The sequence below is a fragment of the Carettochelys insculpta genome, chromosome 3 (genome assembly GCF_033958435.1).
Source record: "Carettochelys insculpta isolate YL-2023 chromosome 3, ASM3395843v1, whole genome shotgun sequence".
Classification (NCBI taxonomy): Eukaryota; Metazoa; Chordata; order Testudines; family Carettochelyidae; genus Carettochelys; species Carettochelys insculpta.
The window spans coordinates 118,424,235-118,494,289 of NC_134139.1; the positions used below are offsets into that span (position 1 = coordinate 118,424,235).

General features: G+C 47.6%; 2 protein-coding genes and 1 long non-coding RNA gene across 3 annotated transcripts; 1 reads left to right on the top strand and 2 right to left on the bottom strand.

The window, feature by feature from the left end:
- Window positions 1-1,740: 1,740 nt before the first annotated feature.
- Window positions 1,741-21,237, bottom strand: NUS1 (NUS1 dehydrodolichyl diphosphate synthase subunit). The gene is made up of 5 exons (XM_074988798.1): window positions 20,635-21,237; window positions 12,580-12,702; window positions 8,191-8,343; window positions 6,615-6,714; window positions 1,741-4,135 (listed from the first exon to the last, which is right to left on the bottom strand). The coding sequence occupies exons 1-5, from the start codon at window positions 21,020-21,022 to the stop codon at window positions 4,045-4,047; spliced, it is 855 nt and encodes a 284-aa protein (XP_074844899.1). The 5' UTR covers window positions 21,023-21,237; the 3' UTR covers window positions 1,741-4,044.
- A 163-nt stretch (window positions 21,238-21,400) lies between these two features.
- LOC142011356 (uncharacterized) lies at window positions 21,401-28,113 on the top strand. Its single transcript, XR_012645063.1, has 3 exons — window positions 21,401-21,604; window positions 24,955-25,058; window positions 27,983-28,113. It is a non-coding gene; the product is annotated as an uncharacterized LOC142011356 (long non-coding RNA).
- LOC142010446 (nephrocan-like) lies at window positions 27,745-42,179 on the bottom strand. Its single transcript, XM_074988797.1, has 3 exons — window positions 41,991-42,179; window positions 30,661-31,562; window positions 27,745-28,329 (listed from the first exon to the last, which is right to left on the bottom strand). Exons 1-3 carry the CDS (start codon window positions 42,177-42,179, stop codon window positions 27,882-27,884), a joined length of 1,539 nt encoding a protein of 512 aa, XP_074844898.1. The 3' UTR covers window positions 27,745-27,881.
- Window positions 42,180-70,055: the final 27,876 nt, after the last annotated feature.

Consider the following 70,055-nt stretch of genomic DNA (forward strand, 5'->3'; position numbering starts at 1 on the left):
TGACATTCTGTGGCCATCTGTGTACCTACGTTCTATCCAGCCAGCATGTTCTCATGACACTCCTTTGACCGCTAGGGAGGACATAGGCTGTGGACTAAGTAAAATAAGAAATCCTCTCCCAAATCTGAGAACCCAGTTGAAGCCTTAGCTCCTGCCTGCATGAGATATTTTGCTGAATGCCTAATTCACCAACACTTTGCCACTCTCAATCCACAAGCAACCCTCCACCCAACGACAAGGCTATATCAAGATGCACTGAGGCTAGTTTTTTTCCCCAAATTTGTCTCTCACGATTCCCCACAGAGAGCTCACAATGGTCTTGGATGACTTTGCAATTCAGTGGTTTTCACAGCAGCAAGTAGTTTAGGAAGTTAATATTAGTTCAGCTCAAAGAAAAATAGACCAATGTTTAGTGCTATGATGTAGTTAATTTGTGGTGCGCACTCAGACGCTATGTCTATATTACACATAGAAGTTCACTGCTGATGAAAGTTGATTTTAGCTATGCAATTGGCATAGCTAAAATTGTGCATCAGTGGTCAACTTCAATGACTGTCTATATGGAAGAAGGTCAATGGGGGCGTTTCTCCATTTCCACTAAGAGAAACTCAAGATCCCACAGAGGAGCTTGAGACAAATTTCCCAAATTTCAAGCATGCAAGCAGTTACACAAAGGCAGGTGTGTAGAAACAGAATCACCAGGAAGATTTTGTAACTATCACAGTGGTTATTACCAGCACCTGTTATGGTAAGATTAGATACTTGACATGAAAGGAAATGTTGTCTCACTGCAAGTACTTTGTGTGTAAAAACTGATCCAATTCTGCATCTAGTTCCTGATTTTGAAGATTAAGTGTGCATATTGTCTTTAATTTTAAGAAACTTGTTTATAGATCTTTCCCATCAAAAGATGGTTTAGATCTACATCCTGAAGATTAAATTAGGTTGAAAATATGAAAACTTCCAACAGATCACCAAGTTATTCAGAAATCTACCTTCACAGACGACTGTTCAAACCTTGCCTTTGGGGCCAAATAGCCAGTGGATTCCTGCTTTGGAGAGGTGAGGTACCCATGAACGATTTGTGATATGAGGTTATGATTTTGCAGCTTCACTAAATTAATCACCATCTTCATCCCAGCTGGCTACTGAAGTTAATGTGATTACTGGGCTACAGAAAATAAATTTAAAGAGGAAGTTTAGTGGACTAAATACAGGGGAGAGCAAGAGATAGAGCTGCAATTAGATTGCACTAACTATAAGCCACTTATTTTTTTCATTCCCACTCTAAACTGGACATCCTTCATGAAAGGAAGTATTACTATTTAATACCAAGAGTCACTAGAATACATTCAAACCCCCCTGTGGCTGAGAGTCTAGCATCTCCTAGTTTGTTTACAGAACTTAACAAGCAAGCAACAAGTAACTGTGTTCCCAAATGCTGTTATGGTAAGCTGAATGTTTACATGCTATTATGTAAAAAGGACCAGGTTTCAGACTGTTCCTATCCCCCCACCACATATTTTACACCATCCCCCAAAAGTTTCACCATTTCTGTAGTGCAGATGCTCTTCATACTAATGTGAATACAATGGACATTAACTATTCACCAAAAAAGAAAAAAGAGGGAGGGTGCACCACAAAAAACGTTTTGAAGACGTACCCAAGTAGTAAGGCCATTTGGAGCACAACACTCCACAAGAGAGACAAGTAATATAGGACATACCTAATTCAAAAATCTAGAGACAGTGTTTATGTAATATCATAGCCTGTAGAAAGATTACATTCTTTTATTGAGTTCTTGTTTTACAGGTTCAGGGTCAACTTTCAATAATCAAGTTCAATAAATTGTTTCCTTAATCATAAAAAACTTGCTTTACACATTATTTACATGTAGCCAGAGACTACAGCCACACAGAATGTCACAGCTATATGATGTACCTTCACACAGGACAAACTGGGGTGGGGGAGCTAACTGCAAGGACATGCATTCAACGATCAAGTTGTGGACATAGACAGTGTATTTGGCACAGGTCACCAAATCTTAAGGTCTGGCTTTGAAACAGGAAATACTAGCTTCAGTCAAGATATGCAGAAACTTGTTAAGAGCCAAACACAGCTCAGGTAACACAAACCTTTTTTGGCAATCTCTAGACCAGTGAAAAGATCAAAAACACAGAATTAAGCCCCCTCTTTTCTGTTTACTACCAACACAAGACCCACTTGACCTTTATGTTTATGAGGGTGGACTTTGCCTCAAGAAAAAAATTAATGTACAATATGAAAGATCTTTCTTTGAGCATCACTGATTCCCACTCCCAAAACCCAAGTTTACAGCGTTTAGAGGGGAATTCCAGGGACCCCAAAAAGGCATTGCATGTTAAATTGTCCATCTTGTTTTATTATAGTAGAAAGAGGGTGAACTTCAAAAGCCAATCCCACAAATGAGATTAAATACACTGTTCTGGCATTCCAGCCCATTTGGAATTTTATCTTGATGTCCTTGAAAGGATCAGCTCAGAGCTGTGAGCAACTTGATCAATGTCCTTTTCCCCCCTCACACAAAACATGAAATGAGGCAGTTCACATTGTTGTAGGTAGGTTCCTATGGGACCTGTTAAAAGGCTATTCAAGGAAGGCGAGGAAAAGTAAGAAAAAAAATGCACAGATCCTTCCTAACAAGTAGTATCTTTTGCAACCTGTACTGCAACATTATATTCATGATAAAGCATATTGAAATGTTCTCCTTTATAAAAAAACAAACAAACATTCATTTAAAAATCTGACACTTCCCTTTTTAAACTGAAATAGGGATTTTCTATGTAGTGCTTTGCCAAGCTTGTCACTATCTTAAAAAAAGAATGCAAAACAGAACTAAATCTCTGAAGAGGGATACATATCTGAAACACGTGTTCAAGAACTGGCTAATGATTCTGTAAACTTAAAGACAAAAATTAATTAGCTTCAAAAGAGACACTCAGCAATAAACATTGCTGTTCTTAATAGCCACTGCTTATTCCTTCATACTTGAAAGCATTTAGAAAATCAGATGATAAAAGCTCTTAACGTGATCCCTTTCTTCTCTTCACAGCTATTTGCAGACTTCCTAAACTCAGTCTTGAGCATGTCTAGTTCAGAACGTACACTTGCATACTTATGTCTTACAGAGACTTCCCTGAAAAGTACACAAACATTGCCTTTTGGCTCAACAGTAATAAAGAAAATACAATAGCAATTTGCATTGTTCCTTAAATGGAGATTGTTTTTTCAGTCAGCAACCCAAAATCGAAATCTCACTCGGTCTGATACAGGCTTATGTTTACCAGCAAGAGCCTTAATTCTCTTAAATTTTCTTACTCCAAAATAAGATATAGGAAAAAATATCTGTGGCCTCTTCAGATTCCAGACACTGATGCTTTTTATCCTATTAGATGCTTTGTCTTGTTAGCAAGAAGAAATGGAATGAGAACATTCCAATGTATGGTCACCAAAATAGTTACGGTTATATGCAATACATGCACACACCCAACATACCTGACAATAACCAGGCCAATAGCTCTCAAGTGCTCATCTATGAGGAACACAGGGAGGATGAGGAATGGATGGGCATATGATGGTGGACCAGTGTTTCACTTTTCCTGTGCAGGTGACTACATCTTATATTGCCCTGTAGTTTTCACCAGAATACTATGAAGGTTTTCCCTTAGAAAAGAGCAACATTATTCTTATAGAACAATGTTTTGGTCACTGGAGAGAAAAAAAAAAAAAAAAGAGGTGGGAGCATGAAGTGTTTGAGCAGCTCTGCCTAGAACATTTATATAAGGTCATTTGTACAAAATTAACCAACCTGTGCATTCCCCCTTTGCCACAGGATTCTCATACACTCACACGAATAGACTCTCTAGAAAGGTAAGACACTTTATTGAGTTTGTTGATAAATTAAGAAAATTATTATGAACCAGACTTATACAGATCACAGGATGCTTGTAAACAGAGATAGTGGGTCCCTTCCATGGAAAGCCTGACAGAGCGCTCAGCAAGAAGTCATTTTCCCCAACGCTGTTCACAGGCTGCATAACGATGGAGGGCAGAAAGAAAATCTTCATAGCTGATGTTCAGGTGTGAAGGTAAAGAGCTGAGGAAACAGGTTAAGGAGGCATCATTAAGGCAACTATTTTATATGAAGGAGTTTGCATGGGCAAGTAATTTCAGGTTAATTATTATAATCACAATAACAACAGTTAACTGAGCTGCAGAGCTGTCATCTCCCATAAATAACCCTCATAATGAAGGACTTTTATATACACAAACTGCACAGAAAAAACTACACTGGATGCAATTAACATTTTTATTTTGACAAAAGTTTGTATGTGGATACTTCCAGAACACTGAAATAAGTGAGAGACAGACTTGTGCCAAAAGAAAAAACATACTAAACTGCAGACAGATTAGCTATTTTGGGTAAATATGACAAAGCTGTATGCAGAAAAGCCTGAAGACACTACATTGAAGCAACTTACATAGTACCATTGTCACTCTACTGTCATGGCTTTATTTAAGACTTTTACTGGCTACTGAAATATCCCACAAATAGCACAAGGAGCTGCTGCACCCCACAACACCAGGAGGCAGCAGCACAGAAGTAATTTGCAAACCAGAACACAAATGAAATTATCTGCACCCAATACTATGCCTTAGGGACAGCTATATGACAAATATTTTCAAACCACAGAGGAAAGTTCAGATCTTCTGAATGAAAGTATCATTGAGCCCCTTTTCTATTAATGTTCTCAGACAATTACAGGTTAGACTTGTTAAGGAAGCGTCAGGAAAAGTCCTAAGCAGTGTTCCCACTAATTTCCCCCCGCCCCCCCCCCCCGCATCCCTGAGTGGATGGAATTTTGTTATGTGCACCAACATGAAGGCAATATGTCATACGTCACCTTCATATTGGTGCACATAATAAACTTCATGTGATGGGAGTGGGGCAAAGACGTTCTCAATGAGGGAGAGGGCTAAGGCCTGGGGCAGAGGGTTAAGGTGCAGGAATGCAAGGCCTCCAAGGTAGAACCTGGCATAAGGGGGATCAGGGCTGGGGTGTAGGGGCTAAATGTGCAGCCTTCCCCAGAGAGAGGGGACTATTCCCAGCCCTCTCTCACAAAAGCAGCATGGGGGCAGGTAAGAGGCAGCTCTGCATGGTCACTGCAGCTTCAGTAGGCATAGCCGGGGGAGGGATGCTTGTCCCCTAGCAGAGGCAGGTCCATGCTAGGCTGGGTGGGATCATGGAAAGCACATCTGTGCTCCAGCAGTGGCAACTCTGGGGTAGTTACAGGTACAGTGTCATGGCAGGGGGAGAGGTGCCCCCTCCTGTAGTCCCAGCACAGAGCTACCCACCTTGAGCCCCTTTGAGGTCTTGTTAGGTAGTTACATAGCAACCCAGCTCAGAGTGAATTTAGGTCCTACGGTCAGACATATTTCTGCCTTCGTTCAGAATGCTTCCAGACATAGAATAACCCCAACATACTGACAAAGAATGCCTTTGACCCCATAACATCTCTTCAGTCAACAAGACAGACAAGCATGTGTTAAACAAACAAACAATCTCCATGTGTAGACAAGAGGAAAGCAGAGTCTTACATAGCTAAGTGAAAAGTAAGTATCAACACCATGGCACATGCTCTGTTAAGAGAAAAAGATCGAAGACATATAACTCAAAGACAACTTGATATAAGCTGAGACAAAATGCTGTCACGTGAAACCGATAGTTTGTTACCTTCTTAACTATTACACCAGCAAATTTTATTTTAGCAGCTGCTGAATCTTTTCTCAAGATCATATCAAACAGGGCATACAACTAATCCTTGTTACTGAACTGATCACAACAGGGTTTTTTGTACATTTTTGTCAGAAAAGGAATAGAAGTGGAACAATCAAGTAGCTGAAACACTGGAAACATCTGTGCACATAAACTTCAATGTGTGCTTCATGGGACACAGACCTCTAGAACTAATGGAATAAATATTTCCTGAGAGACACAGCAAAGCCCAAAATCAAGGAACTAGTCAATATTTCTCTCTGACAGGAGATAGTAAAAAATGGTACTTTCTGCATAACTGCAGGCGACCATATCTCCCTGGCCCAAATATGAGACAGGGAGATATGGGGAGGAGAGTGTGGCTCCTCCCAGCTCCACCAAGCCCCAGGGAGCTGTGAAGGAGGCAGTAGCCCCCAGCACTCCCCAAACTCTGGGGAAGCAGGAGCTCCAGGGAAGCAGCAGCCACCCATGCTCCCCAAGCTTCCCTGAAGCTCGGGGAAGTGACTTAGTGCACTCTGGCCAGCAGCAAGAGCAGCTGCTGGTGGAAAAGTTAGCGGGAGATGGCCCAAATACAGGATAATTAGTCCCTTTTAAAAAAATTAGTAGGGACGCCTTTTTGGCATCCCAAATCCAGGACGAACGATCACCCTAGTACAGGCACCATCTCCAGGTAGAATTTGCTTTTTGTCTGATGAAAGGATTTAGTCTTGTGCTGCACTGCCTGAAAATTAGAAAAAAAAAAGCCACCTTAAAGCGCCATCAAGCTAAAGAATAAATATATGATTTCTAACCAACTCACATGATCTCTGTCAGTCTGATGTGCCATGGAAGGAATCCTAATGTACTGTCCATAGGACCAAACTTCAAAATTAAATCAGGGTCAGGAAAACCTTTGTTACCTACAAAAATAAATAAATGGGATGGGGGGAAATTAAGTCAAAGATTTAGAGTCATTAGAATGTAAAGAGATTTATTTCCACACGCAGTAACCATTTCTTCATCTTTTATAAAAAAAAACAGACAGTACAAAGGTGTTCAGAGATCAGCCCTGTATGTTTTTTTTCTAAAAATATAATTGGAGTAAGAGGTTGAGGTCATCATTGGCAAGAATGGGCTGCTGTGCCTTGCACCAGCTATAGTTTGGGGGCTTGGTAAAAAACGGTTATAGCGATATGTTAAAACACTAATATGAAAACATCAAAATTAGTTGACACAGAGGCTACAAAGAACTCTGCACAAAAACCTCAATCACTAGGATGCAGCTGAGAAAACAATGATTTACTCCAATGAGAACTTAAAAAGGCAGACTGCTATGAATATACAGGATCTGATGGACTTTTTTTTTTTCTACTACCTAGTAATCACTGAAGCAATGTATCTTAAACTAGTGAGGTCACCCATAAATGGACAGTTAGCATAAAGAAAAAGCAGAAGACGACAGCTTGCTTTGAAACAGAAAAACAAGCATGAACTGCTTAAATTCTTGGAATTACTACATCATTATTCTCAGTGATGTGAGACAAGCAGCAATATAGATCTCAAGTGTCAGTAGGAGTCCGAATGTATAAGTAACTGACTCCACTCCTGGAGCACCCACTGGTTCAGCACCACCTCCTTCCCCTCCGAGGCCTCTCACCCACCAGCATCCCCACTGATGAGCTCCTACTCCTCTCTCCCAGTGCCTCCCACCAGCTGCTCAGTGGCATTCAGGAAGTGGGGGAAAGCAGCAAGGCAGAAAAAGATGAAGGTTGCCATTGCTGAGGCAATACAGGAACAGACAGGAGGAAGACCTGGAGGGGAGGAATTAAATCAAACTTTGAAGGCGTGGACAAAACTGATGCAGAAGGTGAAAGGAAAGCAGTAGGATATAATTGTTTCAGAGCAGTCTGCAAAAAAGTTTAGCAACAATATCTTCAAATGGGACAGAATTGGCTATATTTTTTGGTACACTAAATAGAAATTTTGCCAAAGAACTCACAATTGGGGTTGTGGGGATTTCTGAAACTGTTCTCCAATTTGGCAAATGCTTTAAGCTTGGGCGGGGGGCGGGAGGGAAACGAACCAATTTTCTGAAATGTCCAAGTTTTCCGCAAAGGTCACTGAGTTGACATTTGAGGTTTTCAAAATCTGTTTAATCCATTTTGGGTTAAAATAAACCATTTCTGAAAATTAAAAATAAATTAGCTCAGTTCTGTGACAGGGACATGAAAAATATTATGTCAATCATAACCTGCTACCAAGTTGTGGGCAAAAGTTCTAAAGTCATCACCATGGCTGGTCAAGAGAATCTCCAGAAGTATATCCAGTGTCATTCTGATCCAAATGTGTCTTATTAGTATGCAGTAGTCCCTTCTTATTCCAGGTACAATACTTACTATTTAGTAAGTTGTCTAAGACATTCACATCCAGGTCTGTAGACTTTCTTTGCTGTTGTGCTACCAACTGGCAAAAGTTCTGAGCAGCTCTCACAATGTCTGCTTTTCCATCTTCTGGGGATAGCACCTTCAAGGTAGATTGGCAATTTAAAACTGCAAGTGCAAAATACAAAGTTATTTTAAAAGCAAGTGAACTTCACAAGAAAGGGTATTTGTGTACGGTTCTAGGATGTTGATGAACTATTCAGAGAAGAGGAAGAGGGATGCAAGATCTTCTATCAATAACAAGGTGTGCACTACTTGAAATCTCCAATTTTAAAAAACACGTGCTAAACATTTCCAGACAGTGTATGAACAGGTCTCTCTCAGCTACATCTTCTTTAGAAGTTTATGGTGGTGATAGTCTCCAGGTTTGTTACAATACCTTTTAATTTCGTACTGTTTGCCCTTAGAGAGATCTTACATGGATCTTGTAAAAGCCTACCACTTACATTTTAAGGGTGTCATTAGTCTCAGATCAGTTTCCAATCTCTAGGACAGAAGGGCAAGGCCACTCCAGAAGGCTGCATTTCTTTTTTTTTTTTTGTTTCATGTGACTGCTGGAAACATCCTACCAAAAGGCTACAGCACAGGGGACTGAGGTAGGGAAGAGAATGTTGGGCACCTGAGCTGCAATTAGAGTAGCAAATGAGTGAAAAATGGAAAGCATGTCCATAAAAAGCAGAAGGATGAGACAAATGAATAAAAAGAACAGACAAAAATAAATGTAGCAGCACCAAGAACAAATGAGGAGGCAGGACGTGACACTTCCAGATTCAGCATGTTGAGACATGGGTGAAAGGCACAGACTGGATCTTGAAGAAACTTGTAAAACATTTATAATTTTGAAGTATTTGGCTGCAAGTAACTTGTATATGCTGGAGTCCTTGGAACAGGCTATAAACAGAGAAATTAAGAAAGACTACAAGGGTTAGGAGGCTACCAGGAAAGAGAGCCACTAGATTTTAGTCTTTAAGAAATTGGAGAGATGAAGGTGGGGTATCCATGCTAAAATACCCAAAACTTCTTGCTTTGACATACTTCTGGCAAAACTTCTTGCTAGTTGACATACTTTTGGCCCGTTTTTGAAATAAGACATTCCACTTTCCCTGTCCAAGGATGAATAATCAATCACAAGTTTATCCATGAGGGGCAAACTTTGTACTGAGCCTCAACTAGTTACTTGCATGTAGTACTTTTACCCAAAAAAACAGGAATACAGATCAGAATCACTAAAATACACTTCCTATGTATATAACAGACAGTGTTTGTTATTTAGGTTCTCAGCATCTTAAATCATGGATGACAGAGCACTTGCCGATAGTCCATAAAAAGTTTTGTGATTAGTGCCAGGTCTCATTGTTTTTAGCTATCTCAAGGATTTCTAGGTTCTTCAGCACAAAGAGAGCTGAGAGAAGGTCTGGCCAATAAGTGACTTGCAGGCCAGATGCAGTTTCCTGGTCAGACATGGTTTGCCACAGTTAGGCCCTGTGGGTCTATGGCTTTTTATTTACCTGCATGTTTACAGGTACAGTCACTTGCCGTTATTGGCCACCGACGACATTCCCAGCCAAAAGGAGCTGCAAATGGCCATACCTATGGACATGCAGGTAAATAAAGTGACAGCAGCTCACCAGAGTCTAACCCTGGAAAAACACATCCACGCTGCCTGTCTCAGGCCTAGAGGTTTACAAAGCACCCACAAAGAAAGATGGCACCAGCACAGCATCCTAATACAGGCTGCTGCTGCTTTATGTGCTGCTGTTGCTGGAAAAATGGTCCTTCCAGTCAATGCTGAACTGCTTTTGGAAGTCCATGCTATACTTCTTGTGTCATGCTTGCATCAATTTAATTGCCAGTGCGGGGCATTGTGGGATGGCTTCCGAAAGGCAGTAACAGTTAAGATAAGCAAATCCGTGTATACACTGACAATGTGTCGCCACAACTACATCAACCTAAGCGCTATGCCCCTCTTGAGTTAAATTCAGTCAGCAGAGTGGACAAGTTACATCACTGGGAGCTGCATTTTAGTGTAGAAACAGAGTTAGGCTGATTTAAACCACAATTTAGACCAGGGTTTACATAACATGACTGTATGCGGCTTAGTACAATGGGGTCACCCAGCGTTGCTTAATATAAATATTGCATTTAAAAGAGAAAGGAAACTGGTTTTGTAGTCTGAAACCAAAGTCACCAGCAAGACTGACATGCTACCTATCAAGAGAGGAATAGCAAGGGAGCAGTTGGAGAAGTAGCAGCCTCTTACATGAGGGCAAGAGGAACATAATGCTTATTGTTTTTGCATCTTCTCTAATGCAAGAAGAAAAGGAGATGCGCAACAAGATAGTCTTACAAACTATCAGAGGAACTCCTGTACAATTAAGGTGTACATCTATCCATTGTGCACCATACAACATTAATGAATTTCACTGCAGAATCATTGCAGTTGAGATAATAAAAATATTTTAAAAAATTTAAAATTTGTCTCTTTCTGCACAATTAGCCAATAAAGAAAATTTCATCAATAGATATAGGGTGGTGTATTAAAAAGAATGTATTCCTTATCTCAGGAAATCTTCTAAAAACAGAACACCTGATCTAGTCAGAGAACCCTGCGAGTGTAAAGAAATTAATGACTCAAGTAGCAAGAGACTGGTTTTAAAGTTATTTGGTCTTTGCAATTATTTGCATCCTTGAATAGTACTGTAGTTGGTAGTCTGGAACTATACTGTTAGAATACACAAGCTATATAACCCATCAGCCAGTTGCACTTTGCAGCAGCTTAACCAGTGCCTTAAAAGCACTTGCAGAGAAGTTTATACAGCGAGGCCTTCCATTATAGTCTGCACCCCTTTCACATAGAAGTATCTACGTAATCAGGAAAGCAAATATGCTTTGGATCATCAGCTAGTTAGCAGAATCAAAATATCTGATTCCTAATATTGCTCTCACTAACAGCATCTCCCTGTAAATCATGAAACAGGAAATAACTAGATTTGTTCATATGTGCTAACTTGTGAATAGGCATTCCTTCTCCTCTTTCCTGAGTCCCCACAAACTTGTGAGCAAGTACGCAGAGTTCTTCTAGGAGGTGTAGGAGGGGAGTTATATCAACTCACTTATATATTTGCCTACTTTTACAACAGGCTACATGAAAAGTACTAACGTAGTTAGTACAAAATAAAATTTTATACAGTGATCTGCTTAAACTGCTCTATATGCTATACACTGAAATGTATGTGAAATATTCCAATTGATTTATAATTATCTGGTGAAAATGAGACAAATTGTTCAAGGATAGTGTGCTGTGATACTTGGCTTTGTGTGTCTGATTTTGTAAGCAAGTAATTTTTAAGTGAGTTGAAACATGGGGGTACACAAGACAAACTACTGAAATGGGTATAGTAGTAGTCTGGAAAGAGCCACTGCCTTAGATAACAAGATCCTTTGAGCAATTATCATAAAAAAGGATTGCCCAGGAAAGTTACAAGCATTCTTTGGCATCCAATTTAATGAGAGATGAAGGAAGAAAAGATGGAAGGAAAACAACATGCAGCTGTGGCAGGGGAAGACAGTGGAAGGGAGGAATGTGTATATAAGATGAAATATAACCCTCAGGCTGCGTCTACACGTGCACGCTACTTCGAAGTAGCGGCAGTAACTTCGAAATAGCGCCCGTCACGTCTACACGTGTTGGGCGCTATTTCGAAGTTGAAATCGACGTTAGGCGGCGAGACGTCGAAGTCGCTAACCCCATGAGCGGATGGGAATAGCGCCCTACTTCGACGTTCAACATCGAAGTAGGGACGTGTAGACGATCCGCGTCCCGCAACATCGAAATAGCGGGGTCCTCCATGGCGGCCATCAGCTGGGGGGTTGAGAGATACTCTCTCTCCAGCCCTTGCGGGGCTCTGTGGTCACCGTGGGCAGCAGCCCTTAGCCCAGGGCTTCTGGCTGCTGCTGCTGCAGCTGGGGGTCCGTGCTGCATATACAGGGTCTGCAACTAGTTGTTGGCTCTGTGTATCTTGCACTGTTTAATGAAAGTGTGTCTGGGAGGGGCCCTTTAAGGGAGCGGCTTGCTGTTGAGTCCGCCCCGTGACCCTGTCTGCAGCTGTGCCTGGCTCCCTTATTTCGATGTGTGCTACTTTGCCGTGTAGACGTTCCCTCGTTGTGCCTATTTCGATGTTGGGCTGAGCAACGTCGAAGTTGAACATCGACGTTGCCAGCCCTGGAGGACGTGTAGACGTTATTCATCGAAATAAGCTATTTCGAAGTTGGGTGCACGTGTAGACGTAGCCTCAGTGAACTAACTATGAGATACTCTCAAGGCTCTCACCACCATAATCCTACCTTGGTCTGTTTTGTCTTGATTTGTAAATTCCACTGTGTATTTGGAGCAATCTAGACCCAAGAGTTCCTGCTGCTGTTTTAAAATTTCATCCATCAGCCTTGCATTATTTCTCTTGAAAATACCTGGGGTGGGGGGAGAAGAACAAAACATACAAGTCATTTCAGCTTCACTTTTCCTGAAAGACTGATGTGAAAACAGAAGAAATAGACAACAAATACTAGCTTTAAACTAGACTCCACAAGATCAATAAATAATTGAGGCAAATGATACTACAATAAATCTGGTTTCACGATGACCTTGGAATAGAATAAAGTTAACTACAGCCATCTTTGAAATCTGTTGCAGGGGTCTGCAACCAAAATAGCGAGAAGAGCCATTTTTTCAAATTTGGTTACAAAAATCAGTATGTCAAGAGCCGCAATGCATGTGAATATGAGTCAGCCCTTAAGAGTCAATAAGTAGTTTTTGTCACCCCTATTTTAAGAACAGCACACAAACAATGTTTGTATCAGTTAGAAAGTTGTTACCTCCATCTCCAGGCTTTACGCACTTGAGCCTCCAAATCTGCTCCTCCATCCCCAAGCTTTACCTCACATACCACAAACCACCCCCACAACCCCAGGCTGAACCCCTTCAGCCCCAAACCACCCACCCCCAGGATTTAACTGCCTCAAATGCTCTGTGCACTGCCCACCTCCCCTGGCTGCTGAGGTAGGAGGAGGCAGCCTGGAGCCAGTGGTCCCACCCCCACCAGTGCAGACGGATTGAGTGCTGCAGGTAGGGGCTTGCAAGCTGGTGGTAGCAGCAGCAGGGAAAAGGGGGGCAATCAGTTGGTGGAAGATCATCTGCTTCTCCTCTCCCTTTGGCTGTGGCTCCCTGCTGTGGCACCATCTGATCTCTCCCTGGCTCCTGATGTTGAGCACAACACCTGGAGCAGGCTGTAGCAGCCAGGCGGGAGCCACAGGAGGCCTCCCGGGGCTGGCAGCAGAGGAATGGCACTGGACATGACTGGGGGGTGAGCCAGCTGTTTTCTTCCCCCATCTCCCTGGCACAGAGATGGGGGTGGGAGTTACTGGGTTGCCGACCTGCTCCTCCATTGCTGCCTCACCTCCCGTCCTGCTTCTCATCATAACTCCAGCAGAGAAGCCCTGCTGGCTTTCTCTTCCAAGGCTCCCTGCTCTTTCTGACTCTACTTGCAGCTCTGGAGGCTGCTGCCACAAACAAATAAAACCTCTAAATTCTGTTTTAACTGCATACATTGTTTAAGCAGCAGCAGCCTCCAAACCTGCAAGTAGAGTCAGCTGCGGCAGTGCTCAGAGCCACAAGTGGGTCCTTAAAGAGCCACAAGTTGCCAACGCCTGGTCTGGTGTATGTTCTACTGTTTATGGCATGGCTGAACCAGTGAGCAGAGCATCTGATAGTTCTTTAGAAATCAGAACATTGCCATTTTACTATGAGAATACTCTAATTCTATGACCAATTTACCATTTACATGTCAGTTGCAAGTTAGAGAAGATTTACAAGAAGCAGAAGTCTGGAACTCCCATGTTCTAGTGCTAGCCCTGCACCAGCTCTCTCTGACTGTGCCTGTGGCAGAACTATTGAAATAACTTTCAAAGTAAGGGCATGCTACTTGGGCATCCCTGTACTCCATGAAAGGGAGCTCAGGAGGTCATCAAGTCCAGCCCCCTGCCCTCTTGGCAGGACAAAACACCATCCCCCCCGGCCCCTTTTTTTTTTTTTTTTTTAAGATTTATTTGCCCAGATCCCTGAATGACCCCCTCAAGGACTGAACTCACAGCCCTAGATTTAGCAGGCCAATGCTCAAACCACTGAGCTATCCCTCCCACCTAATGCAACCTCCCCCTAATTTTTAAGTCATATAACTGAGGATACATACTGTAGGTTGGGAACCCCCGCACAAAATTTGGAGTACAAAATCTACCCAAATTCGGGTGGATTAAAAAAGTATTTCTTTAAACTGATTTAAACACATTGCTTCATAAAAATATAGACATTTAAAGTTATTTTTGAAATTATGACAATATTAAGGCCTAAAATTGTAATTCATTGAAATATTTGAAATTGAAAGGAATATTCAAGGTGTACTTTGTGCTGCTTAAGTTACAAAGACAGACAGATGACAGAACTGGCTAAACTAAGTGTCTAGAGCTAGTTTGTTGGTATGCTAAACCAATTTTTGACATCAATAGCATCTTTGGCAGGTGCAGAGAAAACATTCTCTTAATTTCACTTTATTCAACTAGTTCAGTTCAATGACTAACTCATTCAAAATTAAGAGCCAACTGGGAAAGCAAGAAAGCTTGTTTGCTTTCTTCTTATAATATGTAAATTTCTGATTTTTAAATCAATAGATGTGAAAGAATGAACTCTACTACTTCTGAAGTCTTGAACTTTATGCCAGTCACATCAGAAGCTGCAAATAGCACTTGTTTAGTAAGCCAATACGTTTTAAATGCAAAATTTTTGCAAGTTCTTATAAACTTCTGTTCTTTAAGTTCATGCATTTTTAAAATATTTCCCTTTTAAGAGTATGTTAAAATATAGCTAAGCAACAGATATTCCACATACGGAATGTCCTCCAGCTTCCTGTTTGTCTTTTTCCACAGTGATGAATTTTAAATTAATCACTTAAAACACATGACTTCATGTCAGCTCACAAACTTTCAGTGGCAAGAAATCAGATGAGTTTTTACAACAGAGGAATATTATACAGCTGCAGCAGTCAGCGCAGGTTTGGTCATAATATAAGTTTCTAAATATAGAATACTGAGATACACAGAAGATGCTGATATTTTTAGGCTTATTTCTTATGAGGAGAAGATACTTTGTGACATACAACTGAAAGCAAAAATTTAGTTAGTCATTAAGCCTATGTACTAGATGTAAACTACCTCAATCCAGGTTTAAAATCATGTATTTTTCAGAATAGGATTTGTTGTTTATAAACAAGCAATAGTCATGCTGTACACATTTCCTAAACAGAAGTTTATAGCATTTGTGTTATGGAAACAAAAATTATGCTTGGAGACATAACAATGACTACAAACTAGTAAGGCAAGCAAAAAGCAACAGCAAGTTCAGTGATTTCTCCTTCTAAACTTTATTACTCCTGTCTAGGCTTTTCTTAAGAGAAACTTTAGCCTGTTAAATATTTGATTAAAGCTATCTAACCACAACCATGCTAGACAGAGGTCTTAAATCAAGGGTTTTTGGTGTTTCAGTCAAGAATAAGAGGAAACTAACACTTTTTCCCAATTTTCAAGCCTTTCCCCAATACCCATCAAAATTAAAAAGAACTAAATATAGTCATTCTGACAGACTTGTCACAATTAATAGCTCTTGAGAAACGCACTAATTTGTAATCTGGTTCAACTAAGTAAGGCTTGAAAAGTCACTGCAGTAAACCATGGAGTTACGTGGGGGTTGCGTTTCAGCAACTCCGGTGTAACTCAAATTTTCATGCAAGTCAAGGGGAGCTGGGATTGCAGGAGCTGAGAAATTGACCATCCCACCGAGGCTGATCAGTTTCCCGGCTCCCAGAGTGGGGGCAGGGAGGGAGCCAGGAACCAGAAGGCAGCCTGGTTCCCATCTCCCTGCTGTTTGTGGGACCTGGGAAACTGATGATCTCATAACTGCTCAGTTTCCTGGGTCTTGCCAGTGCAGGGCAGCTAGGAACCAGGCTGCTGCTTGGTTCCCAGTTCCCCACCCCTTGCGGGGCCCAGGAAGCTGACCAGGCATGAGGTGCTCAGTTTCCCAAGTCCCACAAGCAGGGAGGAGAGGGGAACAAAGGCGGCAGCCTCATTTGGGGCTGCCGCTGGGGGCTGGGAGCCCAGCTGCTTCCTAGCCAGGGGCCTGCAGGTCTCCCTACCACCCGGCTGGGGACCCTATGGCTGGGTCTGCCAGCCAGGCACCACCCAGCTGGCTTCAAGCCACAAGGCTGTGGGGTCTCCTGCACCCTGGCCAGAGATCCCGCAGCTGGATCTGCCAGCTGGGTGCTGCCCAGACAGCTTCTGTCTGTGGGTCTCCTTGCTCCCCTCCTCGCCTTCTGTCTGTGTGTCTCCTCACCCCCCCGTTGTGAAAACGAGATCACTCATTTTGAATGCGCATATCTGAGGGGATTACTGTTCCGTGAATTTTCCATGAAAGACTCTTAAAAACTGGTATATTGTGTTTATTTGCATCCCACATAGCAGGCTGTCACATGACACTGGCTCTCCGCTCCATCTCCATCTTTGTTGTCTAGGCTACTCCCCTGAACTTGTAACAGGATGAAGTGTTATCTGGACCATCCCTGAGAGGTTTGTGTCTAACCTCTTAAAACAGAGATTCCACAGCCTCCCTAGGTGATAGCCTCCAGTGCTTAACCACCTTGTCTGTTTGGAAGTTTTTCCTATTGTACAACCTGCACTGCCCTGGCTGCAATTTAAGATCACTGTTTTTTCCCTATCCTCAGAGATTGAGGATAATTTCTCTCTTCTCCTTACAAAAACCTTTATGTCCTTGAAAGTGGTTATGCCCCCTCTCAGTCTGGAATAGTTCAGTTGGGAAACGCCCAAGGAAGAAAGTACTGTCAACAATGACACACAAAGATAACTGATAAACTTTCAATAGAAAAGTTATATGATCTACTAGAAAGCTGCTTTCTTTGGATGCTTGCTAAATACAAAGATGGATCTGGGATTAAGACTAAACTGGTACTCAAGAGATGAGTTTAATTCCCAGCTCTCCTACAGACTACTGGTATCACCTTGGGCAAATATATCTTATATTGTGTGCCCCACTTTCCCCATGTGTAAATAGAGGATACTACTTCCTTTCTCTGACTCTTCGTATATTTTATCAACTTACAAGTCCTGCTTGTTTGTGCTAAAATAGTCCCCAAAAGGCCTGACTGAGGCCTGGGCCTCATTGCATTGAGCACTGTACAAATGCACAGTAACAAAGAATTCCGGCCATCTTCTTGCAGAATGCTTTACTAACAGTTCCATGATTTTACTGTAGTCATCATTTTCAATTCCACCTTGCAATAGCATTTTTGAAGGCTAGATGCTAAGTACAAAGCTATATATCTTAAACATCACCAGACGTGGGAAGTATTGGGTACCCTACAATATCAAGCTTATGTGAGCAGTTCCACTGAGATCTTGCTCTATACCTCAGAGAGATGCTGAGTGTCAAATTACAATGTCTTTAAAATTACTCCGGTATCTTACTATAAGTCATCAGCATAACGTTTTGCTATCTATTAACCAAAGCCACTCTGACTTCTCTTCCAAAAAGCTTCCACATACTATTATCAGTCATGCTAGTAATTGAAATATCCCTCTGTTACAGCAATGGTGCATTTCCACTAGTGCAATTCACTCACACTTATGTCACATCCCACTTATACCCATAATGTAATCTATCCATGCTTCACAAGAAGCTGGGGTGGAGCAAGGAACGCAGTGGGCACGACCTGCATTTTGGGGACCACTGCACAGGTGTTTTAACCCCTTTGTCACCTAACACTGAGAAATAGGACATTTTAACAAATTTACTCTAGACAACCTATGGATTGACACAAAACGTGTATTATCAGGCTGGTGCTCAGTTTTGCCTAATGACAACCTTGATCACTGGACTGTGATTATACCCCAGGAAATTACAGATTGCTTAAGACTGATCGAGATCAGACTCATCTTGCAAAATACAAGGCACTAGTTCCCAAAGTTGCTGGATAAGTTATGCAATCTCCCAGAGTGAAAAAACCTTAATCGCAATCAGTGCTTTTTTTGGGCTGATAGGCTGTACTGGCACCTCAGCAGGGAGCCCTGGCCAGATGGGAGACCTCGCCAGTCCCACAGCCAAGAGCCAGATGGGGTGCAGAGCCCCACCAGCAGATCCAACCATGGGGACCCAGCAGCCCCCGGAGCTGGGAGCCATCCGGGGCATGGAGCTTTGCCAGCAGCTCCTGACCCAGGAACCCAGCTGGGGGAACCCAGACAGCCCTGGGGCTGGGAGCCAGCTGGGGCACAGAGCTCCACCAGCAGCTCCAGCCGTAGGAACCCTGGTGGAGGGGGGAGGGGAAGGGGTGAGGAGTCAGCTGAGTCCTGGCTTTTTCTTGTTTATTATTAAATAAACACACACAAAAATCAACTGCCCACGATAACCAATGCATACCTCCCCCAATCAACTAAGCATGCATTTGTGAGCACAGACTAGTATCTTTTAGTGAAAGAGTATTAAATTTAATCATCCAAAGCAGAAACAGTTCTATATACGCTACAGAAAACCTCTCTGGATCTAGCATAGCTCACTCAGTATCAAGCTATGAATGCCTACAGAAGTTCAAAGAAGCTAGCCAAGACAACATACTGGACCACACAGTTTGAGTTCAGGCCAGAATATGTAACAGGAATACCACTGGTGACACTGATGGATGATAATATGCTTTTCTAAAATCAAGGAGGCTCTGATTTTCATCTTCACAGAGTGGATCATGAAAAGACTGATATCATGGCTGATTAAAGTGACATGAGTCCAAAGGAATGCACTAAAATATACTGAATCCTCCTTGACATGATATATATATATATATATATACACACATATATATATATATATATATATACACACATATATATATATATATATATATACACACATATATATATATATATATATATACACACATATATATATATATATATATATATATATACACACACACACACACACACACCTTTCAGTCACTATCTTATCACCAGACCTCTTACTAACATCCCTCTGATGTCTATTTAAGATACATATATAAAGTCACTAACCCTAGTGAGAAATCAGATGCCAATAGGAAAAGGGTCTATCTTTCATATCAAATACACTGACAAGACCCCAATGCAGTGCAGTCCCGTTTGTCCGAAGATGACCAATTGTAGGGTTAGTATGTAACTTAGCTTTCCCAAACCAAAGTTTCATTTGTAGAGGCTACTGTCTACAAAGGCTGGGTCTACACAGCACTCCGCCCAGCACCACTGTCAGCACAGCTATGCAAAATGAGCCTCTAGGGATTGCAAATGGCTCATTACCGTAGCCCCATGAGAGTTTGGTGTCAGCAGAAGCAGGTGCTGGCACTGCAGAGCAGTTGAGGAATCAGGGACTGGCGACAGAGGGGGTTTAGCCACTAGAGGCACGTCCACAAGGCCTCTGCAGTGCCAGCACCCCCTTCTGCCAACAGCCAACTCTTGCTGGGCTACGGTAATAAGTTCCATGAGTATGCAAACCACATGCTATTTGCAATCCTGCGAAGCCCATTTTGCACAGCTCTGTCAGCAACGGTGCTAGGCAGAGCACTGTATAGACATAGCCAAAAAGTTTAGATGACACCATCCCATCCTTATAAGTAGGTAGCATTAGTAAGAGATGCCTATCGCTTCCGAGATAGACTAGAGATATGCAATCTAGCTGGGAAGGAAGCCATCAGACATCAAGAAAATAAGAATAAGTAGTAGTGCTGTTTCTGTACATGTTCTCAGCAATACATGACACCATGAACACATGAAATCTACCCTTTGTTCATTGCACTGGCTTCATATGAAGTAAATTCAAGATCTGTCTTTCTAGCCAAGAAACCCAATGGCAGGGTTACAGAGTACTTAAAGGTCACCAGTTTAACAGCTCCACTCCACTGGCACTACAGACTTGTTTACCTCATGGGTAAAGTTCATCAGAAAAGGACACTGAGGAACTCCAGCCTGGCCCCCTACAGTTAGCAGGCAGATAGGGATGGGGTCCCTGGCACTGTCTGAGGCAGCACACAAGGGTCGGTGTCGGTATCACAGCTACTCTCAGCTGCAGGCAGGCAGAGACAAGTCGGGCAATGAGGAGGAGGCAGGGCGTTGCTCACGCAGGAAGACCGCAGACAGCGGCCCCCCGGGTGTGCACGGGCATGCTGCACCCACCCCCACCTGACAGGGCACAGCGGCCCCGGGAGGGACCGACCGCCACCGCCTTGCGCTCCCGCCCTTCCCCACCCCGCTCCCCGCGCTCACCATGGTGGTCGTAGACGCTGACGTAGGAGATGCCCACCGCCATGCACCACACCACCAGGCTGGCCATGTCCGCGTAGCTCGGCTCGTCCTCCGTCACCACCAGCCCCATGTGCACCGGCAGCTTCTCCAGCGCCCGCCCGTCCCCGCGCCAGCGTCCGCGCCCGCCCGGCACTCGCCGCGCCGCGCCCGGCTTGTGGAAAGCGAAGGCCCCGGCAGCGGGCGCCAGGAGCGCGCAAGAGGCGGCGGCAGAGGCCGCGCGGCGCCACCAGCGCCAGAGCCACGAGCGGGGGCCGCCCGGCAACCGCCCGCGGAGCCAGGTGAGCAGCGCGCGCAGCAGGCAGAGTAGGGCGTGCAGCAGGCGCCACACCAGCTCGCACGCGCCGCTCATGGAGGGCAAGGAGCGCGAGCCCGGGGCACCAGCTGTGAGGGGAGGCCGCGCGGGACAGCGACAGGGCGCGCGGGAGCCTCAGCCACAGCGCGCGCCACGCACCATCCTCTCTCTCGTCCTCCACCCCCGCGCCTTGCCCAGCCCGGCAGCCACCACCACCGCCCGCCCGCTCACTGACACCGCTTCCTGTGCCCGGTCGCTACCGCTAGCGCCGCCATGCTTGTACTTTCTCTACCCTTCGACCCTGACGTTGCCGAGCTCCCATTGGCTGAAATCCTAGCGGTGGCGTCACTTCCGCGTGGAGGCCGAGAATGACGTGGCCCAGAAGGAAAGTGCGGCTCCTAAGCATCCGAGTTGGTGGCGAAGTCCTGGACAGAACGGTCCCTCGCGAGGTGCGGCACAGCCGCCGGCAACGGGGCCCGGCCTCCAGGAGCCACGAGCGCGCTACGCGTTGCATTGCGCCTGCGCCAGCTTCGGCGAGCTGCGTCCTAGTCCCGCCGGCCGCGCTCCAGCGCCTCTATCAGAGCACTCGCCCGGCTCCGGCAAGGCGGAAAGTGACTGAGGGGCTCTCCCCGGCCTCCAGTAGGTGCCTGCCAGGCGGGTGAAGGGCTGTTTGGAGCACACAACCCCGCGCCCCGTTCCGGGCCCTTGGTGGGTTTGGCAGTGGTAGTTGCTGTTGAAATCACCCCCCACAAAAGCCTTGTAGGCGTCTCGGCTGCTTGACCGCGCCAGAGGGGCTCCTGGAGGGGCGCTGTTGGCCTTGTGTCAGGAACCACCCCTGAGTGACCCAGAGGGGTAACCCTGTTAGGCTGTATCTGCAAAAACAGCGAGAAGTCCAGTGGCACCTTGGAGACTAAAGATGTTTTGGAGCATAAGCTTCGTCTTGTGACGAAGCGGGCCTTTGCCCACGAAAGCTTATGCTGCAGAATATCTCTTAGTTTCTAAGGTGCCACAGGATTTCTTGTTCAAACTGTGTGAGGACAGCATAAGAAGTAATTATTACCACTTGCATATTTTAGTAGATGTGCCAACATATGTGGTTGTGCAATTAGCTAGTGCTCACAAATGGTTAAAGAAAACTTGTTACAGAAAATGCATTGAAAGGACTGAAAATGTGTGACTGCAGATTTATATACTTAATGCATGTTTTCCCTTTTGAATCTTGTTTCGGGGAGCCAGTGCAGAGGGTTGACAATAAAAACGTGTCAACTCAAGTCAGTGGGGAAGAAGTGGATTTAAAAATAACTAATGGAAAAAGTGGGAGAAGCTTCTCAAAATATTTTTAAACAAATAATTTTAAGGCCACTCCTACTTTGGTATTTTAAAATTATAGGAAGTTGAATATAATAAAACAATTGGGCAATAAAGTATTAATACTTATATTTAATTTTTAAAATGTATTGCAATACTAGTAATTAATGTATTCAGCAAGGGAAACAAGAAAATAGGCCTTGTAAATAGGAAAAACTGAGGCAGAGTAACTTCCCCAAGGCCATTGAGTCAGTGGTAGAGGTGGGATTACAGTATTAGAACTCAGAAGCTTCACATTCGCTTATGTTCAGTGGGGCCCTGAGATACATAAAGATATGTAGATGTCTAACCTCAGATTTAAGCACCACTGCAATCCACCAAACTCCAGCTCAACTTCTGACTAATGCTTTATGCATCTAAACCAATGTTTCCCAAATTTATTTGGCCACAGAACCCTTTTAAACTCAAAAGAATTTTGTGGAACCCCATTCCCAGGCTCTACTCCCCACGCCCCATCTCCAGGCTTTACCTGCCTCAGCCCCCAAATCTGCCCCCTAACCCCAGGCTTAACCCCCCATCCCAAGGCTTAACCCCTGTCGGGGTCAACCCCCCCCCCAACCCCAGGCTTAACCCCTCTCAGCCCCAAACCTGCCCCTCCCCACTTCCGAGAATTAACCTGCCTCAGCCCCAAACCAGAGCCTGAGACTGAACCATCCGTGGCGCTGGCTGGGGAGCCTATCATGGGCAGCCATGTGTGTCCGCTAGAAGGAAGGCTGGCATGTAGGTGTTCTGCTGGAAACAAGGGTGGCTGAGCCATGCCCACCACAGGAGTGTGGCTGCTCTGGTAGTAGGGTGAGTGAGGGGTTCTTTGTGGCTTCCTGATCTGCTGAAATAATGGGACTAAATTTAATGGGTTTAACATCTGGATCTGTCCCACTACCCTGCCGGCTGTTAAACCACTTATATTTAGTTCTACTGTTTCAGCAGTGGCAGAGCAGGGAGCCACAGAGGAGTCTGCTATTGTAATGGAATTTTCTTGCGGAGCCCTTATTTTTAACGGAACCCCGGGGTTGCACAGAACCCCATTTGGGAAATACGGGTCTAAACTCACTCTGTGTCTCCATTTTTCAGGGTATAAGTTCAGGGTCCTCCTTAGGCATATACAGAATATGTAGCTGTGTATGCCTAGGGTTGCCGTGCCAGGACAAGACAGCAGGGTATGGGCCTCACTGGCTCTGACAGCCAGCCCCAACCTCTGGAGCTCCCAGCTGTTGCTTACCCACTCCACTTTGATGCGGTCTGGGGCAGGCCCATGTCTCTGGGACCAGGCCACCCATACAGGACTGGAGGAGTGGGGGGGCGAGACTGGGGGGCAAACATGGGGCTGGGAAAGCTGCACCTGGTGGCAACTGGGACCCCTGGGAAGAAGTCAGTAGTGAAACCCTGAGCATCAGCTGGGACTCCTGATACAAGGCCTGTGGCAACTGGTAACTGACATGAAATGCAGTGCTGCATCACCCTGCAGTTCTCATGCCTTTGCCTTTCTGCCCTGCTCCTCTCCTTGCAGTCTTGAGCGCAGCCTGACCCCAGAACCCTGCCCTGTGTAGGACACCTTAAATCTTAAGACTGGCCCTGTAAAAGTTCCCTTGGTGCCTGAGTTCCTACTTTTAGGCGTGTGGTGAGCTGCCTCACTCGAGGTACCTGGATGCTTATCTCCAACCTAAGCCCCAGCATGATCCACAAACCAAAGGAAGATATGCAGAGTAGCATCTGTCTTGCACACGGGGCTTGATCCAGTAGATGTGCTCAGAAACTATCAGATCAAATTCAAAATCTGGTTGTTGAGGCTGGCAGCACCCATTTTATAACTTGAAGGCCAGATTCAATTCCCCACACCTGTTTCTGAAGGGGAGAAAAGATTTAAACAGCAGTCTCCTGTCAGTATGAGCAGAAATCAGAAGTGGAACAATTCCCACCATACCCCCCCCGCCCCCGCCCCAGGCTACCTGAGAACTCAGTTGTTAGCACACTTGCCTGAGAGGTGGGAGACTCCTGTTCAAATCAATTTACTCATAAGACAGACAGGAGTGAAACTACAACGAAGGGTCCTGTGGCACCTTATAGACTAACAGAAAAGTTTTGAGCATGAGATTTCATGAGCAAAGACTCACTTGATCAGATGCTAAATTGACCAGCATCTGATGAAGTGAGTCTTTGCTCATGAAAGCTCATGCTCAAAACTTTTCTGTTAGTCTATAAGGTGCCACAGGACCCTTTGTTGCTGTTACAGATCCAGACTAACATGGCTACCCCTCTGATACTTGAGGAGTGAAACTGTCTTCTACAGCCTGGCTGAGTGTACTAGCCACGTGGCTAAAATTTATAAGCTGGGCTGCTCTTCTTTTTGTAGCTGTTTTGAGAGATGTTAAAATTGTACTCATTCTCACAAGAAATAGCTTAGTTATCTAAGCCCCCAAGAGCAGGGTTCCTGATGGTGGAGTGTTAACAGAAATAAGCTCTCTATGAAAGGTGACAGGGGGTTTAGACACCCCCTGCCTCCATTGTTACCATCTTATTGACTAGCATAGGCAGAAGGTTCATTCCATAGGGAGTTTGAGCACCAAACTCATTTTAGTTGCCATGATTTTCTAGGTACTGAAAAATTTCCTTTGTGGTTCCAGGACAGTTTCAAGACCTTTTTTGCTGTACTCTGCGGCAGCTAAAGGAAGAGTATTTCCCACCAAGAATCACACACTAGCCTAATGTTTCTGATCCAAAACAAAAGGTATAATTACATTCAGTACTCTGGCATTGTATTCCAATTTGTATGAATATTTGCCAAGTGAAACCCCTGTTCACTGGATTCCTACAATCTGTGCTTAAACATGTGTAGACTGCCTGGCTACATCTACACTAGAGAGTTTTGTAAACAAATGGAACATCTCCACACAAAATAACTTTTGTTGACAGAAACTATGGGAAAAAATTTGTGGACACTTCAGCAGGCCCTCTTGTCAACAGAGTGGATTGAAAGATCGATCTGCTTTTATGTGTAGATGTGATCTGTTGACAGAAGTTTTGTCAGAACATCTCTTCTGTCAGTAACTTCTGTAGACAGATGTTTCTAGTGTAGCTGTAGCCTTGTAACATACCTTGTGTCTGTCAAAGGAGAGAGCAAGCTTCATCAAGCTACTCCGTTGCTATCAGAAAGATACCTTCTGAAAGTAATATAGGCTGGGTACCCTGAGACAACACTACATGCCGTGATCACCTAAAACAAATTGTTAAAAGAAACTATCACTATAAACTATGTGGGAGACTTAGTATAACACAAAATATTTTTATTCAGAAATAAGTAGTTCATGACCTTTTTTAATTAATATACAATACAATATAAGCAGGTGGAAGTCACCTAGTAGCTACTAACATTGTTTGCCTAAACATATTGCTGCTATAAAAATCTCTACCGAAACATTTTTTTGTCTGAGGTGTTGGTAAAAAAGATGAAAACCCCCAAATTCCTCAGGTCACCATATTTAATCATGTGACCTATATAGTACTAATTAAGAATGCTGTTAATACTTACATAGGTGGCATAACCAAACAACTCTGACACCTGAAAAAACAGATTTTATGAATGTGAGTCATTATTCAGTAACTGAATGACACCAGAAAAGAGTGGATAATTGAGACTGTTTACTTTGGAAAGTAATTTGTTGTTATCACTGTTCAGTTATCTGCTGAGATTTATGAACTGACAGGAAACCCTTCCCCCCACATGTTGTTTGTAATTCACTAGTTTTTAGTGTTTGTGTATTTTTGTTCTGTTTGGTTGTCAGGTACTTTGGGAACTATTCATTAAGATCTGCACAACTGTGAATATGTTAGAGCTAGTGTTTTTTCATAAAGCCTTGTCTCAAATATTCTGGGACATTCCCACCCATGGGAGGCCTCTCACCTTAATATAACTAAAGTAGCAAAATATAATATATTCTTGTTGCAGGAAAAACACCCACGTTAACCCTGAAGTTTTTGTTTTCTGTTCCCTCCAAATACCATATACATAATTTGTTTCCACAGTGTTAAATAGTATCACTTCTTCAACTAGGTGTTGAATTTAGCTGTCAGAGGCCAAACTAGATGTGTAAATTGGTCAGATATACATGCCATAGGACTGAAAGAAAATGTAACAAGCTATAACAAAAAGTAGGTAAAAGGCATCTTCTCCTAAAATTTTAACATGCAACTTACATCACTTCTGAATTTAGCCTTCTGTTATTTAACCGAGCACTTGCAATCTTCCTTATAAAAAGCCAATCTTTATATAAGAAATGTACACATTAATAGTTCTCTGGAATCTCCATCTGCATCTGCATCTGACGAAGCAGGTCTTTGCCCACGAAAGCTTATGCTCCAAATTATCTGTTAGTCTATACGGTGCCACAGGACTTCTTGTTGTTTTTAATAGTCCTGTCTCATCTTCTGTTAAATATTTTGGTATTTCAGCTCTCTCCTATTACTCAGTTTAAATAATTTATGTTATTTTTATTTATTAAATAACATACTAGATGTATTTCATAATAAAGTATGCTGGACCTCCTACACTGAGCGAGGGGATATTTTCTTTTACACCTTTTATTGCTGGGTATGTCTACATTCAAGAATAATACATAATGCCATATACTTACATACAGCTACTTGTACTGCATCGTGGTCATATGACTGTTTGTCTCTTATTCCCTAAAGTCTTTCAATAATTTTGTGTCTGACAATTTTAGCCTAATTTCTGGTGGTGGTAATTCCTAAGAAGGGGGTAAGCAGTGATCCTTTAAAGGGATATGTCAAGTCACATTTGGTCCCAAACTTTGGATTCACGGATACTAACCAGAACTAGAGCCAGTAATGAATGTTACTGAACAGAACAAAGAACAAGCTCCATTCAGCTGTTCTCTTTGTTGTATTTACTATAAAAATAGACAAGTACATTACATCTGGAATTATGCCTTAACTAATTCATCTATAGACCAAGCACTTTAGGCACTAAAAGGGAACAAATCATTCTTGGATATTTAATTTCTCTAAGACAGTATTATATGAACAGTACTGAACACCTGCCCGTACCAGTCTGAATATACATAGAAAATCTTCCACCCTTAGGCCCCTTATTCTAGAAATTACAAAACTGTCCGTGTAAATGGATTGACACTCAGATTAATAGCCATGACATCTTGTGAGTACAGTAGCATTTTATTTACAGGAGATCTGTGGAACTATTTGCATACTTGACTGAACCCTGTGCAGAGGTAGCAAACCCCGTTAATTGCCAGTTTTGTTTGAATGTGCTGCACTTTTGTAGCTGTGAGTATGGGTACTCCTGTTCCCACAGATATCTAATATTAATTACATCGCAAAGCAGGTTTTTTTTTAAAAAACTAGCATCTTACAATTTTCTAAACACTTTATAGCCCCACCTCCATCTGCTCCAAACCACTGACTCTTGTAGTTATAAAATAAAAGATGAAATGTCAATGGTAGCCGAGCAGACTCTTTGTAAAGATCATTACCGAATTAAGAAAATACAACTCTAAGGCTCATCATAGGTACATGATTAATCTATTTCATAATCATAATAATCATCATCCAAGTTTACACCTCCAGTGGAGAGATCATCAGCCATCATTTTGTTTCTGATCTCTTTGTTTTCTTTAGCTGAAGAGAGATTGTCTTCACAACGTTGCAGAAGCTTTTTGGAAGACATCCAGCTTTCTCCATGGCTTTCTGCTGGTGTTGCACATTGACCTCCACTGACATCGGTCCCTTTGGCTATCAGCACTTTTCCAATTCTCAAAAGTTCACAACTACAATTCCAAGGATTTCCATCTAAATACAGATATCTGAGACGAGGCAAATATTCTAGGACTTTGCGATCCAAGGCAGATATCTTGTTATTCCGTAAATTTAAAACCTGGAGTTGTTTCAAGTACTTTAGCTCTCGTTCTCCAACGTGCTGTATGTCATTTCCTTTTAGATCCAACCTGGCTAGAGTATCTGGAAGTCTGAAAAAAAATGATATATATTTTTTTCTTACTGATTCTGCTGTGTTGATTATTCAAGGAGGAAAATTGAAGTTTACACAGAGATGGACTTGCTGCTTCCCCATCAAAAAAACAATCAGCCTTTGTTACCCACCATTTTAAAATTAAGTAAATAACATGACCCGCTGCAGAAGAGGGGTAACCTTGAACATTCTTAGACATTATTTTGGGCTTTATTTGTCTGAACTTTTACTTAGGAATAATTTGTTAATTTAACTGGTGGGGCCACAATCTTTTTGCATTTGAATTGTTTTCCCCAAACTATTACAGTCTTGTTGTATACTGAATGCATATAATTGAAATGAATAGCAATTTTATTCCCATTTTGGAAAAATATCTTATTCAAACCGTGTTTTAAATAAAATTAGAAGCAGATACATGATGTCCCATGTCATAGCCATACATAAGGCCAGATTATAGTATTAGCAAACATAAATCTAGAGAAGCCTGAAGGCATTCTCTGCTAGTTCTTAATTGGATTATTTCAGTTGAAAATTTGTGCAACATATTGCATAGATTAGAAAATTGGGGAGTGGGAGAAGACAGCATCCGATTCAGAAATTGAGTACGTCAGATAGGAAGACCCTGAAAAGAAATTACACATGTATATGATAATATATTTTTAAAAAAGCAATGATAAGAAAAATATAAATGTTCATTACCTCTTTTGTTAAAAACATCTAAGTATCTGACTGAATAGCCGTGTCTACACTAGCCCCAAACTTCAAAATGGCCATGTAAATGGCCATTTTGAAGTTTACTAATGAAGTGCTGAAATACATATTCAGTGCCTCATTAGCGTGTGGGCGGCCGCGGCAGTTCAAAATTGACACGGCTCACCGCCGTGCGGCTCGTCCCGACGGGGCTCCTTTTCAAAAGGACCCCGCCTACTTCGAAGTCCCCTTATTCTGGGACAATAACAGATTCACAATAACAGAGCTCCTGTTTAGGTATGGGGAAGAACACTTGCTCCCACAAATTGAAGAAGAGCTCTGTGCAGCTTGCTAGGTCATACCTTTCACCAGGCGTGCCAAGAGAGGTGGGGCAAAGGAGATTAATGCCCCAGGACCCAGTGATTCAAATGGGCCTGGGGTCCAGGTTGTTGCTAATGCGGCAGCAGAGCATCTGAACCTTTAAATTGCTTCTGGAGTGTAATGCTGTATACCCCAGGTGGCACTAAAGACTGTGGGGAGGGCAGTATTGGGGGCTGGCTGCCCTGTCCCTCCCTCTTCTACCCAAGGCCCCGCCCCTTCTAGGGTCATGGAGCTGCAACCCCCCAGCACACACACACCTTGCCAAGGGGCCCAGTGAGGCTGTTGGCTGTCCTGTCTTGTACCAACAGAAGTTTATCCAATAAAAGATATACCTCACCTAGCTTATCTCCACCAGATTTCATTCAAATACTCATCTACCTTCTCTCATGTCTTGGGACCAACATAGCTACAACAACACTGTGTACAACTATGGGATGAAATATATATTTTTCACCCTATAAGTTGCTTATTGATTTTGTACCCAGTCAGTTTGGACATGACCCTAGATTGGTCAGTTTTATTTTGCTTTTTATACATATTGTACATATATTTATTTGACTAAAGCTTTTCTATTTCAAAAACAATACTATTCATTTTTAATTTTCTATTTTTATCCTACTCTCAAATAAAAACATTAATTGTGTTAACTTGGAATAGAAAACTAGTTAAATCAGTTTGAGCTTAATACAAAAGACAGCAGCATGTCGGCCCTCAGGAGGCAGTAGCCTGTCTGAAGGTCCCACTGAGCCACAGGACGTTGGTAGCCCAGAGTATCATGGCAGGCCAGATCCAGACCATGGGCTTCACTTTTCCCACTATTGCACAAATCTGAGACGTAACAAATTCTTGTTAACTTCCTTCACGTCATAAAGCAGAGAGGAGAATTCAATCAGCATCACCCTGGCGAACTGGGTTTGGCACGAGTCAGAATTTGCACACCCCTGGATTAAGTGAACATATGGACATCCAAAGATCAATGAGAAACGCCAGGGACTTCAGGGCAGTAGAGGAGAGACCTCTCGAGGGGGTGAATGATGAGAGATATCATCAACTGGGTCAGCACTGACTCTCATGAAAAAGTCCTAGTAGCTTAGCCAGGGCACAATGCCATAAAGAGTATTCCCCTGCCCCCCGCACTACACACCGATGGATGTCGAAACTCAGAAATGTGGGAAGGGTAGGTAACAGAGTTGCTGCCCCTTCACCTTCCACAACTTACAGATCCATCACAGATCCAGCCACCTTCTAATTCACTTGCCTTAGTGGAATAGAAATAAGCAGGTTTTGTTCCAGTGCTAGGTTAGATAGCTGTGCACACCCATCAAGTGCTCCAGCCTCAAACATGCTGACAGTGTTGTTGTCAAGAAACAAATGCCTGAGGTCCTGTAGGTCCTGGAAGCCCTGTGCTGTCACTCTCTGAATGAAGTTATTGCTACAGTCAAGTTTCTGTAGTCTGGCTGGTAGTCTGAGTGGCATGGATTGGAGGTGGTTCCTAGACAGTTCCAGGATGGTTAAGTTAGGAAGAAGGTGGATTCCATCAATAGATGAGAGCTGATTTTCTGAGAGGATAAGTTCAGACAGGTTTTCCAGGTGTTTTATGTCTCTAAATCTTATCACTTTGAGTTGGTTTCTGTCTAGCTTTAATGAAAGCAGGGACTTAGGCAGGTTAAGAGGGACCTTGGTCAGAAGGTTTCCAGTTAATCTGAGAAACAGTAAATATTGGAGAGGTGCAAAGAAACTGCCTGAGAAAGTATGTAATTTGTTATTTTCCATACTCAGATACTTCAGTCTGGGGAGTTTAAGTGGCCCATACACAGATTCCATATTATTACCATCCAGAGTCAGACTCTGTAAACTGCAAAGGGGCAAAAATGTGCTGAAAGAGACTGCCAAAATCAAGTTGTTTTGAATGTCAAGTACCCTCAAGTTCTTTAAGCCTTCAAAGTTGGACTCATGCAGAACACTAATTGAATTGTCACCAAGTTTTAATACTTCAAGGCTGGATGGGAGGGAAGTGGGTATGCGCCTTAGTTTATTCTTCCAGAGTTCTAGGCTCTTCAAGGTACTCAGGGCTTTGAAAGTGTTATTTTCTACTGATTCTGTTCCACTGCAAGACAGGATAAGCTCTTCTAGGCAAGACATTTTCCTGAAGTCAGAGATCTTAGAGAAAAAAGAAAAAAAATTAATATGATAATATATTATTCTGTTTATGGAAACTCCTTGCTAGCTTTTCTATATGATCTGACTATTGCTAATATTCATTCCTACAATATGATCAATGATGATTAAGCCTGACTTCTACATTCTCATCTAAATTGTCAGCTGCTTAGCACTGGGCTCCCAAATTACTCTCCTGCAAAATTATTCCTGGACTTGGCAGATTTCATATAGAGTCATTGAAAGAGTATAAATATGGAAAGTTTTCCATCAGCCTCATTTTAGTTCATGAGTATGTTATTATCACAAAATACCCTGTTTCCTTAATCAAAAGGAGTACCATTTAAATAAATAGTATTACTCAAATGAGTAAGGATTACTTGTATGTTGAAAAGGTTTATGTAGGCCCTTCATATTGGTGTCAGAATAAATCTGAATGTTTGTAAACTTAACGCATCTTGTATATTCCTCTGGTACAAGTGAACTTTTTCCTGCTTTTACTAAGTTGATTCCTATTGATCTCTAAGAAGCTTAATTTTCATCTTATTGAGTTAAATAAGTAAGTACTTTTTATTTCTTTTCACTGCACAATCCTTCTCTGATGAAGGATATCTTGGTTCTTAACATAAATTTTTATAATTCTCTTTTGCATCCATTTGTTATGCCTTGGTAGTATCATTGTCTGCAATGCTGTTCCTGACAGTTATACATTTATCCCTTCTTGTAGTCACCAAACACAAATGAAAGTCAATAAGTAAACAGATATTTGAAATAATATTAGCTCCCTCTTTGGTACACAATGCTTCTTATTGTTTAGCTAAGAAGCTTTTAATTTGAAGGGGCACTGTCAAGAAGTTTGACATCCAAAAATTTAGATCATGTGAAAACAAGATTTTACAAAACTTCACATGAATACAAATATTCTTATTGTTACTTTTATACATTGTTCTTCGTAAACCCAAGAAGTAGGGGCTGAGAATAATATTAGGCTAATAGATCCAATCGATAAATTAATCTAATTAGAAATGACCTATAAATTCAAATGAAAGTTTCAACTCTAGAGTGACTATTCAAGCTGAAGAAAAAAATCCAGAAGATGAACAAAACTATAAGCAATTACAGCAAGTGTATATTCATTTTTTTATAAAAATCTGTTTCCATAAAGTAAAAAAGATGAATAAAAAAAATAAGTTAACTTTCCTTTAAAGATGCCTTATTAAAAAACATTTATTTTAAATATGGATAATCAGACCCATATCCTGCAAACACTTACGTATGGCCTAAATAGGATTACTCATGTATAACTTTGCATATGTAGATTTAAGAGCATAGGCATAAGTGCTTAGAGAAGTAGGGACTACATTTTATGTTATACAAAGTTTGTCAGAAGAAAGGAAAAGTGAAATACATATATAGTAGCTCAAACTAATCCAAATTAAAGAGCCAAATAATTACAGCCTGATGAGAATGAAGATATTTTTACCATATCCATTGCAAACCTAATAGTATGGCTGTGTCTACACTAGCCCCAAACTTCGAAATGGCCATGCAAATGGCCATTTCGAAGTTTACTAATGAAGTGCTGAAATACATATTCAGCGCCTCATTACCATGCGGGTGGCCGCGGCACTTCGAAATTCACACAGCTCACCGCCGCGTGGCTCGTCCCGACGGGGCTCCTTTTCGAAAGGACCCCACCTGCTTCGAAGTCCCCTTATTCCTATGAGCAGATGGGAAATAAGGGGACTTCGAAGCAGGCGGCGTCCTTTCGAAAAGGAGCCCAGTCAGGATGAGCCGCATGGCGGCGAGCCGCATCAATTTCGAAGTGCCACGGCCGCCCACATGCTAATGAAGCGCTGAATATGTATTTCAGCGCTTCATTAGTAAACTTCGAAATGGCCATGTGCATGGCCATTTCAAAGTTTGGGGCTAGTGTAGACATAGCCTATGAAAGCAAGGCATTCTGATTGTTCAGCACAGGAAATTTATAAAATAACAAAGTTCCTTATATAGTTTCAGGCATAATTTGTTGGCATGCATTTAATTACACTGCTGTATGTCTGGTTGTCTTACATGTCACACAGCAAACATTTATATGTCTTGTAAAGAATACCCGTGTTCTTCTTGAAAGGCACAGTCCAAGTATGATTTGCTACTACTGAGTGAATAGTAGTTGATAGAAATGGGCAATTAATCTGCTAAAGAATCATCAATTTTTCTTACTTGTCTTGAAATGTAAATACTATTTTCTTTCACGTTTGTTATGTTTCTTAATAAAGAGCAAACAGACATGTTTGCAAAGGGAACTAATTAACTGGGCTATATCACTATATTAAAAGTGTACAAGTGAACTTTGACTCTTTTAGACATTGGATCTGTGGCAAGAGAATTTGAGGGATTGATAATAGCTGGGAAATAGCAATGTGAACTGTAGGGCAGGAGTGAACAAACTTTTTACATCAGATATCACTTGTCGACACTGCAATTAGCCAGGCCCCCCTGCAACCTGTGGAGGGACCATAGGAAAGGATGCAGGGTGGAGGGGCACCCAGGAAGGAGGTGGGATGCTTGGAAGGAGGTACTGGAGGGCTCCAGGGGGTATTCTGAAGAGGGAGGGTTTACACGAGGGGAGGACCCCAGGAGAGTATGAGGGGGACTCAAGGCTGCACTGTGTTGACAACCAACAGTGGCACCAGTCTGAAGGCAGCCCTGTCCTGCCCCCAGGCAGTACTAGCTCCTCACCATCATCTCCAGGTATTCCTGGGGGCCAACATGCCCAGGCTGTGGGGACCAATGCAGCCACCTTTCCAAGCTTGGCCCTGCTGCTTGACTCAAGTCCTCAGAACATTCTCATTGGCACAGTGGCTGTGGGAGTGGGGTTTCTCTTAGTGACCGCAGTGGAGGAGGCCATGTGGGAGGAACTAGAGGGCTGTGGAGGCAGAAGAAGCCTTGTGGTGGGGGATCCAATTGTGCTGCACCCGCCTTACAAAATGTCATGCCCTTTCTGGGGAGGCAGTCTCCTACTTTGCACACCCCTGCTGAAGGGTATGATTAAACTGCAATATTAATCTCAGAACAGAGATTAACAGTCTGAGCAACAGGAACCCAGGCATTAGTCCAGAGCAATTACAGGTTGTACCTCCCTTATCTCATATGCTTGGGACCTAACAGGTCCCCAACAGGAAAAAGTGCAGGGCTGTTCTCAGGCACTAGCCTCCCTCCCCTGGGACTCTGGCCCCAGCCCAGACTCCCGGGGCTGCCATGGGTCTCCAGCCAGTTCTAGTCCCCCTCCTGAGATCAGAGCAATTGCAGACAGGAGGGAGTTTTGAGAGGGGTGCTCCCCAGGTGAAATAGGAGCAATTCACAGGACCTTGGGGAAAGAGGCTTTTCAGGATGTTTGTGTTTGGGAGGGTTAATTGTTACTGTGTACTGGGCTTATGTTAGTTTGTGTGTTTGAAGATCCATGAGATAAGCTGTTTTGTTTGTTTGAAAGACCGTGTGCTGAGGCTGGCAGTTAGGATTTGAAATCTAGAACCCTTTGCTCAGTGATGGAGCCGTAGCCAGGGGGTGGGGCTACCAATCAGCAAGACCAGAGCTTATAAAGCCTGCTAGTAAGCAGCTAGGGGAGCTTGGGAACAGGTTTTTGCAAACAGGAGGGAGTTCTGAGAGGGGGGCTGTCAAGATGAAGGACATGCAATTCACAGGACCTTGGGTAAGGGGCTGTTTGTGTTTGGGGGTTATATATTATTGGGTCCTGGGCTTGTGTTTGTCTGTTTTTGTGTTTGGAGATCCATGTGCTGAGGCTTAGGATTTGATATCTAGAACCCTCTGCTTAGTGGTGGAGCTATAGCTGGGGGCGTGGCCAGCAATCAGGAAGGCCAGAGCTTCTAAAGTCTGCTAGTAAAGAGAGCAGGGCGGCTTGCCAACAGGGGATTGCAAACAGGAGAGAGTTGCAAGGGGAGCTAGTTCCCTTTCACGTTTTCTAAAACTTTTGTACTAAACTGTACCCCTAAGTACCACATTTAAATAACCCCACATGTATCTAATTATCCATAGAATATGCAGTTTGACGCCCAGCAACAGAGTGTGGGATATCCTATTTATTGCATCCAATGTAATATGTATGATTACCTACGCCATGGTCAGGTGGCCTATGTGCGCATTCGGTGCGAGGAGCTCCTGGCCCTCAGAGGCTGAATGCAGGCTTTGGAGGCCAGGGTGGCTGAACTGCAGGAGCTGAGGGAGGCAGAGCGGTATGTTGATGAGGCTTTCTGGGACACTGAAGAATTGTCCTGCCTCCAGTCAGACAGCTCCTGTGTTGTTAAGGTGGATGAAACGTTTGGGGAAGGAGAGCAGTCAATGGAAGCAGAGGGAAGTTATTCCATATTTGGGACCCTCCTTCCAGATGATGATGTGGTATCCTCGTGCACTGAGGATGCCTTTGTGGGGAGCAAACTCCAGTGAGTAGAAAAAGGCAGGTATTAGTAATGGGTGATTCAATCATTAGAAGTGTAGATGTCTGGGTTTGAGATGACTGGGAAGACCACATGGTGACTTGCCTGCCTGGTGCAAAGGTTGCAGATCTCTCAAGGCATCTAGATAGACTTGTGTGTAGCTCTGTGGTCATGGTACCTGTAGGTACCATTGCCATAGAGAAGCCTAGGAGCGATGTCCTGGAGGCTTAATTTAGGCTGCTAGGAAAGAGACTAAAATCCGTGACCTTTGATGGTGGCATTCTCAGAAAGGCTTTCAGTTCTATACTCAGGGCCAGGTAGGCAGGCAGAAATTCAGAGTCTCAATGTGTGGATGAGACGATGGTATAGGGAGGACGGGTTAGATTTATTGGGAACTCGGAAAACTTTTGGGATGGGGGAGCCTATACAGGAAGGATGGACTCCAGCTTAAACCAAAGTGGAACCAGACTGTTGGCATTTCCCATGAAAAAGGTCGGAGAGCAGTTTTTAAACTAAGAAATGGGGGAAAGCCGATTGGTGCATGGGACCATGTGGATTGGACAGAGCCTTCTCTTAGAGGAGAGTCTACTGATAGAAATTGTCGAGGTTTAGTCAGTAGGAAAGGGTGGACGAGGATAAAGTATGGTCTGGATCAGAGGAGAAACAATCTCATGAAAAAGAATCAGGAAAGGGTAGTGGCAAGCTCTTAAAGTGCTTATACACAAATGCTAGAAGTCTAAGTAGTAATATGGGTGAAGTAGAGTGCCTTGTATGAGAGGAGAATATTGATATAATAGGTATCACAGAAACTTGGTGGAATGAGGACAACCAGCGGGACACAATTATACTGGGATATATAATATATCAGAAGGACAGAACAGGTCGAGCAGGTGGGGGAGTAGCACTATATGTGAAAAGAAAATGAAGAATCAAATGAAGTAAAAATCTAAAATGAATCAAAAGGTTCCACAGAATCTCTGTGAATAGAGTTTCCATGCTCTAATAAGAATATAGCAGTAGGGATATACTATCAACCACCTGACCAGCACAGTGATAGCAACTATGAAATGCTAAGGGATATTGATAAGGGAGGCAATCAAAATGAAAAACTTGATAATAGTAGGGGATTTCAATTATCCCCATGTTGACTGAGTACATATCACCTCAGGATGAGATGTGGAGATAAAATGTCTTCATACCTTAAATGATTGCTTCTTGGAGCAGCTAGTACAGGAACCCACAAGGGGAGAGACAATTCTTGATTTAGTTCTGAGTGGAGTGCAGGATCTGTTCCAAGAGGTACCTGTAACATGACCGCTTGGAAATAGTGACCATAATATAATAACAATTAACATTCCTGTGGTGGGAAGAACATCTCAGGAGTCCAGCATTGTGGCATTTAATTTTAGAAAGGGGAACTATGCAAATATGAGAAGCTTAGTTAAACGGAAATAAAAAGGTACAGTGACCTAAAGTAAAATCCCTGCAAGCTGCATGGAAACTTTTCAAAGACACCATAATGGAAGCCAAATTTAAATGTATACATATTTAAATGTAAAATATTATAAAAGACCTAACAAAGATCCACTGTGGCTTAACAGCCATGTAAGAGAAGCAGTGAGAGATAAAAAGGCTTCTTTTAAAAAGTGGAAGTCACATCCTAGAGAGGAAAATAGAAATGTGCATAAACACTGCTAAATTAAATGTAAAAATGCAATAAGAAAAGCTGAAAAGGAGTTTGAAGAACAGCTAGCCAAAAGCTCAAGAACTGGTACCAAAACATTTAAGTACATCAGAAACAGGAAGCCTGCTAAATAACCAGTGGGGCCCCTAGACGATCGAGATACAAAATGGGCACTCAAAGATGACAGTCATTTTGGAGAAACTCAATGAATTCTTTGCTTCAGTCTTCACGACTGAGGATATTAGAGAGATTCCCAAACCTGAGCCTTCCTTTGTCGGTGACAAATCTGAAGAATTGTCCAATATAGAGGTGTCATTAGAGGAGTTTTTGGAACTGACTGATAAACTTAACAGTAACAAGTCACCGGGACCAGATGGTATTCACCCAAGAATTCTGAAAGAACTGAAATGTGAAATTGCAGAACTGTTAACTGTGGTTTATAACCTATCTCTTAAATCAGCTTCTGTACCCAATGACTGGAAGATAGCTAATGCAACGCCGGTATTTAAGAAGGGCTCTAGAAGTGATCCCGGGAATTACAGACCAGTAAGCCTAATGTTGGTACTGGGCAAATGAGTTGAAACCATACTCAAGAATAAAATTGTCAGACACATACAAGAACATAATTTGTTGGGTGAAAATCAGCATGGTTTCTGTAAAGTGAAATCATGTCTTACTAATCTATTAGAGTTCTTTGAAGGGGTCAACAAACATGTGGACAAGGGTGATCCAGTAGATATAGTGTACTTGGATTTCCAGAAAGCCTTTGACAAGGTTCCTCACCAAAGGCTCTTACGTAAATTAAATTGTTATGGGCTAAGAGGGAAGATCGTTTCATGGATTGAGAACGGGTTAAAAGGCAGGAAAGAGAGGGTAGGATTAAATGGTAAATTTTCAGAATGGAGAAGGGTAACTAATGGTGTTCCCCAAGGGTCAGTCCTAGGACCAGTCCTATTCAATTTACTCATAAATGATCTGGAGAAAGGGGCAAACTGAGGTGGCAAAGTTTTGCAGATGACACTAAACTGCTCAAGATAGTTAAGACTAAAGCAGACTGTGAAGAACTTCAAAAGGATCTCACAATACCGAGTGATTGGGCAACAAAAAAAAATGAAATTTAATGTGGATAAGTGTAAGGTAATGCACGCTGGGAAAAAATAACCCAACTATACATACAGTATGATGGGGCTATAACTCCTCAGGAAAGAGATCTTGGAGTCATCATGGATAGTTCTCTGAAAACATCCATGCAGTGTGCAGCGGCAGTCAAAAAAGCAAACAGGATGTTATGAATCATTAAAGAGGGAATAGACAATAAGACTCAGAATATCTTATTGCCCTTATACAAAACCATAGCCTGCCCACATCTTGAATACTGCGTACAGATGTGGTCTTATCTCAAAAAAGGTATATTGGCATTAGAAAAAGATCAAAAAAGGTAAACTAAAAAGGTCAGGGTTTTGGAATGGGTCCCATATGTAGCGAGATTAAAGAGACTAGGGCTCTTCAGTTTAGAAAAGAGGAGAGTAAGGAGGGATATGACAGAGGCATATAAAATTATGAATGGTGTGGGGAAAGCGAACAAAGAACAAGTATTTACTTGTTCTCATAATAGCAGAATAGAGGACGCCAAAGCTGTGTCTACACTTTGCATTCCTCTTTCAAAAGAGGCATGCACATGAAGGGAAACTGAAAATGCAAATGAGGTGCAGATTTACATATCTTGTGCCTCATTTGCATATTCTTTCGAAAGAGCTTCTTTTGAAAGGGAAAAAAAAGCAGTGCAGATGCGGATCTTTCAAAAGTAAACCCTTGTTCAAAAGAACCCTTCTTCCCATTTAATCTCAAAAAATGTGAAGAAGGGTTCTTTCGAAGATGGGGTTTATTTTCGAAAGAGATGCATCTACACTACTTTTTTTCTTTGAAAGAAGAATATACAAATGAGGTGCCATATATGCAAATATGCACTTCATTTGCATTTTTGATTTCCCTCATTTACATGCCTCTTTCAAAAGAGGGATGTGAATGTAGACACAGTCCAATTGACATTAATGAGCAGTGGTTTAAAACAAATAAAAGGAAGTTCTTTACACAGCGCACAGTCCACCTGTGGAACTCCTTGCCAGAGGAGGCTGTGAAGGCTAGGACTATAATAGTGGAGGGGAACAAAAATGATTAAGGGGCTGGAGCACAAGACCTATGAGGAGAGGCTGAGGGATTTGGGCTTGTTTAAGTTTACAGAAGAGAAGACTTAGGGGTGATTTAATGGCAGCCTTCAACTCCCTGAAGGGGAGCTCTGAAGAGGAGGGTGAGAAACTGTTCAGTGGAGTCAGATGGCAGAACAAAGAGTAATGGTCTGAAGTTGAAGAGGGAGAGTTGTAGGTTAGATATTAGGAAAACTACTTCACCAGGAGGGTGGTGAAGCATTGGAATGTGTCGCCTAGAGATGTAGTGGATTCTCCATCCCTGGAGGTTTGTAAGTCCCAGCCAGCCTTGTCAAGCCAGGATGACTTAGTGGGGGTTGATCCTGCTTGAAGCAGGGGACTGGACTAGATGACCTCCTGAGGTCCCTTCCAGCCTTGTGATTCTGTGATAACAGGGTTTAAAAAAAAGTTAGATAAATTCATGGAGGTTAGGTCCATTAATGGCTTTTAGCCAGGATGGGTAGGGAATGGTGTCCCTTGCCTCTGTCTGTCAGTAGCTGCAGATGAATGGCAGGAGAGAGATTGCTTGATCGATACCTGTTCAGTCCACTCTCTCTGGGGCACCTGGTATTGGCCATTGTCAGCAGACAGGATACTGGGCTGGGTGGATGTTTGGTCTGACCCAGTATGGCCATTCTTATGTTCTTTCCTTCCCCTCCCTTCCCCACCCCGCCACAGGGTAAGTGGGGATTCCAGCTCCCGCCCACAACAGCCTCTCAGCTCCTGCTGCTGCAGGGAATGCAGTGGCTCCAGCCCTGGCCCTACACTGCTAGAGGGCTCTGGTTACCAGCCCCCTGGCAGCGTCCCATCCCCACTGCTGCAGGACAAGTGAGCACACAGGCTCCCAGCCTCATGCTGCCACAGAGCAAGTGGGGGGTCAGGGTCTTGGCTCAGTGCTGCTGTGGTGTAGGGTGGGGCCTCCAACTGCTGTCCCCCACTGCTAGGGAGCTCTGGTTCCTGACCCACAGCAGCCTCCTGCCCTGCAGCTGCAGGACAGGCAGGTCCCTGACTCCCAGCCGAGCTGGGGCCCCTACATCTGCCAGCTACTTTCTCATCTGGTAACATCTGGGGTCATTCCGGATGATAGATGTTGCGAGATGAGAGAGTACCAGGTTTGAGAGGTGCAACCTGTATTAAGCACAGCTCATTGAATCTTGAGAATAAAAGCAAAAGAGGAAACTCAATAAAAATATATCTTTAAAACAGACAATTTCTTAAAGTTATTCATACACAACTGGCACATACAGCATATATAAGGCAGATGGTTTTATTTCCCTACTGTCTGCCCATGTAACTTGTATTTGTTATAATAGTTTTGCAGTGGAACTAAAGAAAAGGTACTTGAGAATGTGCCACAAGAAAGCATCATCTGGTACTGACATTTGTACATAACTACTGGAAATCAGTGGTGCCTAGTGAGCCTCAGAATGAGCTGAGCCATACCTTTATCCTCTTAATGCTTATGAACACCACAATAATAAATAGGTAGCAACTTCATTTATAAATTGCTCTCGTTTAGTAAAATCATTTAGGGCCCAATTTACTGACATCAATGTCAAAAATCCCCTTTGACTTCAGAAGTGCAGGATCAGGCCCTGAGAAGTCAAACCCTTACCAGGAAGTTACTTTCAGTTATATTCATCACAGAAGTTTCTCTTGTTATCTTAAGCCTCTTGATTTAGTTAAAGAAGGAATGAATTGCCTTTAAAAGAATATCACTTTTAAGTTTCCCTAAAACCTGATCAGAATTTGGCTCTCTGTTATCATTATAAAACATACATGTTAAGATCAACATAATTTAAACAACTAGTTTGTTAATCATACAAACAAATCAGCCAAGCAGTACAAACAAGGGGTCAGATATCATGGTTAAGGAATCAACAGAATAATAATATATAATAGTTAATTATTAGTGATCACAAACAGTAGGAAAACCCAATACAGACTTGGCATAATTGTACCTAACCATTAGCAGCTGGAATAAACCTCTCATTGGATTTGACTTGTAAGTTACCATGATGTAGAAAATATAATGGGTCATTTGATTTAAAGTGAAAATGCAAGTTATTTAAAATGGGATTTATCCTACCTGGAGGTGTTTGATTTTGCTGTGGCTGATGTAAAGCCACTTGGTGGTAGCAGGAATCTCTCTAGGTACCTGTAGGACCCTGTAGCATTGCACTGATTGTGTAGAGTCACAGGTGCATCTTCTGGGACAGGTGGTACTTAGACCGCTGCAAAGAGGAAACAAAATGAATAAAACATAAGACAAATGCATCTTCCAAAACAGGAACTCTGAAACCATCCCTGTTAGTAGAAACATAGCATGCATTTAGGTGACAAGTCCTTTTATACCAGAAAATCTGATAAAAGGATATTATGACTGTGTGCTTTGCCTTTGGGATAAGGCAGCAAAAACAATACTTCAGTTTGCCTTGGTTAAAGTGTTAGCAAGCATTACAAAGAGTGAGAGGCATAAACAATGATAAGGGGACATTATATTTGTAGGCTTGTGAAATTAGTCTTATTTATTGCCTGATGTCTAATCTGCAAACATCCATATTATCTGAAGTTTCCTAGTTTTGTTGAATGACACTGTGGAATTAATGGAAAAAAGATAAAGAGCTGTTTCAATGAGGGCTATAAAACCTCTGTATCTTCAGTGACCTGGTATTTAAAACATTAAAAAAAGCCACTCAACCCAAAACAGACACTGAAGCCTTTTTTCTCCCTTCACATTACTTATATGAACATGAGCACTTATTAAACTTACGGAAATGTTGATGCAGTTCAGTGATACTGGATAGTACAAGTTCTTTCAAAGTTTTAATGAAAATAATACTTAAAAGATTATCTTTGGGTTTGCAATAACTATAATGTTGAGAAAGTTGCCACAAAATTCCAAGTTTGGATATATTTTAAATAGAAAATCTGTAAAATACTTGAAAACTTTTACAGGTACTATACTTCCACTGGTATAGGACTAAGAAAGCAATAATTTAAGGCTCCATTGTCTCATCCCAGGAGGATAGCAGTTAAGGAATAACATTCTGAGCTTCTTATGGAGTTTTCTCCCCAGCTGTTCCAGGTTCCCTGAAGAATAAGCTGTGAGGACAGTTCAATGCCTTTTGGCTCTGGGTTCCACAAAATAGAGGTCCCAAGCAACATTCCCTCTATTTTTTTCCATCCATGTGCAGAATAAATTTTATGCATATCAAGGCATGTGTGAATGTGCACCACCAATAGAAACAAAACACCTTGCTGTGGGTGCTCTGTGTGGCATTTGAATCTCTTCTGAATGGCTGCACAAGTGCATAGCTTACAGTGAACAGTGGTTCTGTGCCTTCATGTCAGAGCTACTTTTTGAGTAGTATTATATTTCTGTTTTGAGCTCTGCAGGGCTGGTGCAAGTGATTGAGAATGATGCTTTCTTCCCCAATGTTCTGACAGCCAAGATCCATCCTTGGCCCACTCTTTCACCACACAGATCACCGCTTCTTTGAAGCAGGGGTGGCCAACCAGTTAGGGACAAAGAGACAGGGCTAGAGTGCAAAGAGCCAAAAGAGCCACATGGATAGAGTGCAAAGAGCCATGTGTTATAGATTTATTTCTCTCTCTCTCTCTCTCTCTCTCTCTCTCACACTCTTTTTATGTAGATAGATGGATAGATAAAAATAAATATATAATACTTGGTTCAAAGTCCTTTCCCTCCCAGAGAGCTAAACACCCCCAGCCTCCGGCTCTAACCCAATCCCCCTTCCCTCTTCCAGAACCAGGCAACTCCAGCTCCTTGCTTTAACCCAGTCCTTGACCTCTCCCTCAGCACCAGGCACCCCCAGCCTCCCTTCCACTCTAACCCAACCCACCACTCCTCCCCCAGAGCCAGGCACCCTCAGCTTCTCCCCCGCTCTAACTCAATGCCAGTGGCTCACCAGAGCCGCTGCTGCTGCCATTTCTCCAGAGTTGTGGCTGCTATATGCTTTACCTGTCAATCACTGGGGAGTTTATGTGGAGCAGCAGATGGCACTCCTGATGCATGGCTCTGAGGAGGAGCCACGTTTAATGGCTCAAAGAGCTGCATGTGGGTTGGCCACCCCAGCTGCACATTGAGCAGACGTTTCAGAGAATGTCCTTCAATGAGTCTACAATCTCTTTCTAGGTGGTAACAGCAAATTTAGACCCCCTTGTTTTTGTATGCATAGTTAGGATTATGTTTTCCTCTGTGCATTGTTTTGAATTTATCAACATTCAATATAGACTGCCCTTTTTGTTGCCCAGTCACCCAGTTTTGTGACATTCCTTTTAATCTTTGCAGTCAGCATTGGTCTTAACTAGGCTGAATAGTTTTGTACGATCCACAAACTTTGGCACCCCACTGTTTCTCTCCATGTTTTTTCTAGTTCATTTCAGAACATGTTTAACAGAACTGGTCCCAGTACAGATCTTTGAGGAAACCCTGCTTTTTACCTCTCTATGTTGTGAAAACAGACTGTTTATTCTCATCCTTTGTTTACTATTTTTAATCAGCTATTGATCCCTGAAAGAGCCTTACTTCTTATCATACAACACATTTCTTTCCTTAGGAGCATTTCATGTGGAACCTTGTCAAGGGTGATCTAAAAGTTCAAGAACATTATAACGTCTGAATTACCTTTGTCCACAAGATTGTTGGTACCCCCATTATAATAAAATTCTAATAGAATGGTGAGAGAGGATTTCACGTTACAAAAGCCATATGGGCACTTTCCCCACATATATTGTTTTCATCTCTATGACTGATATTTCTGTTCTTTAATATTTCAGTCAATTTGCCTGGTTCTGAAGTTGGGCTTAGTGGCATGTAACTAAGAGAATGGCCTTAAAAAATTGCAGTTGAAAGATCAGTCTGGAACAACTCCTCAGAAACGTTATCTACAAAGAGTGGCTCAGGTGTGGCAATCTTCTGCACAGATTCTGTAGTGAAAACCTGTCATGAATGAATGCCTGTAAAGGGTAAAACCCAGGGGCAGTAGGTTCTCTGTTGGCACGTGGCCAGGTGAGCCAATGGGTAGAGAGGCAATCTTTTGAATTGAATCAGTTACCTGCTGAGAGAATCCTTTGTGTGGCCACAGGAGAGAGACAGCAATGGATTAAGTATGAACTAGGTTTGGAATTTTCTGTAATATCCAGGCCTTGAGCAATCCTGGAGTAACCACTGTGTAAGTAGAAAGGAAGTGTTTAGCCAGATGCAATCAGGTTATTATTTTTTTATTTTGGGTTTGGTGCAGGACTTCTCAGGATGGCTGATACGACACCTTGTACACTGTAACATTTAAACTGAATACCAAGGAAGTAATTCTCTGTGTTTTAATCTATTTTTAAGTTGCTTTGTAACACCTAGCAACTAAGTATGCTTTATCAAGTATATCTTATTATTTTGTTAATAAATAACAGTTTTAAATACAATGATTTGATTCCTGTGTCCTAGAGAAGGTCCTGCATGTATGCGTGCCTAAGACTGAAAGGGCAACTATCAGAGATTTCCATGTTTTTTTCCCCTCTTCGTTTTCAAGCTCTCTCCTAAGGGAGGGCTAAGAGCTTGGGGTTACCCCTAGGGGAGATATCCCAAGTGTGTCTTCCTGAATTCAAAAGGGTTTTCTCACTTGGGTGGTGGCAGCTACCTCCCAAAATCAGGGAATTGGTCACCTTGGAAAGCTTTTAAGCAGAAGCTTAGAGGCAGGATATTTTTAAGTTGAAGGTGGGCCCCCACCTTCTGCACCTGAGTGTCAGAGTGAGGGAATAGCCTTGACAAGGCCAATGAAAAGCATTCATGTAGCTTCTCTGCAGGAGTCCCTGTGTGATCTGTTAGCAACTCAGTCATCTGGTGGCCCCAGCCACTGTTCAATGGACTTCCTGCATATGCTGTATTTTCTGACTGCTTCAGACAGGAACTGATTGTCTACTCATTGAATGTGCTCTGCTTTGTAATCCATAGCTCTTCATGCCATGCTACTGGGTATTTCAAAAGCTTTCCCACTCCTTTTAAGAAGCCTGTGTGGATAATGCTCAACCAATTGTTCCTTCTGTAACATCATGGAGTTATTTCTGTTACATTTCTTGAGAATGGCATTTTCTTTTCTGTGCTGTACCAGTGTTCCTTAACTAGCTGAAAGCAATCTGCTGATGACCAAGGATTTTTTTGCACAGGACTGGGAGAGGTAAATACTTAACATGTAATGATCTGAGCTGCCTTCTTATCTCATCTGAACTATGTTCGCTTCAACAGACATTACTGTGCTAGGGTCTTGCATTTTAAGAGAAGAAAAAAGAAGCAGCTATGAACCTGTCATGAAAGTGGTCCTAACTGCACTGAAAGAAAAGCACATATACTTAAAACTTGTAATTGAAATCTAAACCGTGAGTCATTGCAAATGCAAGGCCAGTCACTTGATGCAGAATCCTGGAGAGACATTTGTACTGTAATCCAGAAAGTGATGCTATCTATTGTACGGTAAAAAGTAGTTCACACAATTCATCTGTAGGTAAGAGATGGATCTTTTTTTATTCTGTTTTTATTCTATTATGCACTTTAGGAGCTATATTTCACACCCGCTTAACAAAATCCTCCATTAGCCGGATGGGAATATAAGTGAACTGAAATCTATTTCCTGTGTTTGACCTATGCTAAAATTTAAAAAAAAAAACCTATTTCAATTGCACATTACAATTATTAAAATCAGTGCATGTACATGTCCCTAATCCTATTTACTGGCTTCTTCCATTGTAGCTGGTAGCAAGGCTGTATGGTCTGCAACTTATCCTTTTGTGCACAGTATCATGTAAAACTATAGGAAGATTTGCATTTCTGTCTGAGAGAGAATTATTTAAAATAGAGGGAAACCTTTTTAAGGGAGTAGGTATGGAACTGGAGAACAGATTATTTAGACTGTGAAAACTTTGTGGCAGAGACTTCTTGTGTGTGTGACTGAATATGAGAGTGTTACTGAAAGTGAGCAGAGCTTCTACAAAAGGAAGGAAGGAAGAAAAAAATAACCATAGTACCAGAGTGGTCTGTAGCAATAAAAAGCTAACCAGCAGAAAGGAACAGATTGGTTTCAATAGAAATGTGAACTATGCAAAGAAACAAGAGAGCAAAACTTTTTGGCTGTAGCCTGTGATTGCCCTGTCCTGGGCCCCCATGTTTCTGTTCCTCCTGCCAAACATGTCACAAAAAAAGCCAAAATGTGCATGAAAAGTGACCAGGAAGCATAGTGTGCCTCTGCAATTGCTAACAGAGAGAAAGCCATGCTAGTCTATATACTATCAAAACAAAAAAGCAGTAAAGTAGCACTTTATAGACTATCAAAATAATTTATTAGTAGGTCTGTCCCACGAAAGCTCACCTAATAAATTATTTTGTTAGTCTTGAAAGTGCTACTCTACTGCTTTTTCTACAATTCCTGTGGCAGTTATTCTGCAGCACATGTGGAACCCCAAGACCTCTGCCCTTCCTCAAGATGTGATACGTGTACTCTCCAAGCTAGAAGGGCGAGTTCACTGAGCCATTTGTGAAACTCCTTTCTCCTGTTCTAAATTAGAGGATGTGGGGCTGAGCAAGATGCGCTTGAGTTACTTGGGCCACTGGTTGTGCCAGAACCAGCTGGTCCTGGAGACTGAGTTTGGTGGAGGCTCCTTCCTACAGTGATTGCGATCTCTCTGGCTTAAGGGGTGCTGTGAATGAGAGATGGGTATAATGGAAGGGTTGGCCAGGGGGTTTCCAATTGGAGACACCATAGGGCAGATAAGCAATGCTATGAGCAGCTGAATCAAATTTGAAAGGCAATCTGTGATGAGCCTCTGGCTGAGGAGCATGGGTAGGGCAGGCAGCTATGAGGCATCTTTCAAAGACTGGACATGAAATGCCAGGAGAAAAAATGCCGATTGGGTGGATTGGGCAGGAGATGGCTCATGATGATTGGGCAGGGGGTGCAGGTGTGTTGGGCAGGACATAGTGCCTGTTGATTGGTCAGGAGCCAGTGGGCAGGTTGGGCAGGAGGCGGCTCATGATGATTGAGTAGGAAGGGCAGGAGGTGCCAGGAGGGTGGGTGAAGAGGTGGCTCACACTGATTGGCCAGGAAGTGCCAGGTGGGCTGGGCAGAAGGTGCTAGGTGGGTAAGGCAGGACATGGTTCACGCTGATTGGGCAGGAGGTGCTTGGTGGGAAGGGCAGGAGGTGGTTCATGCTGATTGGGCAGGAGGCACTGGGCGGGAATAGCAGGAGGCAGCTCACACCACTGGAAAGGAGGTGTTAGGTAGAAGGCAGGAGGAGAGGTAGTGGGCGCTTCAGCTAGCAGTGAGAACCCAATGAGGGAAGGCGGGGCTTGAGATGTGAGGGGCTGTACTAGAACCAGGTGATCCTCTGATTTTCTCCTTTTCTAAAAAGAGATGCTGAGAGCTCTGATCATGGCTGTTTAGTCACTGCTCACTGCATACCTGTCAGTAATGAGACCCTTAAACAGCCATGATCAGAGCATGACAGAGTATGTCAGAGAGAGGAGATGATATCTTTCATGAGATCCTGGGACTGAGATGGGGCTTTGGGCAGAGCCGGGAATAACAGTGAGTGAGATTCAGGCTGAAGCAGTTTGCAGTGAGGGTTGTATCCATTTTGGTGGTGGGGTCCATGATGAGTCCTGGATGAAGATGGAAGGGTTAGGGATGCACTTGTGAGCTGGACAGGAAAAGCCTCACATGGCTGGTACTGACAGAGCAGGATATGCTGGATGAGAAAAGCCTGAGGGAGCTGGTGCTGACAAGGGAGGAGATGCTGGATGCTAAAGCCCTCAGATGCCTCAAGCTCATAAGGCAGGAGGTGCTGGGTGGGGAAAGCTGGAGGAGGCTGGTGCTGACAAGGCAGGATTTTTGGGATGGTAAAACTGTCTGATACCTTGAACTAACTGGACAAGAAGTGCTGGGTGGGGAAAGCCTGAGTGAGCTGGGGCTGACAGAGAAGGAGGTGTTGAGGGGGAAAACCCTCAAGCAGCTAGAGCCGACCGTGTAGGGTGTTTGAGAAGGAAAAGCTTGAAGGGGCTGGTGCTGACTGGGCAGGAGATTTGGGAGGTGGGAGGAAAGCTTCAGGCAACTGTTGCTTACTGTGCAGGAGGTCTGGGGCAGGAAAAGTTTGAGGGGGCTGGCGTGGAAAAGACAGGAGGCTCTGGACAGTAAAACCCTCAGATGCTTTGAGCACTGTGGGCAGGAGGAGCTGGGCAGAAAAAGTCTGAGGGGGCTGGCACTGACAGGGTGTGAGGTAATGGGGGCGGGGGGAAGCTTCAGGCAGGTGGTGATGATTGGGCAGGATGTTTTGAGTGGGGAAAAAGCCTGAGGGGGCTGGTGCAGACACAGCAGGAGGTGCTAGGTGTGAATACCCTCAGATACCTCAAGCTCACTAGGCGGGAAAAGCCTCCATCAGTTGGTGCTGACTGCATAGGAGCTGCTGTGTGGGAAAACCCTCCATAGGCTGGTGCTGACTGGGCAAGAGGCACTGGAAGACAGAAGTGGCTGGTGCTGGCAGGTCAGGAGGTTTTGGGTGGGAAAAGCCTGAGTGGGCTAGTGCTGACGGGACAGGAGGGGCTGAGTGGAAAAGCCCTCAGGTACCTGGAGGTCAGTGGGAAGGAAATGCTGGGTGGGAAAAACCTGAGAGAGCTGTTGCTGACTGGGCAGGAGGCATTGTCAGGGGAGAGTCTCAGGCAACAGGTGCTGACAGGGTTGGAGGTGCTTGGAGGGAAAAACCTGAGGTGTCTGGCACTGGGTGGGCAGGAGGCCATGCGGGGTGGGGTGGGGGGCAGGGGCAGCCTTAGGCAGATGATGCTGACTGACCAGGAGAGTTTGGATGGGAAAAGCCTGAGGGGATGGCACTGAAAGGCCAGGAGGCTCTGCATGGGAAAACCAACAGATGCCTCAAGCTCAGAGCACAGGAGATTTTGGGCGGGAAAAGCCTGAAGGGGCTGTTGCTGACAGGGCCTGAGGTGTTGAGGGACGGGGGAAAATCCTCAGGCAGTTGGTGATGACTGAGTAAGATGTTGTGAGTGGGAAAAGCCTGAGGGGGCTGGTGCTGACAAGGCAGGTTGTGATAGGTGGGAAGACCCTCAGATGTATCAAGCTCACTAGATGAGAAAAGCCTCCAGTCACTGGCGCTGACTGGACAGGAGCTGCTGTGTGGGAAAACCCTCAAGAGGCCGGTGCTGTCTGGGCAAGAGGTATTGGGAGACAAAAGCCTCACATGGCTGGTGCTGACAGTGCAGCAGGTGCTGGACAGGAAAACCTCAGCTGTCTTGCTGACAGGGTCAGGGATGCTGGGCAGGAAAAGCATTGGGCAGCTGGCACTGACAGTACAGGAGGTTTTGGATGGTCCTAACTGGGCAGGAGGGGCTGGATAGCAAAGCCCTCAGGTAATTGGAGCATACTGGGCAGGAAATGCTTGGCGGGAAAAGCCTGAGGGGGCTGGTGCTGATTGTGTAGGGGATTTTTGAGAGGAAAAGCCTGAGGGGGGTGGTGCTGACTAAGCAGGAGGCTTTGGGGGTCCAGAGAAGCCACAGGCAAGAGGTGGTGAGGGGGCTGGAGATGATGGGCGGAAAAAGCCTGCGGGGGCTGGCACCGATGGAGTAGGATGTGTTGAGGGAAAGCCTTGGGCAGCTGGTGCTTACTGGGTAGTATGTTTTGAGCGGGAACATGCTGACAGGGCAGGAGGTTTCAGGTGGGAAACGCCTGAGGGGGCTGGTACTCTCAGGGCAGGATGCATTGGGAGGGGAAGCCTCAGGCAGCTGGTGCTTATTGGTTAGAATGTTTTGGGCGGGAAAATCCTGAGGGGGCTGGTGTTGACAGGAATTGCTGAGGAAAGCTTCAGGCAACTGGTGCTGACAGGGAAGGAAGTTTTGGGCAGGAGAATCCTGAGGGGGCTGTTGCTGACAGGGCCTGAGGTGTTGAGGGACGGGGGAAAATCCTCAGGCAGTTGGTGATGACTGAGTAAGATGTTGTGAGTGGGAAAAGCCTGAGGGGGCTGGTGCTGACAAGGCAGGTTGTGATAGGTGGGAAGACCCTCAGATGTATCAAGCTCACTAGATGAGAAAAGCCTCCAGTCACTGGCACTGACTGGACAGGAGCTGCTGTGTGGGAAAACCCTCAAGAGGCCGGTGCTGTCTGGGCAAGAGGTATTGGGAGACAAAAGCCTCACATGGCTGGTACTGACAGTGCAGCAGGTGCTGGACAGGAAAATCTCAGCCGTCTTGCTGACAGGGCCAGGGATGCTGCACAGGAAAAGCATTGGGCAGCTGGCACTGACAGTACAGGAGGTTTTGGATGGTGCTAACTGGGCAGAAGGGGCTGGATAGCAAAGCCCTCAGGTAATTGGCGCATACTGGGCAGGAAATGCTGGGCGGGAAAAGCCTGAGGGGGCTGGTGCTGACTAAGCAGGAGGCTTTGGGGGTCCAGAGAAGTTGCAGGCAAGAGGTGGTGAGGGGGCTGGACATGATGGGCGGAAAAAGCCTGCAGGGGCTGGCACTGATGGAGTAGGGTGTGTTGAGAGAAAGTCTTGGGCAGCTGGTGCTTACTGGATAGTATGTTTTGAGTGGGAAAATCCTGAAGGGGATGGTGCTGACAGGGCAGGTGGTTTCAGGTGGGAAACGCCTGAGGGGGCTGGTACTCTCAGGGCAGGATGCATTGGGAGGGAAAGCCTCAGTCAGCTGGTGCTTATTGGGTAGAATATTTTGGGTGGGAAAAGCCTGAGGGGGGCTGGTGTTGACAGGGCAGGAATTGCTGAAGAAAGCTTCAGGCAACTGGTGGTGACAGGGAAGGAAGTTTTGGGCGGGAAAATCCTGAGGGGGCTGTTGCTGATAGAGCCTGAGGTGATGAGGGGCAGGGGAAAATCCTCAAGTAGCTGGTGATGACTGAGTAAGATGTTTTGAGTGGGAAAAGCCTGAGGGGGCTGATGCTGACAAGGCAGTTTGTGATAGGTGGGAAGACCCTCAGATGTATTGAGCTCACTAGGTGTGAAAAGCCTCCAGTCACTGGTGCTGACTGGGCAGGAACTGCTGTGTGAGAAAATGCTCAGAGACTGCTGCTGACTGGGAGAGAGGCACTGGAAGAAAAAAGCTTCATGCTGCTAGTGGTGACGGCGCAGCAGGTGCTGGACAGGAAAATCTCAGGCGTCTTTTGTGGGCAGGGCCAGGGATGCTGGGCAAGAAAAGTCTCAGGTTGTTGGCACTGACAGGGCAGGTTTTGGGTGGGAAAGTCCTCAGATACCTGGAACTCAATGGGCAGGAAATGCTGGGTGGAAAAACCCTGAGGGGGCTGGTGCTGATTGTGTAGGGGTTTTTTGGCAGGAAAAGCCTGAGACGGTGGTGCTGGCTAAGCAGGAGGTATGGGGTGAAGGAACACCTTAGGGAACTGGTGTTGACAGCAAGAGGTTTTGGGGGTGGGAAAAGCCTGAAGGGGCTGGTGCTGACTGGGCAGGAGGTATTAGGGGTGGCAAGAAATCTCCAGGCAACAGGTGCTGACAGGGCTGGAGGTGCTGGGCAGGGAAGAAGGACTGAGAGGGGCTGGTGCTGAGAGGGCAGGAGTTGTTGGGAGCACAGGGAAAGCCTCAGGCAACTGTTGCTCATTGTGCAGAGGGTGCTGGGCTGGAAAAGCATGAATGGGCTTGTGCCAACAGAGCAGGCTGTGTTTGGAGGGAAAGCCTCAGGCACCTAGTGCTTACTGGGAAGACTATTTGGAGCGGGAAAATCCTGAGTTGGCTGGCATTGACAGGGCAGGAGTTGCTACGTGTGAAAATCCACAGCTGCTTCAAGCTCAACAGGCTGGAAATCCCGCCGGTAGTTGATGTTAAATGTACAGGAAAGGCTGGGTGCGAAAATCCTCAAGAGACCAACACTGACTAGGCAAAAGGCATTGAGGGAGAAAAGCCAAAGGTGGCTGGTGCTGATAGTGCAGCAGGTACCGGAAAGGAATATCTCAGGGGTCCTCTGACAGGGCAGGATATGCTAGGGAGGAAAACCCTCAGCCAATATGAGCTTACGGAGCAGGAGGTCCTGGCATGGAAGCCTCAGGCAGCTGTTAACTGCAAGACAGGAGGTGTTTGGTAGAAAAAACGGAGGCAGCTGACGTAGATGGGGCAGGAGAGGTTGGGTGGGAAAAGCCTGAGAGGGCTGCTGCTGACAAAACAGGACGGGCTGGATGGTAAAATCTTGAGATGCCTTGAGCTCACAGAGCAGGAACTGCTGAACACAAAAAGCATCTGGCGATTACGTGACAAAAAAGACGTTGTGATGATGATATCTCTTCAGACCACATCTAAGATTGCTTCTTTTCCTCCACTTCTATCCATGTAGAAAAAGAAAAAAGGCAAATAAAAAACTTCAGAAAAAAAAAAGGTGAAGTAAAGACAGAAAAGACACTGAAAAAATAAATTGATGGAAGAAGAAAGGCACATTTCCTAAACAAGGTAGAGATGAATGTTATGAAATATGAATATTGACGTGGTAAAATGGTGTTGGTAAAAGCTGAAGGATATATTGGCAATGGGAGAGTCAGCCAGACCACAAATTATGCCTCTGAACACCATTTCACCCTCTGGGACGACTTTCCCCTTGTTTATAGGTAGTAGGATTTTTGCGATGGAAGGGTGACCGCCCCGTCCTCGGGGCTTGGGTCTCGTTCCTTTTTCCCCCATCTGCCCTGGCCCGAAGTCCAAAGCCAGCTCCTTGTAGCTAGGGTGTGCCTCTCCCCTGGCTTTTCCATGCTTCTTGGCCCCTTGGAAAGCGAGTTCTAGAAAGCAGGCTCCCCGGGGAGCTAGGGGGTGGTCCTGCTAGCTGTCCTGTCACCGTGCCACTACTCACACTCACGAGCTAGTCCCCGCCGACAGAAGTCTGCGCCCGGCTGGCCCCGACTTTCTGCTGCTGCTGCAAGGTCTCCTGCTCTCTGCCAGAGGTTGGTGGCGAAGAGTGGGCGTGGGGCTAGTTCCCAGCAGGGGGCCTTGCCCGTTGACTCTGACCTGAAGTTGTAGTTGCGTCAAGGGAGCGCGCGCCTCACCTTGCTTCTTCTCTTTTGCCTGTGCAGCGACTCGGAAGAGGCAAAATGGAACAAGAAGACAGAGTCAGTGAAGAGAAGGCAGGAAAGGGGAGCTGGAAGCAGAAGCCGGAGGAAAAGGAAGCACACCTTGCACAGGAGGGCCTCCGTGTAGTGGGGAGATGGGACTCCCAGATGAGCTTCGTTCCCCCTTGTGGTGGCGGTAAAAAGGACCTCCCTGTAAACAGGGCTCAAGGTCCGCCCGTTGCTAAGCCAAATGCCTTTGGGCTCCTGTAGGGAGCTGTGGCTTGGAGACCCCCTCTTTAAGAAGGGTAGCGGTGTCCCTGAAGGTTTTGGCTCTTGAAAGGCCCGGTGCCGTTGACCTGTCCCCGTAAGAGGGGCGCAGGTCTCCCCTTTTTAGCCGGTCTCGGCCCACTGGCACTTGCCGGGCGAGGAGACCACCCTCTCCCGAGGGAATGGAGGTCTGTCGTTTGGTCCCCTCTGGGCTCTGGCCCGTGCTTAACGACCGCCCGCCCGCCCGCGTAAGGCCGGTTTGGGTCGGCTGCGCCCTGCTGCTTTAGGCGCAGCTCACTTTGCCACATCAAGCAAAAGGACTGCCCTGTAAACAGGGTGTAAGGTCTTTTTCCCTCTCCCGCCTAAAGTGGCGGAGCGTTGCCGCGCCTGTGGCTGAAGGACCCCCCCCTTTAAGAAGGGTAGTGGTCTCCTAGGCTTCAAGATGGCGTGTGGCGTTGACCTCTCCCCGTAAGAAGGGTTCAGGTCTGCCCTTTGTAGGCTGTTTGGGGCCACTGGCACTTGCCGGGCAAAGCACCCCCCCCTCTACCGAGGGGAGCGGAGGTGTCTCCCTTGAAGCGCTTTTGTGTCTGGTCATGGGGCGGCTCAAGGAGCACCCTGTAAGAAGGGTTTGGGTCTCCTTTGCCAGGCCGGTTTAGCCACAGGTGACTTTGCGTTGGCAGGCAAAATAAGCACCCCGTCACCTGGGTGGAAGGCGCTCCCCCTCTGAAAGTAGCGGTCCCTTCACGGGCCTGCGGCCGAGGACCCCCCCGCTTTGGGAGGGGGCGAGAGTCTGCCTTTGCATTAGCCCTGGGAAATGGCCCGAGGAATGAGTTGCACTTGGCTTTTTTGAAATTGGCGGTCCAATGGTATTGGTGAGCTCTTTGGCCGAAGCCGGGGTCTGATGCAATCTGGTGTGGCGCAGGGGCGGCTGTCAGGGGATTGGCGGAGGCCGTGCGAAATTCGACCCCTTTTCCGAAAAAGCCAGGAAGCCTCCCCAAAGGATGCAAAGGTTGCCAGGTCTGGAAAGGAGCGGGCGAGGCAGGGGGCTCCTTTCAGCTCCTCCCTTTCACGGCCTCCTTGCACAGTTCCTCATGCCCTGCCCAAGTGACACTGCCCCAGCAAGCAAAGCTTTGAGCCTTTGTTTTCTTGAGCGCAGCTGGAACCCCCGGCTGGCTGGAGTTGCGTGAATTGTGTGCACTGGGAAAGGTGCGTCGGTGGGGCCCCCGATCCAGGCCTTTTGTGTCTTGGCTGCCGGTGGACGGAGCCTACTGTTTGGAGTGTCTTTGAAATGCTGGGGAGAGCTGTCCTTCAGGACAGGTGTGGTGATCGGGTGGCGTAGGTACACGTGTGGTGGTGTCGGTTCTTAAGACGTGGCTTTTATGAAGAGGCCTGTGGAAGGAGTTAAGGACTGTGTGTGTGTCTTGGAGAAGGAGAGGGGCAGAAAGTTGTAATTTTCTTGCTGGGGTAGAGAGATCAGTCGGGAAGGGGCTTGGAGGATTTCGTAAGAATGGGAGACTCCCTCACCTGCTCCTTTCCAGACCTGCTTTCCCCTTGTTTATAGGAAGTAGGATTTTTGCGATGGAAGGGTGACCGCCCCGTCCTCGGGGCTTGGGTCTCGTTCCTTTTTCCCCCTGTCTGCCCTGGCCCGAAGTCCAAAGCCAGCTCCTTGTAGCTGGGGTGTGCCTCTCCCCTGGCGCTTCCATGCTTCCTGGCCCCTTGGAAAGCGAGTTCTAGAAAGCAGGCTCCCCGGGGAGCTAGGGGGTGGTCCTGCTAGCTGTCCTGTCACCGTGCCCCTACTCACACTCACGAGCTAGTCCCCGCCGAGTGAAGTCTGCGCCCGGCTGGCCCCGACTTTCTGCTGCTGCTGCAAGGTCTCCTGCTCTCTGCCAGAGGTTGGTGGCGAAGAGTGGGCGTGGGGCTAGTTCCCAGCAGGGGGCCTTGCCCGTTGACTCTGACCTGAAGTTGTAGTTGCGTCGAGGGAGCGCGCGCCTCACCTTGCTTCTTCTCTTTTGCCTGTGCAGCGACTCGGAAGAGGCAAAATGGAACAAGAAGACAGAGTCAGTGAAGAGAAGGCAGGAAAGGGGAGCTGGAAGCAGAAGCTGGAGGAAAAGGAAGCACACCTTGCACAGGAGGGCCTCCGTGTAGTGGGGAGACGGGACTCCCAGATAAGCTTCGTTCCCCCTTGTGGTGGCGGTAAAAAGGACCTCCCTGTAAACAGGGCTCAAGGTCCGCCCGTTGCTAAGCCAAATGCCTTTGGGCTCCTGTAGGGAGCTGTGGCTTGGAGACCCCCTCTTTAAGAAGGGTAGCGGTGTCCCTGAAGGTTTTGGCTCTTGAAAGGCCCGGTGCCGTTGACCTGTCCCCATAAGAGGGGCGCAGGTCTCCCCTTTTTAGCCGGTCTCGGCCCACTGGCACTTGCCGGGCGAGGAGACCACCCTCTCCCGAGGGAATGGAGGTCTGTCGTTTGGTCCCCGCTGGGCTCTGGCCCGTGCTTAACGACCGCCCGCCCGCCCGCATAAGGCCGGTTTGGGTCGGCTGCGCCCTGCTGCTTTAGGCGCAGCTCACTTTGCCACGTCAAGCAAAAGGACTGCCCTGTAAACAGGGTGTAAGGTCTTTTTCCCTCTCCCGCCTAAAGTGGCGGAGCGTTGCCGCGCCTGTGGCTGAAGGACCCCCCCCTTTAAGAAGGGTAGTGGTCTCCTAGGCTTCAAGATGGCGTGTGGCGTTGACCTCTCCCCGTAAGAAGGGTTCAGGTCTGCCCTTTGTAGGCTGTTTGGGGCCACTGGCGCTTGCCGGGCAAAGCACGCCCCCCTCTACCGAGGGGAGCGGAGGTGTCTCCCTTGAAGCGCTTTTGTGTCTGGTCATGGGGCGGCTCAAGGAGCACCCTGTAAGAAGGGTTTGGGTCTCCTTTGCCAGGCCGGTTTAGCCACAGGTGACTTTGCGTTGGCAGGCAAAATAAGCACCCCGTCACCTGGGTGGAAGGCGCTCCCCCTCTGAAAGTAGCGGGCCCTTCACGGGCCTGCGGCCGAGGACCCCCCCGCTTTGGGAGGGGGCGAGAGTCTGCCTTTGCGTTAGCCCTGGGAAATGGCCCGAGGAATGAGTTGCACTTGGCTTTTTTGAAATTGGCGGTCCAATGGTATTGGTGAGCTCTTTGGCCGAAGCCGGGGTCTGATGCAATCTGGTGTGGCGCAGGGGCGGCTGTCAGGGGATTGGCGGAGGCCGTGCGAAATTCGACCCCTTTTCCGAAAAAGCCAGGAAGCCTCCCCAAAGGATGCAAAGGTTGCCAGGTCTGGAAAGGAGCGGGCGAGGCAGGGGGCTCCTTTCAGCTCCTCCCTTTCACGGCCTCCTTGCACAGTTCCTCATGCCCTGCCCAAGTGACACTGCCCCAGCAAGCAAAGCTTTGAGCCTTTGTTTTCTTGAGCGCAGCTGGAACCCCCGGCTGGCTGGAGTTGCGTGAATTGTGTGCACTGGGAAAGGTGCGTCGGTGGGGCCCCCGATCCAGGCCTTTTGTGTCTTGGCTGCCGGTGGACGGAGCCTACTGTTTGGAGTGTCTTTGAAATGCTGGGGAGAGCTGTCCTTCAGGACAGGTGTGGTGATCGGGTGGCGTAGGTACACGTGTGGTGGTGTCGGTTCTTAAGACGTGGCTTTTATGAAGAGGCCTGTGGAAGGAGTTAAGGACTGTGTGTGTGTCTTGGAGAAGGAGAGGGGCAGAAAGTTGTAATTTTCTTGCTGGGGTAGAGAGATCAGTCGGGAAGGGGCTTGGAGGATTTCGTAAGAATGGGAGACTCCCTCACCTGCTCCTTTCCAGACCTGCTTTCCCCTTGTTTATAGGAAGTAGGATTTTTGCGATGGAAGGGTGACCGCCCCGTCCTCGGGGCTTGGGTCTCGTTCCTTTTTCCCCCTGTCTGCCCTGGCCCGAAGTCCAAAGCCAGCTCCTTGTAGCTGGGGTGTGCCTCTCCCCTGGCGCTTCCATGCTTCCTGGCCCCTTGGAAAGCGAGTTCTAGAAAGCAGGCTCCCCGGGGAGCTAGGGGGTGGTCCTGCTAGCTGTCCTGTCACCGTGCCCCTACTCACACTCACGAGCTAGTCCCCGCCGAGTGAAGTCTGCGCCCGGCTGGCCCCGACTTTCTGCTGCTGCTGCAAGGTCTCCTGCTCTCTGCCAGAGGTTGGTGGCGAAGAGTGGGCGTGGGGCTAGTTCCCAGCAGGGGGCCTTGCCCGTTGACTCTGACCTGAAGTTGTAGTTGCGTCGAGGGAGCGCGCGCCTCACCTTGCTTCTTCTCTTTTGCCTGTGCAGCGACTCGGAAGAGGCAAAATGGAACAAGAAGACAGAGTCAGTGAAGAGAAGGCAGGAAAGGGGAGCTGGAAGCAGAAGCCGGAGGAAAAGGAAGCACACCTTGCACAGGAGGGCCTCCGTGTAGTGGGGAGACGGGACTCCCAGATAAGCTTCGTTCCCCCTTGTGGTGGCGGTAAAAAGGACCTCCCTGTAAACAGGGCTCAAGGTCCGCCCGTTGCTAAGCCAAATGCCTTTGGGCTCCTGTAGGGAGCTGTGGCTTGGAGACCCCCTCTTTAAGAAGGGTAGCGGTGTCCCTGAAGGTTTTGGCTCTTGAAAGGCCCGGTGCCGTTGACCTGTCCCCGTAAGAGGGGCGCAGGTCTCCCCTTTTTCGCCGGTCTCGGCCCACTGGCACTTGCCGGGCGAGGAGACCACCCTCTCCCGAGGGAATGGAGGTCTGTCGTTTGGTCCCCTCTGGGCTCTGGCCCGTGCTTAACGACCGCCCGCCCGCCCGCCCGCCCGCATAAGGCCGGTTTGGGTCGGCTGCGCCCTGCTGCTTTAGGCGCAGCTCACTTTGCCACGTCAAGCAAAAGGACTGCCCTGTAAACAGGGTGTAAGGTCTTTTTCCCTCTCCCGCCTAAAGTGGCGGAGCGTTGCCGCGCCTGTGGCTGAAGGACCCCCCCCTTTAAGAAGGGTAGTGGTCTCCTAGGCTTCAAGATGGCGTGTGGCGTTGACCTCTCCCCGTAAGAAGGGTTCAGGTCTGCCCTTTGTAGGCTGTTTGGGGCCACTGGCGCTTGCCGGGCAAAGCACGCCCCCCTCTACCGAGGGGAGCGGAGGTGTCTCCCTTGAAGCGCTTTTGTGTCTGGTCATGGGGCGGCTCAAGGAGCACCCTGTAAGAAGGGTTTGGGTCTCCTTTGCCAGGCCGGTTTAGCCACAGGTGACTTTGCGTTGGCAGGCAAAATAAGCACCCCGTCACCTGGGTGGAAGGCGCTCCCCCTCTGAAAGTAGCGGGCCCTTCACGGGCCTGCGGCCGAGGACCCCCCCGCTTTGGGAGGGGGCGAGAGTCTGCCTTTGCGTTAGCCCTGGGAAATGGCCCGAGGAATGAGTTGCACTTGGCTTTTTTGAAATTGGCGGTCCAATGGTATTGGTGAGCTCTTTGGCCGAAGCCGGGGTCTGATGCAATCTGGTGTGGCGCAGGGGCGGCTGTCAGGGGATTGGCGGAGGCCGTGCGAAATTCGACCCCTTTTCCGAAAAAGCCAGGAAGCCTCCCCAAAGGATGCAAAGGTTGCCAGGTCTGGAAAGGAGCGGGCGAGGCAGGGGGCTCCTTTCAGCTCCTCCCTTTCACGGCCTCCTTGCACAGTTCCTCATGCCCTGCCCAAGTGACACTGCCCCAGCAAGCAAAGCTTTGAGCCTTTGTTTTCTTGAGCGCAGCTGGAACCCCCGGCTGGCTGGAGTTGCGTGAATTGTGTGCACTGGGAAAGGTGCGTCGGTGGGGCCCCCGATCCAGGCCTTTTGTGTCTTGGCTGCCGGTGGACGGAGCCTACTGTTTGGAGTGTCTTTGAAATGCTGGGGAGAGCTGTCCTTCAGGACAGGTGTGGTGATCGGGTGGCGTAGGTACACGTGTGGTGGTGTCGGTTCTTAAGACGTGGCTTTTATGAAGAGGCCTGTGGAAGGAGTTAAGGACTGTGTGTGTGTCTTGGAGAAGGAGAGGGGCAGAAAGTTGTAATTTTCTTGCTGGGGTAGAGAGATCAGTCGGGAAGGGGCTTGGAGGATTTCGTAAGAATGGGAGACTCCCTCACCTGCTCCTTTCCAGACCTGCTTTCCCCTTGTTTATAGGAGGTAGGATTTTTGCGATGGAAGGGTGACCGCCCCGTCCTCGGGGCTTGGGTCTCGTTCCTTTTTCCCCCTGTCTGCCCTGGCCCGAAGTCCAAAGCCAGCTCCTTGTAGCTGGGGTGTGCCTCTCCCCTGGCGCTTCCATGCTTCCTGGCCCCTTGGAAAGCGAGTTCTAGAAAGCAGGCTCCCCGGGGAGCTAGGGGGTGGTCCTGCTAGCTGTCCTGTCACCGTGCCCCTACTCACACTCACGAGCTAGTCCCCGCCGAGTGAAGTCTGCGCCCGGCTGGCCCCGACTTTCTGCTGCTGCTGCAAGGTCTCCTGCTCTCTGCCAGAGGTTGGTGGCGAAGAGTGGGCGTGGGGCTAGTTCCCAGCAGGGGGCCTTGCCCGTTGACTCTGACCTGAAGTTGTAGTTGCGTCGAGGGAGCGCGCGCCTCACCTTGCTTCTTCTCTTTTGCCTGTGCAGCGACTCGGAAGAGGCAAAATGGAACAAGAAGACAGAGTCAGTGAAGAGAAGGCAGGAAAGGGGAGCTGGAAGCAGAAGCCAGAGGAAAAGGAAGCACACCTTGCACAGGAGGGCCTCCGTGTAGTGGGGAGACGGGACTCCCAGATAAGCTTCGTTCCCCCTTGTGGTGGCGGTAAAAAGGACCTCCCTGTAAACAGGGCTCAAGGTCCGCCCGTTGCTAAGCCAAATGCCTTTGGGCTCCTGTAGGGAGCTGTGGCTTGGAGACCCCCTCTTTAAGAAGGGTAGCGGTGTCCCTGAAGGTTTTGGCTCTTGAAAGGCCCGGTGCCGTTGACCTGTCCCCGTAAGAGGGGCGCAGGTCTCCCCTTTTTAGCCGGTCTCGGCCCACTGGCACTTGCCGGGCGAGGAGACCACCCTCTCCCGAGGGAATGGAGGTCTGTCGTTTGGTCCCCTCTGGGCTCTGGCCCGTGCTTAACGACCGCCCGCCCGCCCGCCCGCCCGCATAAGGCCGGTTTGGGTCGGCTGCGCCCTGCTGCTTTAGGCGCAGCTCACTTTGCCACGTCAAGCAAAAGGACTGCCCTGTAAACAGGGTGTAAGGTCTTTTTCCCTCTCCCGCCTAAAGTGGCGGAGCGTTGCCGCGCCTGTGGCTGAAGGACCCCCCCCTTTAAGAAGGGTAGTGGTCTCCTAGGCTTCAAGATGGCGTGTGGCGTTGACCTCTCCCCGTAAGAAGGGTTCAGGTCTGCCCTTTGTAGGCTGTTTGGGGCCACTGGCGCTTGCCGGGCAAAGCACGCCCCCCTCTACCGAGGGGAGCGGAGGTGTCTCCCTTGAAGCGCTTTTGTGTCTGGTCATGGGGCGGCTCAAGGAGCACCCTGTAAGAAGGGTTTGGGTCTCCTTTGCCAGGCCGGTTTAGCCACAGGTGACTTTGCGTTGGCAGGCAAAATAAGCACCCCGTCACCTGGGTGGAAGGCGCTCCCCCTCTGAAAGTAGCGGGCCCTTCACGGGCCTGCGGCCGAGGACCCCCCCGCTTTGGGAGGGGGCGAGAGTCTGCCTTTGCGTTAGCCCTGGGAAATGGCCCGAGGAATGAGTTGCACTTGGCTTTTTTGAAATTGGCGGTCCAATGGTATTGGTGAGCTCTTTGGCCGAAGCCGGGGTCTGATGCAATCTGGTGTGGCGCAGGGGCGGCTGTCAGGGGATTGGCGGAGGCCGTGCGAAATTCGACCCCTTTTCCGAAAAAGCCAGGAAGCCTCCCCAAAGGATGCAAAGGTTGCCAGGTCTGGAAAGGAGCGGGCGAGGCAGGGGGCTCCTTTCAGCTCCTCCCTTTCACGGCCTCCTTGCACAGTTCCTCATGCCCTGCCCAAGTGACACTGCCCCAGCAAGCAAAGCTTTGAGCCTTTGTTTTCTTGAGCGCAGCTGGAACCCCCGGCTGGCTGGAGTTGCGTGAATTGTGTGCACTGGGAAAGGTGCGTCGGTGGGACCCCCGATCCAGGCCTTTTGTGTCTTGGCTGCCGGTGGACGGAGCCTACTGTTTGGAGTGTCTTTGAAATGCTGGGGAGAGCTGTCCTTCAGGACAGGTGTGGTGATCGGGTGGCGTAGGTACACGTGTGGTGGTGTCGGTTCTTAAGACGTGGCTTTTATGAAGAGGCCTGTGGAAGGAGTTAAGGACTGTGTGTGTGTCTTGGAGAAGGAGAGGGGCAGAAAGTTGTAATTTTCTTGCTGGGGTAGAGAGATCAGTCGGGAAGGGGCTTGGAGGATTTCGTAAGAATGGGAGACTCCCTCACCTGCTCCTTTCCAGACCTGCTTTCCCCTTGTTTATAGGAAGTAGGATTTTTGCGATGGAAGGGTGACCGCCCCGTCCTCGGGGCTTGGGTCTCGTTCCTTTTTCCCCCTGTCTGCCCTGGCCCGAAGTCCAAAGCCAGCTCCTTGTAGCTGGGGTGTGCCTCTCCCCTGGCGCTTCCATGCTTCCTGGCCCCTTGGAAAGCGAGTTCTAGAAAGCAGGCTCCCCGGGGAGCTAGGGGGTGGTCCTGCTAGCTGTCCTGTCACCGTGCCCCTACTCACACTCACGAGCTAGTCCCCGCCGAGTGAAGTCTGCGCCCGGCTGGCCCCGACTTTCTGCTGCTGCTGCAAGGTCTCCTGCTCTCTGCCAGAGGTTGGTGGCGAAGAGTGGGCGTGGGGCTAGTTCCCAGCAGGGGGCCTTGCCCGTTGACTCTGACCTGAAGTTGTAGTTGCGTCGAGGGAGCGCGCGCCTCACCTTGCTTCTTCTCTTTTGCCTGTGCAGCGACTCGGAAGAGGCAAAATGGAACAAGAAGACAGAGTCAGTGAAGAGAAGGCAGGAAAGGGGAGCTGGAAGCAGAAGGCGGAGGAAAAGGAAGCACACCTTGCACAGGAGGGCCTCCGTGTAGTGGGGAGACGGGACTCCCAGATAAGCTTCGTTCCCCCTTGTGGTGGCGGTAAAAAGGACCTCCCTGTAAACAGGGCTCAAGGTCCGCCCGTTGCTAAGCCAAATGCCTTTGGGCTCCTGTAGGGAGCTGTGGCTTGGAGACCCCCTCTTTAAGAAGGGTAGCGGTGTCCCTGAAGGTTTTGGCTCTTGAAAGGCCCGGTGCCGTTGACCTGTCCCCGTAAGAGGGGCGCAGGTCTCCCCTTTTTAGCCGGTCTCGGCCCACTGGCACTTGCCAGGCGAGGAGACCACCCTCTCCCGAGGGAATGGAGGTCTGTCGTTTGGTCCCCGCTGGGCTCTGGCCCGTGCTTAACGACCGCCCGCCCGCCCGCGTAAGGCCGGTTTGGGTCGGCTGCGCCCTGCTGCTTTAGGCGCAGCTCACTTTGCCACGTCAAGCAAAAGGACTGCCCTGTAAACAGGGTGTAAGGTCTTTTTCCCTCTCCCGCCTAAAGTGGCGGAGCGTTGCCGCGCCTGTGGCTGAAGGACCCCCCCCTTTAAGAAGGGTAGTGGTCTCCTAGGCTTCAAGATGGCGTGTGGCGTTGACCTCTCCCCGGAAGAAGGGTTCAGGTCTGCCCTTTGTAGGCTGTTTGGGGCCACTGGCGCTTGCCGGGCAAAGCACGCCCCCCTCTACCGAGGGGAGCGGAGGTGTCTCCCTTGAAGCGCTTTTGTGTCTGGTCATGGGGCGGCTCAAGGAGCACCCTGTAAGAAGGGTTTGGGTCTCCTTTGCCAGGCCGGTTTAGCCACAGGTGACTTTGCGTTGGCAGGCAAAATAAGCACCCCGTCACCTGGGTGGAAGGCGCTCCCCCTCTGAAAGTAGCGGGCCCTTCACGGGCCTGCGGCCGAGGACCCCCCCGCTTTGGGAGGGGGCGAGAGTCTGCCTGTGCGTTAGCCCTGGGAAATGGCCCGAGGAATGAGTTGCACTTGGCTTTTTTGAAATTGGCGGTCCAATGGTATTGGTGAGCTCTTTGGCCGAAGCCGGGGTCCGATGCAATCTGGTGTGGCGCAGGGGCGGCTGTCAGGGGATTGGCGGAGGCCGTGCGAAATTCCACCCCTTTTCCGAAAAAGCCAGGAAGCCTCCCCAAAGGATGCAAAGGTTGCCAGGTCTGGAAAGGAGCGGGCGAGGCAGGGGGCTCCTTTCAGCTCCTCCCTTTCACGGCCTCCTTGCACAGTTCTTCATGCCCTGCCCAAGTGACACTGCCCCAGCAAGCAAAGCTTTGAGCCTTTGTTTTCTTGAGCGCAGCTGGAACCCCCGGCTGGCTGGAGTTGCGTGAATTGTGTGCACTGGGAAAGGTGCGTCGGTGGGGCCCCCGATCCAGGCCTTTTGTGTCTTGGCTGCCGGTGGACGGAGCCTACTGTTTGGAGTGTCTTTGAAATGCTGGGGAGAGCTGTCCTTCAGGACAGGTGTGGTGATCGGGTGGCGTAGGTACACGTGTGGTGGTGTCGGTTCTTAAGACGTGGCTTTTATGAAGAGGCCTGTGGAAGGAGTTAAGGACTGTGTGTGTGTCTTGGAGAAGGAGAGGGGCAGAAAGTTGTAATTTTCTTGCTGGGGTAGAGAGATCAGTCGGGAAGGGGCTTGGAGGATTTCGTAAGAATGGGAGACTCCCTCACCTGCTCCTTTCCAGACCTGCTTTCCCCTTGTTTATAGGAAGTAGGATTTTTGCGATGGAAGGGTGACCGCCCCGTCCTCGGGGCTTGGGTCTCGTTCCTTTTTCCCCCTGTCTGCCCTGGCCCGAAGTCCAAAGCCAGCTCCTTGTAGCTGGGGTGTGCCTCTCCCCTGGCGCTTCCATGCTTCCTGGCCCCTTGGAAAGCGAGTTCTAGAAAGCAGGCTCCCCGGGGAGCTAGGGGGTGGTCCTGCTAGCTGTCCTGTCACCGTGCCCCTACTCACACTCACGAGCTAGTCCCCGCCGAGTGAAGTCTGCGCCCGGCTGGCCCCGACTTTCTGCTGCTGCTGCAAGGTCTCCTGCTCTCTGCCAGAGGTTGGTGGCGAAGAGTGGGCGTGGGGCTAGTTCCCAGCAGGGGGCCTTGCCCGTTGACTCTGACCTGAAGTTGTAGTTGCGTCGAGGGAGCGCGCGCCTCACCTTGCTTCTTCTCTTTTGCCTGTGCAGCGACTCGGAAGAGGCAAAATGGAACAAGAAGACAGAGTCAGTGAAGAGAAGGCAGGAAAGGGGAGCTGGAAGCAGAAGCCGGAGGAAAAGGAAGCACACCTTGCACAGGAGGGCCTCCGTGTAGTGGGGAGACGGGACTCCCAGATAAGCTTCGTTCCCCCTTGTGGTGGCGGTAAAAAGGACCTCCCTGTAAACAGGGCTCAAGGTCCGCCCGTTGCTAAGCCAAATGCCTTTGGGCTCCTGTAGGGAGCTGTGGCTTGGAGACCCCCTCTTTAAGAAGGGTAGCGGTGTCCCTGAAGGTTTTGGCTCTTGAAAGGCCCGGTGCCGTTGACCTGTCCCCGTAAGAGGGGCGCAGGTCTCCCCTTTTTAGCCGGTCTCGGCCCACTGGCACTTGCCGGGCGAGGAGACCACCCTCTCCCGAGGGAATGGAGGTCTGTCGTTTGGTCCCCTCTGGGCTCTGGCCCGTGCTTAACGACCGCCCGCCCGCCCGCATAAGGCCGGTTTGGGTCGGCTGCGCCCTGCTGCTTTAGGCGCAGCTCACTTTGCCACGTCAAGCAAAAGGACTGCCCTGTAAACAGGGTGTAAGGTCTTTTTCCCTCTCCCGCCTAAAGTGGCGGAGCGTTGCCGCGCCTGTGGCTGAAGGACCCCCCCCTTTAAGAAGGGTAGTGGTCTCCTAGGCTTCAAGATGGCGTGTGGCGTTGACCTCTCCCCGTAAGAAGGGTTCAGGTCTGCCCTTTGTAGGCTGTTTGGGGCCACTGGCGCTTGCCGGGCAAAGCACGCCCCCCTCTACCGAGGGGAGCGGAGGTGTCTCCCTTGAAGCGCTTTTGTGTCTGGTCATGGGGCGGCTCAAGGAGCACCCTGTAAGAAGGGTTTGGGTCTCCTTTGCCAGGCCGGTTTAGCCACAGGTGACTTTGCGTTGGCAGGCAAAATAAGCACCCCGTCACCTGGGTGGAAGGCGCTCCCCCTCTGAAAGTAGCGGGCCCTTCACGGGCCTGCGGCCGAGGACCCCCCCGCTTTGGGAGGGGGCGAGAGTCTGCCTTTGCGTTAGCCCTGGGAAATGGCCCGAGGAATGAGTTGCACTTGGCTTTTTTGAAATTGGCGGTCCAATGGTATTGGTGAGCTCTTTGGCCGAAGCCGGGGTCTGATGCAATCTGGTGTGGCGCAGGGGCGGCTGTCAGGGGATTGGCGGAGGCCGTGCGAAATTCGACCCCTTTTCCGAAAAAGCCAGGAAGCCTCCCCAAAGGATGCAAAGGTTGCCAGGTCTGGAAAGGAGCGGGCGAGGCAGGGGGCTCCTTTCAGCTCCTCCCTTTCACGGCCTCCTTGCACAGTTCCTCATGCCCTGCCCAAGTGACACTGCCCCAGCAAGCAAAGCTTTGAGCCTTTGTTTTCTTGAGCGCAGCTGGAACCCCCGGCTGGCTGGAGTTGCGTGAATTGTGTGCACTGGGAAAGGTGCGTCGGTGGGGCCCCCGATCCAGGCCTTTTGTGTCTTGGCTGCCGGTGGACGGAGCCTACTGTTTGGAGTGTCTTCGAAATGCTGGGGAGAGCTGTCCTTCAGGACAGGTGTGGTGATCGGGTGGCGTAGGTACACGTGTGGTGGTGTCGGTTCTTAAGACGTGGCTTTTATGAAGAGGCCTGTGGAAGGAGTTAAGGACTGTGTGTGTGTCTTGGAGAAGGAGAGGGGCAGAAAGTTGTAATTTTCTTGCTGGGGTAGAGAGATCAGTCGGGAAGGGGCTTGGAGGATTTCGTAAGAATGGGAGACTCCCTCACCTGCTCCTTTCCAGACCTGCTTTCCCCTTGTTTATAGGAAGTAGGATTTTTGCGATGGAAGGGTGACCGCCCCGTCCTCGGGGCTTGGGTCTCGTTCCTTTTTCCCCCTGTCTGCCCTGGCCCGAAGTCCAAAGCCAGCTCCTTGTAGCTGGGGTGTGCCTCTCCCCTGGCGCTTCCATGCTTCCTGGCCCCTTGGAAAGCGAGTTCTAGAAAGCAGGCTCCCCGGGGAGCTAGGGGGTGGTCCTGCTAGCTGTCCTGTCACCGTGCCCCTACTCACACTCACGAGCTAGTCCCCGCCGAGTGAAGTCTGCGCCCGGCTGGCCCCGACTTTCTGCTGCTGCTGCAAGGTCTCCTGCTCTCTGCCAGAGGTTGGTGGCGAAGAGTGGGCGTGGGGCTAGTTCCCAGCAGGGGGCCTTGCCCGTTGACTCTGACCTGAAGTTGTAGTTGCGTCGAGGGAGCGCGCGCCTCACCTTGCTTCTTCTCTTTTGCCTGTGCAGCGACTCGGAAGAGGCAAAATGGAACAAGAAGACAGAGTCAGTGAAGAGAAGGCAGGAAAGGGGAGCTGGAAGCAGAAGCCGGAGGAAAAGGAAGCACACCTTGCACAGGAGGGCCTCCGTGTAGTGGGGAGACGGGACTCCCAGATAAGCTTCGTTCCCCCTTGTGGTGGCGGTAAAAAGGACCTCCCTGTAAACAGGGCTCAAGGTCCGCCCGTTGCTAAGCCAAATGCCTTTGGGCTCCTGTAGGGAGCTGTGGCTTGGAGACCCCCTCTTTAAGAAGGGTAGCGGTGTCCCTGAAGGTTTTGGCTCTTGAAAGGCCCGGTGCCGTTGACCTGTCCCCGTAAGAGGGGCGCAGGTCTCCCCTTTTTAGCCGGTCTCGGCCCACTGGCACTTGCCGGGCGAGGAGACCACCCTCTCCCGAGGGAATGGAGGTCTGTCGTTTGGTCCCCTCTGGGCTCTGGCCCGTGCTTAACGACCGACCGCCCGCCCGCCCGCCCGCCCGCGTAAGGCCGGTTTGGGTCGGCTGCGCCCTGCTGCTTTAGGCGCAGCTCACTTTGCCACGTCAAGCAAAAGGACTGCCCTGTAAACAGGGTGTAAGGTCTTTTTCCCTCTCCCGCCTAAAGTGGCGGAGCGTTGCCGCGCCTGTGGCTGAAGGACCCCCCCCTTTAAGAAGGGTAGTGGTCTCCTAGGCTTCAAGATGGCGTGTGGCGTTGACCTCTCCCCGTAAGAAGGGTTCAGGTCTGCCCTTTGTAGGCTGTTTGGGGCCACTGGCGCTTGCCGGGCAAAGCACGCCCCCCTCTACCGAGGGGAGCGGAGGTGTCTCCCTTGAAGCGCTTTTGTGTCTGGTCATGGGGCGGCTCAAGGAGCACCCTGTAAGAAGGGTTTGGGTCTCCTTTGCCAGGCCGGTTTAGCCACAGGTGACTTTGCGTTGGCAGGCAAAATAAGCACCCCGTCACCTGGGTGGAAGGCGCTCCCCCTCTGAAAGTAGCGGGCCCTTCACGGGCCTGCGGCCGAGGACCCCCCCGCTTTGGGAGGGGGCGAGAGTCTGCCTTTGCGTTAGCCCTGGGAAATGGCCCGAGGAATGAGTTGCACTTGGCTTTTTTGAAATTGGCGGTCCAATGGTATTGGTGAGCTCTTTGGCCGAAGCCGGGGTCTGATGCAATCTGGTGTGGCGCAGGGGCGGCTGTCAGGGGATTGGCGGAGGCCGTGCGAAATTCGACCCCTTTTCCGAAAAAGCCAGGAAGCCTCCCCAAAGGATGCAAAGGTTGCCAGGTCTGGAAAGGAGCGGGCGAGGCAGGGGGCTCCTTTCAGCTCCTCCCTTTCACGGCCTCCTTCCACAGTTCCTCATGCCCTGCCCAAGTGACACTGCCCCAGCAAGCAAAGCTTTGAGCCTTTGTTTTCTTGAGCGCAGCTGGAACCCCCGGCTGGCTGGAGTTGCGTGAATTGTGTGCACTGGGAAAGGTGCGTCGGTGGGGCCCCCGATCCAGGCCTTTTGTGTCTTGGCTGCCGGTGGACGGAGCCTACTGTTTGGAGTGTCTTTGAAATGCTGGGGAGAGCTGTCCTTCAGGACAGGTGTGGTGATCGGGTGGCGTAGGTACACGTGTGGTGGTGTCGGTTCTTAAGACGTGGCTTTTATGAAGAGGCCTGTGGAAGGAGTTAAGGACTGTGTGTGTGTCTTGGAGAAGGAGAGGGGCAGAAAGTTGTAATTTTCTTGCTGGGGTAGAGAGATCAGTCGGGAAGGGGCTTGGAGGATTTCGTAAGAATGGGAGACTCCCTCACCTGCTCCTTTCCAGACCTGCTTTCCCCTTGTTTATAGGAAGTAGGATTTTTGCGATGGAAGGGTGACCGCCCCGTCCTCGGGGCTTGGGTCTCGTTCCTTTTTCCCCCTGTCTGCCCTGGCCCGAAGTCCAAAGCCAGCTCCTTGTAGCTGGGGTGTGCCTCTCCCCTGGCGCTTCCATGCTTCCTGGCCCCTTGGAAAGCGAGTTCTAGAAAGCAGGCTCCCCGGGGAGCTAGGGGGTGGTCCTGCTAGCTGTCCTGTCACCGTGCCCCTACTCACACTCACGAGCTAGTCCCCGCCGAGTGAAGTCTGCGCCCGGCTGGCCCCGACTTTCTGCTGCTGCTGCAAGGTCTCCTGCTCTCTGCCAGAGGTTGGTGGCGAAGAGTGGGCGTGGGGCTAGTTCCCAGCAGGGGGCCTTGCCCGTTGACTCTGACCTGAAGTTGTAGTTGCGTCGAGGGAGCGCGCGCCTCACCTTGCTTCTTCTCTTTTGCCTGTGCAGCGACTCGGAAGAGGCAAAATGGAACAAGAAGACAGAGTCAGTGAAGAGAAGGCAGGAAAGGGGAGCTGGAAGCAGAAGCCGGAGGAAAAGGAAGCACACCTTGCACAGGAGGGCCTCCGTGTAGTGGGGAGACGGGACTCCCAGATAAGCTTCGTTCCCCCTTGTGGTGGCGGTAAAAAGGACCTCCCTGT

What these genes read in the sequence shown, in the direction of transcription:
- NUS1 (XM_074988798.1), bottom strand. Translation starts at nt 21,022, where the DNA reads ATGAGCGGCGCGTGCGAGCTGGTGTGGCGCCTGCTGCACGCCCTACTC. An exon ending in TCAAGACAAAACAGACCAAG is followed by an intron (nt 8,344 to 12,579) that starts GTAGGATTATGG and finishes TTGCACTTGCAG; the next exon opens with TTTTAAATTGCCAATCTACC. An exon ending in CTTAGACAACTTACTAAATA is followed by an intron (nt 6,715 to 8,190) that starts GTAAGTATTGTA and finishes TTATTTTTGTAG; the next exon opens with GTAACAAAGGTTTTCCTGAC.
- LOC142010446 (XM_074988797.1), bottom strand. Translation starts at nt 42,179, where the DNA reads ATGCATTTGTCTTATGTTTTATTCATTTTGTTTCCTCTTTGCAGCGGT. An exon ending in GCAAAATCAAACACCTCCAG is followed by an intron (nt 31,563 to 41,990) that starts GTAGGATAAATC and finishes TTTTTCTCTAAG; the next exon opens with ATCTCTGACTTCAGGAAAAT. An exon ending in CTTATTTCTATTCCACTAAG is followed by an intron (nt 28,330 to 30,660) that starts GCAAGTGAATTA and finishes ATTTTTTTTCAG; the next exon opens with ACTTCCAGATACTCTAGCCA.